Source organism: Apteryx mantelli, chromosome Z, assembly GCF_036417845.1.
Source record: "Apteryx mantelli isolate bAptMan1 chromosome Z, bAptMan1.hap1, whole genome shotgun sequence".
NCBI classification, from domain to species: Eukaryota; Metazoa; Chordata; class Aves; order Apterygiformes; family Apterygidae; genus Apteryx; species Apteryx mantelli.
Window position 1 is genome coordinate 74,999,277 of NC_090020.1, and position 67,358 is coordinate 75,066,634.

Consider the following 67,358-nt stretch of genomic DNA (forward strand, 5'->3'; position numbering starts at 1 on the left):
AAGGAAATCTGATGCCAGTATGGGTCTTGTCTGCAGTCCTTTTGATGCAAATGTTGGCTCTGTCTATCAGGGTTGCACTGATGTAAAAAAAAAAAAAAAAAAAAAAAAAGTAATTGGCTCAAAATTCAATTATAGGCATTCTTAATTTGATTCACACTAAATTTATTAGTTTAACTTAATGATAAAGAATCAGAACTGTTATTAGTAATGAAAAACTATATTAGTTTGAAGTCACACCATTAGTCAAACTCATGCAATTCTAAAAACTACCAAATTCTCCAGCAATACATTTATTTTGTATATAATTTAGTTGTATTTATGCATATATTGTATAATTGTTAATCTTTTAACTTTTACAAAATGATAGAATAAGTTACGTTTAGAGATTAGACTGATTCAGTTCCCATTAAATAGAAGGTATAACCCCTATTTTACACAATATATGTGGTATTAGACTTTCTTTCAAAAAATTTGAACCTGGCCTCTGGGTTGGCACTATGATACACAGTATTATTTTTATTTGGGTGAATAGCCCAGATAACATCAGCAGCATCACTAATATGTTTAGTGTATATGCACATGTAAGCATCTAATACCCAACTGTAAAACCTACAAGTCTATTACTTATTTAGAGCTTGAATATTTACTGATCCACTCTTCAACTGATAAAACAGAAAAGGTATTACTTGGCATTTTACAGCTGTAGGCCTCCAAACTGAATTATATTACAGGATGATTGCCCATTAAACAACCATCTGTAATATGCTGAGGGAAAAAGCCAAGTTATTACAGAGAAGTGCAATCTGAGTGAGATGCTGGAAATCTCATGTTGTCAGTATTAAAATGACATGTGAGATTCTAAGTCAGAAAAATGACTACTTTTTAATATATCAGTATTGTGTCAAATATAAGGAATTTCACAATACACCTCATCTTAATAAAATGAAATTAAAAAAATAAAATTGATCAACAAAATTAAAAATTCTGATTAACCTACAAGTGATCCTAACTTGATCACTTCTGAAATAAAAAGTAGAAAAGTGGGCAAATCATATATAGCTACTGCTTTTAAAAAGCTATTTTCGCAGAACTGAAAATAATAATTACTCATTTGAGTCTAAAGACCCTTGAGAAAAGGACCCAAACAGAAAAATATAAATGATAATTAGGAGCTGCTAATGGACATTCAATCAATTAAGCCCCAAAATGCAATCAAGATAAAAGACCAAACTAGTTGAAATGCCATACTAGTGTAGTGGGAGAGTGAAAATAATTGTAACAGTCTAGACAGTGCATTTTATCGGTAAGAAAGGAGAAGATGATATTGCTTATGTAAATCTAGGAACTGAAGAAACAGTTATATGAGAATTTAAAAGCCATAATGAGAAATCTTTGGCCAACAGAAAGGAACAGGAAGTTAAACACCACTAGGTTCAAGGAGAATTCTAAAAATGATATTACTAGAGAGAAGTGTAAGAATTGTCAATAATAATACTTTTAAAAAGGCTAAAGTATTCAATAAATATCTTTGCATTTTGGGGAAATAGATGAGTTTTATCGTATGGGACAAAGATGAAATACTTTCTATTAACAGTATATTTTAAGAAGAATTTAAACAGCAGTAGTAAAGCTAGGTAATTTTTAATCAGCAAGCTAGGATAATTTGTATACAGCTTTTTAAAAGAGCTTTTCAGAGCATCTTTTGATCTCTGATTATGATTTTCACTAAATCTTGGAACACTAGGAAAGTTCCAAAGAACTGGAAGAAATGTAATATTGTAACAATATTAAAAGAAAGTAAAAGGGATGACCAAAGCTCATTAGAGGCCTGTCATCTCAGTCTCCATCCTCAGCAAAATATCTGAATGGCTCATATAGGATCGTATTAATAAAGATGTGTGTATAATTACTGTTTCAGAAAACAGATTTCCAGAAAAAAGATCTGGTGATGCTACTGTGGTATCTGTTTTTTATGCAAATGTTTATTTGATAAAAGTAATAGGGTTCATGTTATATCCTTAAGTTTTGTTTGGGCATTTGACTTGGTAGAGTAAAACATTCTGATTAGAAAAAGGTGGAATGATAAAAAATCAAAATGGCAAACAGTGCAAAAAATGGACTGTGAGTAATTGGCAAGCGTCAAAACATAGAAGAGGAACGATCAGCAACACCAGTGTCTGTGATTCAGGTCCTCCAGGGGATCAGTTTTAGACCCTCTGCTATGCATTTTCATCAGTGATCCTGAAGAAGATGTACAGAATTATCACTAAGTAACATTAGCAGGTTATGTAAGAATTGGGGAAATGGTAAATAACGGATGCTGAAGTCACTTACAAAGTGACTTGGAGCTCTTGCTGAACAGGGTGCAACTAAAATACATATATATACACATCTCAATATGGCCAAATGTAAAATCCTAATCCAGGACTAAAAGCACAGGCCATGCCCGCATCATAAGCACTTTTAACATGCAATAAAATACACTATGAAACGTATATGGGATTCAGCTTAGATAGACAGGTTGTGAGGTTTTGGTGTGACACGTTCAGAAGGGCTAGCACAGTCTTTAAATATGTAAACAGAAGAGAAGTGAGTCAGAGGAGAAGCTGCACTGCCTCTGATCAAGTGTCACTGGAGAACAGTGTCAATATTCACAATTCAAATGGAGGGTGTTACAACGAACGGTGTTCAAAAAAGACTTGCAGGAATGATTAAAGCATTAGAAGAGACGCCTTCCAGAGCGGAGGCGGCTCCGTCTACTCAGCCTGGAGCCGGGACTGCGAGAGCCGCCCGTGCGCCGGGCCCAGCCACCAGCACCTACGCGGAGAGGTTTATTCGCGGCGAGCGGGCAAGGCCTCGCGCCCGAAAGTGAAATCCGGGAGGTCTTAGGGCAGCGAGCAAGGCCCAACTCTGGCCGCGCCACCACCAGCCTCCGGAACGCTCTGCAGAGGGTTGCGACGCTCCCAGCACTAGTTTTGGGGTGATGCTGTGAGGGGACGCGCGTCCAGAGCCGCCCCTCGGTGCGGGGATGAGCGCGGGGGCCCGCGTGGCACCTGGGGGAGGCCGCACAGAGGGTCACGGCCTCCACAGCCCTTGGTTTGGGGGGGGGGGGGTTGTTTTTCCTCTGATACTTAGTTTGGACGAAGGGAGGCCGCAAACTGAGCGCCCAGGCGCCGCGCTCGAGAAAGCGCTGCAGTATCGGCAGCGGCTCTGCGGCCGCCTTCGGGCTGACGGAGAGGAGACGCCCCCGGCGGCCGCAGGCACCGGCCGCTCCCTCCCGCGGGGTCGCCACGAGCCATCCTGGCCCGAGCGGCCCGCTCCGCGCCGCCCCCTCGCTGCCGGGCCCCGTCCCGTCCCGCTCCGCCCCGGGGCGTCGCGCCGCGCCGCGCTCCCTGCTGCCCGCGGCCCTTTCCGGTGCCCCCCCGCCGCCGCTGCCACATCCTCCGCTGACATCAGCCCGCGCCGCCATATTGGAGGAGAAGCGCCGCCGCCAGCTCGGCCGCCGCAGGGGGGACGCCGGCCCCCCGCTTCCTCCTCCTCCTCCTCCTCCTCCTCCTCCTCCTCCCCCCCCCCGCCGCGGCCGGGCCCCGCTCCCCATGCCTCCCGCCGGCCCGCCGCAGCCCCGGCGCGCCTAGGGCAGGGGCGGGAGCGGCCCCCGTCGCTTCTCCTCCTCCTCCTCCTCCTTCTCCTCCCCCCGCGCCGCGCCGCCGCCGAGCGCCTCTGCCCTGCCGCCGCCGCCAGCCATGACTTCCCTGACCCAGCGCAGCTCCGGCCTGGTGCAGCGCCGCACCGAGGCCTCCCGCAGCGCCGCCGCCGACAAGGAGCGAGGGGCCGGCGGCGGCCCGGAGGACGAAGGCCGCCGGGACGAGCCGGGCGACGACGAGAAGGGCGACTCCAAGGAAACGCGGCTCACCCTCATGGAGGAGGTGCTGCTCCTGGGCCTCAAGGACCGTGAGGTGCGGCCGGCGGGGGCCGGGAGGTGGCCGGGGCACCGGGCATGGGCTGCCTGAGGGGTGCGAGTAGCTGAGGGGGCGCTGGAGGTGGGGGGGGGGGTGGGCGCTGGGGAGAGGGTGCTTGAGGGGGGCACTGGAGGTGGGGGGGGACCCTGGGGAGAGGGTGCCTGAGGGGGGCACTGGAGGTGGGGGGGGGACCCTGGGGAGAGGGTGCCTGAGGGGGGCACTGGAGGTGGGGGGGGGACCCTGGGGAGAGGGTGCCTGAGGGGGGCACTGGAGGTGGGGGGGGGACCCTGGGGAGAGGGTGCCTGAGGGGGGCACTGGAGGTGGGGGGGGGACCCTGGGGAGAGGGTGCCTGAGGGGGGCACTGGAGGTGGGGGGGGACCCTGGGGAGAGGGTGCCTGAGGGGGGCACTGGAGGTGGGGGGGGACCCTGGGGAGAGGGTGCCTGAGGGGGGCACTGGAGGTGGTGGTGGGGGCACTGAGGAGAGGGTGCTGGTGGGGGCACTGGAGGTGGGGGGACACTGGGGAGAGGGTGCTGGTGGGGGCACTGGTACTTTGAGAGCTTATAGAGGGCATTTATGGGGAGGGGGGAACTCTTGGGAGGGTGTTAGCAGTGTGGAGGGGATGTGTAGGGTGCAGGTGGGATGGGGGCGAGGACACTGCTGGGTCAGGAACGGTGTTGTTATGGGGTTAGGCTGGGACAGAGGCGGTGCTGGGGATGGGGACAGTGATGTTGCTGGAGGTAGGGGCACATGCTAGAACAGGCTTGGCATTTTGGGGGAGTGGGAAAGGCGCTGGGATTTGGGGGAATAGGGAGGGCTGAGACTTTGGCTGCCCTTCAGATGAGGGATTTGCAGAGGGGGTCTGATGTTTGTAGCATCTCAAGAAAGGGAACTTCGGTTTGGGGGAAGACAGGTTCCTAGAGAGGAGGGCGAGGACCTCCAGACAATATTGGTGATTGACTTGGAGGCTTGGCTAGACCTGTGATATTTATACTCCTCCTGCAACTTACTTGTGGTTCTTGTGTGGGAGACTTGTCCACTTTTGTGTGTTTAGTCAGACACAACTATATTGTATTTATAGGATTCCCAGATACTTTTGGATGCTTAGCAACATTAAAGTCTTTAATAAGACTTTCCAGTCTTCCGGTCTAACGCACGTGAAAAATGTGTTTGTACCTCTTTCAAAGTTCGGGGAGATATATTTGACAAAAATGGGACTTGAACAATAAGAAGTGTATCTAAATGTGGAAATAGCATTATTACATAATTTTTATTGAATTTATAGCTTAATTGTTTGTCACAGAGCTGTGAATAACATTCATTGAGGGAGGTGTATTTCTACCTGTGTGTTGGATCTTTGCTTCTCTTGGAAGAGGTAACCAGTATAAGAAGCATGCCCACTATAGGAAGCCAGTCCTGTCAGAGGAAACTGTTTGGTTTGATACAGTGCATGGTGAAGTAGATCTCTATCTTAGGTATGAGTTCTAATATGAATGTGATTAAGGGACCTGCTCCTTTTTTTTTTTTTTTTTTTTGAGCAACCTAATGAAGACAGTTTGTTGGCATGGGTGGAAAGGAGGTATCTTAAAACTGTGCATGTTCATGAGTGCGGTGTAATGGGAAATAAAGCTGCTAAGTTACGTGTTCTTTGACAGTGCATTGCATCTAAAATAAGTTTGCTGGTTAATAATGGATAGGTTGAGGAATGCTTTTTCTGTTTGGCGTTCTATTATTAATATGTGTAGGTGTACCTATATCTATTTATCTGCCAAAATAACATATTTTATAACATATTTTATTTCTCTCTCAGACTATGCTTTTAGGCCATATTCTTGTAATCCCATTTTTTCAGACAGACCTTGGCATGACATCCTAATAAAGTCAACAGATATTCAGTGATGTGTGCTTCCACCTGTTGAATCTGATGATAAATTCTAAGGCTTATGCATGTGCGCATTCCTTTTTGTGCTCAACTGAATAGTTGCACTAAAGTAAGTTAGGCATGACAAGACAGGACAGACATTTGGATCAGATATCTGGACAGAATCAGGATTGCTTTGGAGATCCTGCCTTGTGGAAGATGGGATAGACTGGATGATCTTTCAGTTCCCCCCCCCCCCCCCCCAATCCCCATGATTATGTGCTAAATTGGCTGAATTTGGCATTAGACTGCAAGGATTTCAAGCTAGGGAGTGTTCTGTCTCCCAAGAAAGAACATGATAGACTGCAATTGTTCCTAGTATATAAAAAGTTAATAATTAAAAGGGGGCATAAACAAATCTTGCTTTGCACTGGTGTACATCAAACTTACAAATCATCCAATTTTACCAAGTCTAACAATGGCATGTACTAAAGATAATCTTAGATTTCTTTGTATGGAAAAAATAACTAAATGAGTACGATGGCACAGATATTCATGACTCTTCTGGAGATCTTGCAGTGGAGAGACCAGACAGAAAGAATGATAACGTCATCTCTAGGAGAGGGGTCTTATGTGCACAAATTATAGCACACATATTTTCTGAGGTTTCTTAGACAAGAATTACTAGGGTTTGTATTTTGATTTTGTGTCTACCTGTGCCCCTCTCTTTTATACTAATCAAATCTCTTTGTCTTCAGGTTTTCTTTTTTTTTTTTAACCTGAAAATAAAACTATGAATTCATTTTAAAAGATGAATCTTTTTGTTCTCTATTGTTCTAATGATAAGTAAGCAAAATAAATTAATTTTATGCATTTGGCAATACTTCTTATAAAGTTTTTACCTCCAGTAGATTTGATTTCCCCTGACATTTATGTGAGACTTTCTAATAACAGCAAGCAGAGGAAAACAATGTGAAGTATAATAGTGAAACTGCATAAAGTGTAAGGGAGAGACAAGTATGTGAACTGTGAACTCAATTGAAAGCCAGTAAATTTAAAGCTGACAGTCCTATCTGTTTATTTCAACAGAATAAAATAATTTAGTGTTGAGTTTAAAAATAAAAAATTCCATGAGTCTGTATTGTCATAAGAGCCTCTTTCCCTAAAAACCCTAGCTTTGCTCTCAAAAAAGGTCATTGATAACTGCCTTTTGTAACTTAGAACAAGTTTCTCCCTCCAAAAATTCAAAGCTAATATTCAACATCAGTCGATATAGCTTTACACCATATAAACTGTATATGAAAATGGCTTGCATTTGAGTAGATACCATTTATAATTGTAAGTGTAGAGGCCAGAGCCTTTACTCTTAGGAGAGAATTTTTCAAGAAGATTCAGACAGAGATGGGATTGATTGAATCCCACGTTTCTAGGAGGTTGCTAGGTATTTAGGTATTTATATCATGCTTTCAGAATATTTCAATGACTGAACCATAGCAAAACTTTTGAGTTGTTGCCCAGTTGTTACTGCAGCATTGGTTCAGTGATGTGAATGTCCAGCTATCTTAAAACAAACACAGTGCTCCTCAGTCCCATTCTTACCGCTTGAACACAGTTAACTGTGTTTGTATGGTTAATGCTTTTTCTTTCTTTGACTTTATTAAAATGTCATTTATGTATGCCAGCTGTTTGCTCTTTTTTTCCACTGATTGTTCCTCTTCCGTTTGTATGTTCTATGTATACAGAGCTATTTCTGTATTCTGAGGTCAAGATAGGTTATGAGGAGTATATGCTGAAATACGTATGTACTTGCGTAAACACGATGCTTTCTCATATATAAGATAATGGTTGTACTTGATGCAAATGCAGCTTGTTCAAGTGTAATCAAACACATGACTGAGGAGAACTTGCATTTTTGTTTACTTGCAATGGTAGTGCATTTTGTGGTAACTATGAGTGTGGAATGATAGATTAAAAAACATCTGATTTTGGCATACGTTGTAGTGATGTAGAAAAAGGGGCTTTACAGATTAACAGTACACCTCATGTCAAACGACAAAAGAGGAGGGCTAAAGGAGAATGCATGCATATGCTCGTGTGTTTATATTTGAACTAATATGCAGAATTTTCAGTGCAATTGTTTAATTACTGCAGTATCTCTACTCTGCTGTTGACTAGTTTTCCATTATGGGCATACTTACACTTCCTGGAAAAATAGTCATTAAATAGATGTCTTTCTTTTGAATATATACATTATGAAATTCTGAAGTCTTTTGAAACCTTCTGATAAATTCAGATGTCCTTAATGTACAAGGCTGGTAGTTTAGTTACATATTTCAATTAATAATATCTTGATATGCTCTCAGAACAATAAAGATTAACTGTAATTGACAGATGTGGTGTCCTTGGGAGAGTAGGTAAGATACTGGAGCAAAATACATTACTAGGATAGTTCAGGGAACATCACAAGAACACCTGCAACTAACTCATTTGGAAACTCTTCAGAAACAAAGCTGGTAAAGGGAGTCCTATTCATCCATTTCAAGTAGAGCAATAGCCTGTTGCTATAGAAATAAAAAAAAAAATCACCGAAATACTTTGCTGTATTAAGTTAAAAATAATACTGCAATAGGGTAGATCAAAGCCACAATAAAAGAGGGGAGGTTGGTCTCTAGAACTACTGAAGTATCTGAGGTTATCACTCCCAAAAAGGATGGAGTGATAAATATTAAAAGCTAGCTTATTTTAAAAACTGCAGCTAAAAGATGAGCACAGGCCGGTTTGTTCATTACAGCTTTTCCAGACATCTTGTATCTCAGTCTCATAGAAAACTGAACGGTTGCTAGCTGGCTGTGCTCTGTAACTGTTGCTCCATTAACAGTTTTTTGTGCATGTGATTCATTTTCTCTTGGAGGTCACTTGGTAGAAGTTGGGGACCTATTCAAACAGAGCAATGCACACAGCTGCTGCCATACTTTACACAAATGTGCCACCACTAAACAAATTGCAGCAGACTACAGAGACATAGCACCTACTTCTGTAGTTCAGATAAAGTACTTATTTGATCTGTAACTAATTTCTGATTTGCTGAAAGAAAGCTAGTGTAAAGTATGATGAAATAATAGTCATGTACTGCAATCTGCTACATCAGTAAATATTTCTGTTTTTATTTAGCCTTTGCTGAAGACTGAAATATCGTTTGTGAGAGAAAAGTAATAGTAAATCACTGTGAAGTACAGAAGCTCTCTTGGGTCTTGACTACTTGTGTTCAGCCTTTGAAAACTTAATCTATTGATGAAGTTTTAAGGCAGTTTTAGTGTTACAGTGTAGCTTTCTGCCTAATTAATTTATGTGAAGGTCTCGAGTTTGTGATATTTTTAATTGTATCAAGATAAACAAGCTATTAGGGAGCTGGTTTGCCTGCTTCAAATGTATAGTTTTGTGTTGATCAAATTAGTGCTAAAATGTGGTTCCTTCTTTATTGTTCTGACAAATCTGAGTAGTAGGCCTTGTTGCTGAATTTTGTATTTTAATCCTAAAGAGAGATTTTTTGTTGTTTTTTGAGAAGTGAAGGAAGAATTTTAAAACTATTTAAAATATAGGTGGTGATTCTCTGAACTTAAGATTTGGCCTTGTGAAATTTTAATTAGGATACAGAAGCCTGTCTTTTTGCGTGTGTAACAAGTAATCTAGTTTTGAGAAGTCATCTTGGTATCTGAATGTCAACTTGAACGCTCCCGAGTTTTGCTGGAAATTTTCTGGGACAAATAAGTGAAATATGAAGAGGCGTTTACTGGGAATTTGCATTTCAGTTGAAGAATGATGTACGAACGTGTTGAATCCTTGACAAAGATGTGCTTTTTCTCAAATGTACAGGGCCTAGTAGCAATGAAGTGAGTAATGCCTGTGGTTAAAAATTATTTCTTTCATAGTTGCCTGCCTTTTTGGTCCTTTTTTATTTCATGTCCATACATGAATTATAGACTGGCGGAAGATATGGGGTGTGGGGGAAGGAGTAACCAAGTTCGGTGTACTGTGGGATGCAGTAAAGTGCCTCCTTACTAGGCTTCTGAGTAAATCCTTCTCTGGATTCTTTGGAGGATGTGTTGATTTGGAAGCAGCATATCGATCCGATTTGGCTTCATACGTTCAAATGGTGTTTATTTTTTTTAATGGTTCTGAATGCAGCCAATGTGGATATCTGTGTTCTTACAGTATCGTTAATCTGTAATCTGTATCGCTTATTCATGAATAACTTGGCATGTAGTGTAGTTCCTTCTTTTATATCAAGCTCTCTAGTGTAGGAAAGTCGAACAAAAACTCTTTGTCAAAGCATTCCTAGTGACACTTCTGTCTTTCTAAATGCTTTTAAAAACAGTGCAGTAACTCTTCTTCCTCTCCTGTAGCAAGCTATCTTTATTAAAATTTTTGCCTGAAGTATATCTGGGAAAGTATTACTGATTAATCACTGGGAGGGGAGTAATCAGGGAACTGAAAATTAAAATTTTAGATAAAGAAAAAACATGGTATTTCTTATGTTTTAGGGAGGTTTTGATGCTAAAATGGTTCAAGTACTGCTGCTTTTATCTCAGTTAAATTACCTGTAATAGGGCTTCTTTGCATGGTTGAATTGACCAGCATGACTGTTGCAACCAGTATATTGTAGAATGATTTTGACACTCACAGAGGAAATAATTATTACAGCACATGGTCATTTCTGTGTTGTGTTATTGGGGGAAGGTGAAGCTGGTCTGGAGTAATGATGTGGCTCAGTTTCATAGACAGTATTCTCGATCTCTTTTGTCATAACTCTTAATAAAGAAAAAACATGAAATAACAATCAACCTATCCTGTGACGCATAACTAGATTTTTTTCATGGCTAACCTGCTTGCCAACAGGTTTTATGTCAGCTAACTTATTTTCTTTCCTTGCAGAAATATTAATGAATTGTTACTGCAGAATGGTTGAACATTCACAAATTTCAGACATAAGGTTACACCTGAAATAGTGCACAGCTGTTCTCTTCCTCTAAAGTGCAGAGCATGTAAGCCTGGATGAATAGGAGCTCATAGGTGTGTGTGGTACTATCACTAAGCTATTATGTATAATACTGATTTGCACCAAAACTAAGTCTTTTCAGTATATTTTATACTGAACTGTTGTATTTTAGCCAACTTTTTTTTTTTTTTTTTTTTTTTTTTTTTTTTTTTTTTTTTTTTACTATTTGCAGTGGACCATTAAGATAATAAAATAGTATGCCTTGTAGACTGGCTCTTTTTTGGAAAGGTGTTAAACACTTTGCTCTTTGTGGAATTTATAGGATTTATTCATCACATTAGGAAATCAGGCTTTTTGTATATCTTTCTATGTCTCTGATACTGATTTTAATCACTTGTAAGCTGCTTACTGCTATAAACTTTCTAGTCATCTGTCTTTAGGGTCTTGCTAGATAGCATCATGTGGCTAAATTAGTTATGGAGTCCTTTATAGCTGTTAGTTGAGATGTCTTTTGTACACAGGCTAGTGTTGTACTGTGGGTTTTCTGTTTAGCAAATCACTTTTGCATGGTACAGGACTCTGCACTTCAGCAGATGCTTGATTTTACTCTAGCACTCTTTTACTCTCATTCAACAGCCTCTACTGTCAGAGGAGCTTTCAATGCATACTAAGTTGCCATTTTAGTCTGTACCCTGTATTGCAGAGTGGAGAAGGCAGGTATAACGTTTATTAATTAGTTGAGGTAAATGCCAGATGGTTGTTCAGTCTACACTAATCAGTTATGCGCTAGTTACAACTGCTTTGCCTATGCTGGATATTTAAATGTGACTTCTGCTTTAGACTGCAGTTGCAGTCTTTGTCTGAAACTGTAAATTGACAATTAGTACATCTTAAATACTAAACAGAAGAAATTGTTTCCTTAAATGTGAGAACAGTGTGACATGAGTGGATTTTTTTTTTTATTTCATAGTGAAAATCTTGTGATGTGGCATTTTTGTGAGATAGCCTCAGATTCTTGCAAATTCTTTGCACCTGGCTAAGTGAAACATTTGATAGACCTGTTCTGAAAGGAACAAACCGAAAAGAAACTGTTGATGAAGAGAGGAGTAGGAGGAACGCTATCTAGTATGTACATGTCTTGTTTAAAAAAAAACTTTATTCTGGAAATTCATCCTCATTAATGATGTGAAAAGTGATGCAAATCCCTCAAAATGAAACCTTTTACTGCTCCCCAGTTGGAAATAACACATTGCTGTACTTAATGTTTTAAGATATGGCAACTGTAGGAGAAAAGTTAAGGAGAGGCTGATCACTCTTGTATTTGGGCGCAAGTACAGCATGCTTATAGGCCCCAAGGAGGGAACTGTAGTTTTAATTGATTTTGACCAAAATAGCATTAAACTTTGACCTATTATTTAGTCAGCCAATATTAGTCCTGCTTTGTCTGCATTAGAATGGCATACTTGATTTGTTACTATTTTTAAGAGGAGACACCTAGTCATTTGCAAGTTTCTGTTGTAAGTTTCTGGTTGTTAAACTTGTGTCTAAGCAGGATGGGAGCTGCTTTTGTGATCCTGCTGTATTTACTTACTGCTGTAGTAAGACTTGCTTCTTCAATGAAATATCTAATGTGGAGGATTTGAGCACCAGTTCTAATTAAACATTTTTTTTCAAATACATGTCAAACCTTATGCTCAGTGACAAGAGCTGGTAATGTAGGAGTTAATTTGCAGGTTATTTAAAAAAAAATCAGATACAACTTTATTTCACATAAACTAAAATATGGCTTCTTTAAATACATCAGTAACAAAAGGAAGGTTAGGGAGAATGTGGGCCCATTGCTGAATGGGGCAGAGGCCCTGGTGGCAAATGATACAGAGAAGGCAGAGATATTGAATGCCTTCTTTGCCTCAGTCTTTACTGCTAAGACCAGCCCTCAGGAGTCCCAGACCCTGGAGACCAGGGAGAAAGTCTGGAGAAAGGAAGACTTTCCCTTGGTCGAGGAGGATCGGGTTAGAGATCATTTAGGCAAACTGGACATCTACAAGTCCATGGGCCCTGATGGGATGCACGCACAAGTGCTGAGGGAGCTGGCAGACATCATTGCTTAGGCTACTCTCAATCATCTTTGAAAGGACATGGAGAACAGGAGAGGTGCCTGAAGACTGGAAGAAAGCTAATGTCACTCCAGTTTTGGAAAAGGGCAAGAAGGAGGACCCAGGGAACTACAGGCCAGTCAGCCTCACCTCCATCCCTCTGAAGTTCAACAAAGGCAAGTGCAGGGTCCTGCACCTAGGAAGGAATAACCCCCTGCACCAGTACAGGCTGGGGGCTGACCTGCTGGAAAGCAGCTCTGCAGAGGAGGACCTGGGAGTCCTGGTGGACAACAAGTTGACCATGAGCCAGCAATGTGTCCCTGTGGCCAAGAAGGCCAATGGTATCCTGGGGTGCATCAGGAAGAGTGTTGCCAGCAGGTCGAGGGAGGTGATCCTCCCCCTCTACTCAGCCCTGCTGAGGCCACATCTGGAGTACTGCATCCAGTTCTGGGCTCCCCAGTACAAGAGGGATGTGGCACTACTGGAGCAAGTCCAGCGAAGGGCTGCAAAGATGATTAGGGGACTGGAGCATCTCTCATATGAGGAAAGGCTGAGAGAGCTGGGCCTATTTAGCCTGCAGAAGAGAAGGCTGAGGGGGGATCTTAGCACTGTGTATAAGTATCTGAAGAGAAGGTGTAAAGAGAATGGGGTCAGACTCTTTCCGGTGATGCCCAGTGGCAGGTCAAGAGGCAACGGGCACAAGCTGTAACACAGGAAGTTCCCTCTGAGCATGAGGGAGAAACTTCTTCACTGTGACAGAGACTGAGCACTGGAACAGGTTGCCCAGAGAGGTTATGTAGTCTCCATCCTTGGAGATATTCAAAAGCCATCTGGACAGGGTCCTGGGCAGCCTGCTCTAGGTGATTCCTTCTTGAGCAGGGGGGTTGGACTAGATGATCTCCAGAGGTCCCTTCCAACCTCAACCATTCTGTGATTCTGTGAAACTATGGAGAATAAAGATTGGACCCTGATGGAAGGTGGCTTTGCGAGAACTGCACAGATATTTGATGTAATTATCTGCATGTACAGATCATGCCTAATCATGCCAAAAGTTACATTTCTAAGCTAGTATTTTGATACCTAAATGAACAATTAGATTCTTAAGCGTTGTTTTGTTCAGGGGTCTCTTAAGTGTTCAGCATTGTGCATATGTTGGTTGCCTCCGCTTCAGCAAAGTTGCATTTTTTTAATATTTTCGTTTAAGTGAAGAGGTGTGTCTGTATAATATATGCCTGTGTACATGCTTAAAATGCTGACCCATAGTATTTGGCTTTGGTGCTGTCAGTAGTTGACAGCAGTTGCTGGTTTTTATTTATTTTTAAATGCAGTGGCAGGTTAATCAAATGCCTGACAAATTTCTTGTCAGCAACGTAGCACTCTGTAGACTATGCTTGCTTTCCTAAAGTGTCAGAACACTTCAGAGATTTTCCTCACTAACTTCTCTTCTGTTTATAATCAGACTGTAATGTGTGTTCCAGTAAAATAGCTAATGATTTAAAATGCATCAAAACTTGAAAAAGAGGGACTGCAGTCAGACATCTGCATCCCAGAATTGTAGGATTCAAATAAAAAATGGTTCTGTAATCGAGGTTGCTTTTTTTCTTCTTTTTTTCCCTTTTTTTTTTCTTTTTCTTAATACAGATGTTTATTTTTAAGGATTCTGTAGGCTAGGATGTATCACTAAATGTTCCTGTGCTGAGAAGGCTATGACTGACTTGAAAAATTAGATTTACAGCTAAGAGCTAACAAGGTATAGGTTGCTATAGACCTGTATTCTAGTGTGAAGTGTAGGCAGAGGAATTCAGATTTTTTAACTGCAGATGAAATGTCTAGACATGAAGTTAGATTTTTCCCTTTAATACATGAAAAAAATCTTACTTATCCCTCTAAGGAAAAGCGTCTTACTTGAATATTTTAAATAATTACCAATTCTACGCATTTTTTTTTAAATTATTATTATTGAGGGATGACTGGTAAGAGGCATGAATATATTTTCCAATTATTTTGCCTTCACGAAAACATCTTTATTTTTTCCAATTACGTAGATAGATAGCGCTCTTTCTTTTACTGAATTTTTCGTACTCACTGAAAAGAGCTATTTGAAAAATGAACCGTAGGGTTTTGGTTATTAAATATATATACAAAGTAGCCCTCTTCCAAATGCATTCCTGTCAGGAGAAGCTGGGTCCTGTCTTTCACTAAACATGTTTTAAAATAGATTGGTCCAGAAAAGCAGTTAAAATCAAGATCTGGCAGACAGTAGATGTGAGAACAATTATATAAAAAAAAGGAGGGTGGAAAGTGAGCTCACGTGTTTGGGTCCTAAAACCTCCCCCCCCCCCAATTTCTTGTCTTTTTATAATTTTCTAGATAATCATAGATTTTATTGAGGCTTTTTTCTGTTAAAAGCAAAATTCAGTTTTTCATTTCAGGGATGGTTATTTTCTAAATAATCTAAACATGAGAAAAATTCCAGCACATTTCCATCTGTTATTGTCATTCTTGTATCCCAGAGCTGTGGAGGCTTTTGTTCTTCTCTTGGTTTTTAGGGTAGTAGAAGAGGGAAGGAAATAACTTGTCTTTTCTCCTTTCTTTATTATTACTGAAGAGTTATTTAAAAAAATGTGTAACCCTGAACATTATATTTTCAGCTGAATATAAATAGGATGCGGTAAGACTACACAATTCCTTGCCAAAGAAAAACAGTTTGGGTCTTGCTAGAGAACACTGCCACAGAGACCCTATCTGGCATGATGCAGTATTGTACTGTCACGGAGGATAAAATTTTCTTAAAGGTAACTAAATCTGTAGTTACTAGACTTTTAGACTACTGTATGGGGTTTGAATATTTCTTAGAAAGTAACAGAGATTCTCTAGGTCATTAAAGCACATGCAAAGTTTAATTGTGTCAGCTTTTCTTGTTTGAGACTTTTTCACTGTCAGCTGCAAATTCTCTGCTGTGGTTATGCTCATCTTCAGGGAGATTCAATTACAATAACCTGCACTTGAAAGAAAAGAATATATCTTCTTTGATCCCTGGAAGCTGAAAATGGATTAATTCATATAATAAAAGATGTCTGTAGTGAGAAGAGCCCGATATTACCTTGAGACTTCAAATAATTTTGGACATTTCAGCCTGTTTTCAACTAAAATCCTGGTGAAGTTTTTCCTTTTTCCTCTTCTTCCATCATCATTTTCTATTGTTTGCATTTTTTTCCCCCCAGCTTCTTATGAATGTATTTAGTTATATGCTGGTAATAAGACTTTTAATTGGTTCTCACTGGAGTTTATGGTGCTATATGTTTACAGTCTCTCTAAGGTCACTCAGATAGCTGGATAAGAACAGTGAGCTTTACTGAAGTCCACATAAGGAACTAGATGAAGAGCAACACATACAGGCTGACTACATGAGAGGAACTGAGTTGAACTGGTGTAGAATTGCCCATTATGCTGCTGTTAGGTCTCCCACACCTGCAGTGTGCCCCTAGCTGTTAGAAACTTCCTACATTCTAGCAGAGCAAAATTCTGTATGCGTTGCCTTTTTACCAGCTGATAAAACTAATTTCCTGTTTTCCTGGTTGTCAAGGATTAAATTATCTTGCTTTAGCAGCTTATAAGAAATATACAGAAGAGTTATTCAGAATATTTGTTAAAAGATTAAAACGTAATTAGCAGGTTAGGGAAATGTATAGTTTTATGCAATAATTAGCTTTGAAAAGCAGCATGTATTAGCCAATACGTCAACCAGCATTATATCCATTTCAGTTTTTGGGCAGATCAGAGATGTGAACAGCATGTTTGCAATGTTAGTTTAGCTGTAACAGCTTAATTTTAAGAACCTCTGGATCTGCATTTCTGGAATTTCAGTATTTAGACATGTCACTCCAATCTTCAAAAAAGGTAAGGAGGAGGATCCAGGGAACTACAGGCCAGTCAGCTTCACCTCGATCACTGTGAAGGTTATGGAGCAGCTAATCCTGTATAGCATTTCCAAGGACATGAAGGACAAGAAGGGGATCAGGAGTAGTCAGCACGAATTCACAAAGGGGGAATCATGCTTAACCAACCTGGTAGCCATCTTTGATGGAAAGACTGGCTGGGTGGATGAGGGGAGAGCAGTGGATGTTGCCTACCTTGACTTCAGGAAGCCTTTTGATGCTGTCTCCCATAACATCCTCATAGGCAAGCTCAGGAAGTGCAGACTAGGTGAGCAGGCAGTGAGGTGGATTGAGAACACTCAGAGGGTTGTGATCAGCAGTATAAAGTCTAGTCGGAGGCCTGTAGCTAGCGGTGTCCCCCAGGGGTCAATACTGGCTCCTGTATTGTTCAAGTTATTCATCAGTGACCTGGATGAAGGGACAGAGTGCACCCTCGGCAAGTTTGCGATGCCCAGCGACAGGACAAGAGGCAGCAGGCGCAACCTGAAATGCAGGCAGTTCCGTCTGAACATAAGGAGAAACTTCTTTACTGTGAGGGAGACTGAGCACTGGAACAGGTTGCTCTAGGTGACCCTTCCTGAGCAGGGGGGTTGGACTAGATGATCTCCAGAGGTCCCTTCCAACCTCAACCATTCTGTGATTCCCTACAAATAATCACCATTGCACGAAGGCATACAAGTACTTTACTGTTAGCCTGTAGCGGTAGGGTCACGTTAACAGTTCCTCATTTTCTTGTAGGCTTTCCATGTGACTATGTCACAGGATGCAGAACACCTGAGTTGCTGATCTTATGCTGGGGGACAGACCTGACAGTACACCATAGCTAAACTTGTGTCACCCAAACGGTTACGTAGGCCACAGTTTGGGAAACATTGGTCTAAGTGATTCAGATCATCAAAATGATCATGCAGTTATTTTTTAATATTGACCAGCTTTTCCATCTGTGTCACTGAGAACTTGGAAAAGTTTTTTGTTGTTTTTTGTGTTTATTTCTTTTTTACAAGACCTGTTTGCTTATTTTTATGTTGAGAAGCTTCTTAAAACAAGATGTTGGAAGATAACCCTCAGTAAACTTTTTGAATTGTTTAATTATTTCTAGTATAAGAATTTCCTGCTCTGTGAAGAAGGATGTGCTTGAAGTTTGTATGATTGGCTGGAAAAGCTAGTTATCAGATTTGTTGGGCAAACACTTTATAAATATGCTCAATAGTAAATTAAGTATAAATTGCATCAGTCTGGTTTATTTCTACTCCACGCCTCCCACCCCCCCAATTCAGAAAAATTATTATTTTTTTTAATCTAGTAGTTTTCCTTATAGAAAGAGGGACTTTCTGGTGTTTCTAAATAAAATACTAACTTTTAAGATTTTTTCCTATCTAAAGAATCCATAAACTTACTACAGTAACTCAGTTATTGGCTTTGCTTGAATCACCTGAGATTTTTGCTTATAGTCAGTTATAATATCACAGAGAATAGATTTCCCTATCTGACAGTAAAGAGCATGCAGTGAAGCAGGCAATATTTCTTTTAATCAGTGGTTTTACTGTTACCCAAAAGGATAGGAACAACAGAATTGTATAAAGGTGTCTGAAGTTGGTGTCTTCACTTATTCTGCTTTTTTGTCCTCTCCTCCCTATATCTGCTGGCATCTCCATTTGACTGTATGACTTCCCCCATGAATATCCAAGACTAAATAGTGTTTCTGTTGTGGAAGAATGCTGATAATATGTGCATTTTGAATTTATATAATTATTAACCTTTTGGGTCAACACAAAGGAATGAATTTTTATGCTAAAACATAATTTGTAATAAACCAGATATTTTCATTAACTTTTTTTTGTATATTGTTTGTATTTTATATTTTACCTTTTTGGTGTTTGAGAACAACTTTAAGGAGATGTTTTGTAGAAGTTCTTCAAATGATTCTTACTGCTTTCAAAAATTCAGAATAGTATTAGTAATTGCAGAGAGCATTTTTAAAGGAAACATAGTATGTTACGATGGATCTCCTTTTGTTGGGGGGAATGATAGTTCTGTGCTTCCCAATCTGCCAATACTCTCCATTAAAATCAAAATACCTTAACTTAAAAACAGTGTTTGTCATCAGCACTCATAGCTGTGAAGCAGACTAAAGTTGTAGTTATTGGCAGCAAATTCTTATATTGGGGTTACAATGCAAGAGGAAACAGCCATCTTTGTGAAAACTGTGGCAGATAAAAATCCCTGTTATCCTTTAACCTGTCATAGTGCCCATGGACAGTGTATGCTGTTATTTCTCTCCCCTCCCCAGCTCTCTTTCTGAAGATACAGAAATTATTGCCTAAGACAGGAACTCCTTGACTAAAAAAGTGAGAGTTCTGTTACAATTGCGATCAAGTCCATTATGAAATATAGCTCACTACAGCCCATATTTCAAGATAAATTGTCCCTGCCTGTCTTTGCAGTAGGTTTCAAATGGGTGACAGATGATTTTGGATTATTATGTTCTGTCTGTGCTTTGTGCTGGCTAATAATAGGCTAGTAGGCACCTCTGAAAGAACTTGCTGTTGCTTCAGAGGACCAGAAAGAGATGCGGTCATTGTCCCATCAGATTTAAATAATATAACTTCAAATTTATGATGATCAGGGTAATCATTACTGAGGTCCAAAACAGGGAGCTCCAGGTAATGGTGGATACAGTCCATGATACTGTGCGTATTTTGTCCTTTGTGTCTTTTAAGTGGATGGTGCTTGTGAATGGCTTCAGTATAGATAGCCCAGTAATGTATGAATTTTGATCTTTTCTTTCTGATTCTCTTCGTCCCAAAGACTAAATGAATAGTTCTTGCCTTAACTCTTCAGGTTGTGGTTTTGAAATGAGTTTGTCAAGTGAAGTGTGGGTTGTCACTGATGGGGGTGCTCTTGCCTTTTCCCCCTCTGTCCCAAGCACCTGGCTTCCCTTCCTCCTGCTGCCGCTACCACTCGTTCAGCTGCTCAGTGAATCAGGTGAAGGGTCCGACCATTAGCTTCCAGCCAGACTGCTCAAATCTAGCTGACTGCACGAACGCTACTGTGGGCTCAAGAGAGATGGCAGCGATGAGCAGCTAGAGGGAGGAAAAATAGGTACCTTTTCAGCAGCAGCTCACACTTGGCTGGACTACATTTGCAGGTTTAGCCCTCAGCTGGCTAAAAGGAAGACACAGGGGAGGACTTACCTTCTCAAGTTACCTGATTTTGTGCAAGGTTAAAATGAAACGCTGTGGAGAACTGACATTGATTTGAAAGGTCAATAAAATTGAAATGGTTCGCTTGAAGGAAGAGTAATTGAAATTGTGCAGAAAGGTTAATGCTAACGTGCTGTTGAAGGTAGTGGTTCAAAAGAGATGCTCGTGCTGGGGAAGTAATTAAACCCCAGGATGTCATATTGTCCTCAGTGTCTTTTCCTGCCTTTTTTCCCCCCCAGTGTTTCTCTCTGCCACTTTAAGTACCTCTAATTAAAAAATATCTGAATTAACATACAAAGCTTGAGTCTTTATCTTGGTGTTGAGATAACTATTCAAGATGAGCATTTGGGTATTTTGCTTCATGATGCATCATGCCATATGAATGTTAAAAGTAAATAAGCTCTTTGCCAATTGTGCTATGCAACATGTAAATCAGTCCCCCACAAAATTTGTAGCAGCAGACTACTCCACTTACTTAGCCCAATCCTACAGATAACCAAAACTGACTTTCAAAGTTCTTCCAAGCTCCACATTTTTTTTGGCTAGGCCATCTCAGGATATACAGCAGGTGACAACTATTTCTCTTTGTTCTTTTAAAAGTAGAACTGAACCTTTGTGGTTTTTATGTCTCCAAAACCGTGGTCCATGAATAGACCATGAGGTTTCCAACCTGACTTTTCTGTTGTTGTTGTTGTTTTAATGCTGCCATGTAAATTTTGGTGAGGGTGATGAAGGAAACCTGGAGATTATTGACCTCAGTAACTTCCCATGATGCCAGCAAGCATGGAATGTTTTCCAGCTTGTTTGTCATCAGTCATTTCTGAGAACATATCATAAAAATAATCCGCCACACATCAGAAAGAATAGAAGGAAAGAAAGAAACCATTGTTTGGGAAAGCTAGATATTTGTTTACGTATAAACATAAGTTTAGTCTTAGGGCTTTTATATTGTCAACATTGACACAGTATTTGAATGCCACTCATGTAAAAGTAATAGCAGGGTCCCCAGCAGAGTAATGGAAAACAGGCTTCCTGTAAATTCAGAATTTACTATTTGCTAAAATGAAAGCTTTCCTTAACCTAGGTTGTGCCTCTTAGCTGAGAAATCCTGAAATAAGGGTTTCATGTCTTCATGGTAGCCTAATCAGATGTATTGCCCTGGAGCCAGGACTTCCAGACTCCTCAGGTGCTCTGTTGGTTATCTTGCCTTTCTGCTGCCTTCCCAGTTGGCCAGCTCCCCTTCTGATGGGGCTACCATGGTTAAAAAGGGTTAAAATAAAATTTTCTTTCTGCTGTCTCTAAATGAAGTTTCAGAAATTGCATTCTTTGGTAAATTTTCAAGTCTGTCTTTTTGTTTCATTATAAAACAACTTAAACTTGGAATTTCCTGTGAACAGGAATTTCAGTTTTTGTATAGCTCTAATAATGGTTCTGGTTCTGGTTTCCCCTTAATTTGATTTATTTCAAGAGGTCTTTTGTTTTGCTTTTATGTTGAGAGTGGTAGGTGAGGCTTAAAGAATACTATTAAGCCTGAATATAAAATGAAAAGGCTTTAGAAAGAGAAGTTCAGGCCAGGCTGTGTTACGTGCATTATCCCAGCGAAGCGCTACTGTTGTTCTTCATGAATGTAGATTGAGTCTGAGCCAGTGCCAAAACTTTGACCTGACACTGACCTCTAATATGGAATACGAGCGTGTGTGGATCCAAGGATGGGCCTGAGGGGTCTGTTCCCAAAAATTTTGGGGCAAGCAGGCTGTTGTAACCCTCAATTATTTTCATGGACTGTTGTGTGGCTTTATGATGTTTTTAATTAAAAGGCTTATAAAGCTGATATTCATTTGCTGTGACTCTGTGGTCTGCAAAGTAATCTGTAATAGCTTGAGACTCACTGGCTTAGATCAGGGAATATATTGGCAGCCACAGTCTATATTGTTTTGTAGAAGGTGCTGTAAACTGGTAGCCTTAGCCAAGTAAGTTAAACACACTCTTTTTAATTGCCACACGTGTATCTTGAGGCTTCAGGATTGGAACTATGCCAATGTTTCTTTTTTTTTTTTATCTGAGATATTTTCAGATTTTTTCCACTCTTCCCCACCCTTTTCTGATCTGGGGCTGATATAGTGAGAAGAGAATTTTAGTAATTAAATGTTATGGATAAGAAATAAATAATAAAGTATTCTGAAATAAGATATTATATGGTCTGTGCAAGTCTTTTGTCCTCATCTTTATGAAAGTATTTTTTAACCTTCACTCTGTAATCTATTAAAGATACTTTCTCAGTAAATATTTTGAGGTAATGTCTATGAATGTGAAATAGCATCTTTAGCATCAGCAATTTAATTGTATTTTTGCTTTGCTACTGCTAGGTGACTTTAATTTGCACTTGTGGTAGAGAAGACTGAACTTTTTTTTTTTTTCCTAGAAACTAGCTTGACTGTTGCCTGGAAGCTGAATGAAGTAATGTAAATCTGTTGGCTGTTTTAAGCTTAAGCTAAATTATTTCAGGTTTCATAAAAGTTCTTAAAGCAGCATCCATTGTGTAGAAATGTCCAACACATTTGACACTGATCTTTGCCAAATATGTTCAGATGGGCTGGTCATGTTAGAGACTTCTCTTTCTGATTGTTTACATACGTACTAAATTACAGTGGTTGTTACCGCAGTGTTTTTTGGGACCTGAGATGGAGAAGATGATGACCTCATCTGTCGTCTTTTAAAAACTTTTTACAAATATTCTTTCAAATCTGAAATCTCTCAAGTAATTTATGGATTTTAAGTATTCAGAAATTTAAATTTTGAGTGTATTGAAAAATTGGAAATAAACGTCTTCTGTAGGAATCTACTTTAATGCCTCTGCAGCAGCTCTTATTCTGCAATTCCTAGTACTGAGTGCTTCAGCAAAGTGTTTGAATAGCTTCCAAATTCGGAATGCTGTGATGTTGTCAGTGCTAATATGTATGTTTTCTTTCTACTGTTTGCCCTTGTTGTTACAGCTTTACTATAGCATAAACAGAAGATCCCACTAGCTTTTTCATAACCGGTAATATATTTGATAATATTTGAGCTGCTGAAAGACATGAGTTCTTTGTCTGTGCAGGAGTTCTCACAATTTCTAGAAATCCTTATAAACATTTTTTTGCAAGTCGTGGGCCCCTATTCCATTTCAAGTATGAGGATTCTGAGGTTTGAGAGTTGGGGTCTTGGAGGCAAGCTGGGGGGTAGGATGGTGTTAGGGAATAACATAAACTAAAGTTTTGAGGGGCATCAGTAGGACCTTCCCAGTCAGAACCTCTTCCCTGCTCTTCCCTTCCCTGCAGGGCATATGTAAATCCTGCTTCCTGTTGCACTCTGCATGCAGCATCTGTAGGATGCTGGATCTTAGTATATGCTTACGCCGTAGTTTGTATGCAGATCTGAGCTTGTGAATTCCTGTTGGCAAGTAGGAAGAAACTGCGAGAACTTGTGCTTTGCTCAGCAAAACTAGACCCAACCTCTCAGAAAGGCTTGCTTGCACGTGTGCTAATCATGTGGCTTTTTCTCCTTCTCTTAGAGCAGAACAAGAATAAGATGCCTGCGCACCACATACAGTATAAATACTTCTAGTGTGCAATCTCATCAGCCTCATCTGTGCAAGCAGAGCTAAGGGAACCCCTGAGGGTCACAAAAATTCAGATCTTTTTGAAGCTGGAAGCACCAAGTTATATTGTATGCCACAGTAACACTGGGTGGGGAAGCAAGCCACTGGGTGAGAGTGTCACGGTTGGATGGTGGGGAAATGCAGTTGAAGAGGCAAAAGGTTGAAGAGGTAAAAGCAGGGAGTGAAAGATAAGGTAGGTGGGGGTCACAGTGAGGCACGGGGCCATGGTTAGGAGACAGACCATATGTAAAAGTGAGAGTCCTGTATTTTAAGTGACTAATGGCTTTCCGAACAGGAAAACCTGGGTGAGCTATGAGCTGGATAAGGGGCATGGGAAGGGGAATAAATGCTGCAAGAGATGACAGGAGACATGCTCTAATGAACATGGATTTTGGATAACTTAATCTTTAAGCAGAAAGAGATTCTCTTAGTTCTGGGTTTGCCATACTTGACTGAGTTTTCAAAGTTATAGTGTAACAAATTTCCATTATAAACTTTATTTTCATTTCCCATTATGCTTGTCTATCAAAACTTGTTTTTACCTTAGAATTTCTAGGTCTACTCTGAAGAAAAAATGTTTTTGTGCTGTGTTTGTGTAAATAAACATGACAGCTGTAAACATTCTTACGATGTTTGAATCAACATAGATTTAAAATTTTGTCTTGCGAGCTATTCTTAGCTTAAAGTGCTATTTTAATGTGGCTGCTGTCAGATAAAAATAACTCTCTACCTAGTAGGACCCTTTTTCCCCCTGCTGCCTAGCAATTATAATGAAATAAGTATTTCATTGAGTTAGGTTGTTTATAAAATTATAAAAGCATGTAGGAAGATTGCTAAAGCAAAACTATCTAGTGTTATGTGGGTGGGAATACTAGTGCTGTGTAATAGCATTAAATAGTGGAATGACTTGCATCTATAAGTAGTGATCTTTGATGTCAGTAGAACATTGTTTTAAGAGTTTTAGGTATTTGGAACATAATACAAGAATGGTGTTACACAGTCAGACCAAAGGCCTGTCTTCCATATCCTGTAACCAGCAATGGCTAAGTGATACTTGGCGAAAGGCTGTGGCTCCTCTTCCAGTATGCCTTCCCAGCTTCAGTGGTGTACGGACTTCCCAAACCACGTGTGGCTTACATGTCCATTGCTGTCTGTCAAACCTCACTATCAATCTCCTATGAGTTTAACTGATTTTTTTTAAGCTTTCCTTTAGTTTTACCTCCCTATAGAAACAGTTGAATTCTTACTTGAAAAAGAAGTTGCCTTTTTTTTTTTTTTTTTTAAGCCTTCCAGCTCATTTTTCACCCTCTAGTTCTTCTGTGTGGCAAACAAAAAAATAATTGTTTTCCGTGCAAGTAATACATTATTCTATGTTATTATTCTCCTTCTCTATACATATGTTGTTATTCTCCCTACCCATTTCACTCCCCTTTTCTTCACTGTCTCTCTATAGCCTTTATAATAAGCAGTAGTATTGTATTGCTGAACATTCTTGTTTCTCTTTTCTGTACCTTTTTTCTGGTTAACACTGTATGCTATTTGAGATAGGATCTGTTTGCAGTGTTGAAGATAAATGTCTGTGTCTGTTCTTTTTCAGTTACATTAAGAGGTTTGAGATAATTAAAAAAACGATTTAGGCTGTTGTGTGCTAAACTGACCTTCTGTGAAAGTTCCCTCAATTGTCTGAGGTCTTTGCAGTAAGTGCCAAAAATGATCAGTTCCTTTGAACTATCTGGAAAGACCAGTTTAATGGATTGAAAAATGTTCAGGTTGAGGCCCTCTGTTACAAAATATCTTCTCCTTTACCATGTTAATAGCAGTATAATCTCTATATCTTAAAATTGGTGTTCCTTCTCTTGTGGATCAGCTGCAAACTCTCAACCTTTCATCAAAGACTATTTAAAAAAAGACAGTAAAAGTTCTCCTGACTTTATTGTCACCTAACCCACTAGTGCAAGCACAGTCTATTTATGAAGATCATAATCTTTCTGAGCGGCTCTTCAAGATCACTTGATTAAAAACTATTAAATGGTTTTGCCATCTCCAGCCTTGGAGGTTTTGAAGACCAGCCTGGATAAAGCCCTGAGCAACTTGGTCTGCCTTCATAGGTGAACCTGCTTTGAGCCAGAAGTTGGACCGGAGATCTCCTGAGGTCCCTTCCACCCTGAATTATCCTATGGTCCTATTGCTTCTGGCATATTTCTGTGCAAGTCACTGCCTGTAGCCAAGTATGTTGAATAACTGCTGGAGCAGAGGAGTTTGTATCTGGTGATTACTGCAGAAGCAGTGGTGCTAATGTCACCTCTTTGAAAAATACTCATTTTAATAATAAGTTTTCATTACTACACAAGGAAATAAATTCCATAACTTAAACGATTTGAATAAGAATATAACACTTTCTGTGAATACAATATATTTATCATGCTACAGCTGTAAGCTTGTCCAGTGGATTTTTAGTTTGCATGGGTTGTCTGACCTTAAAAATTATTTTTATGTAAAAATGCCATTTAATTTGAAATAGTAGAATGTAGGAGGCGTCATTTTTCATCAAATGGGTACTCCACCTAATTTTATACATTTTTCAGCAAAGTAGTAGCTGATGCCAATCAAAATCTTAATCTAGTGAATGACTGACTTCTGGTAGTAGCTGATACTCACAAATTATCAGCTTTGAGTAGAGGACTGATTAGACAATCTCTCAACCGCCTTTCCAACCCTGTGTTTATGGCCTTTTAGATAGGTGTTTGTGACATATTTCATTAATGACTTTCTAGAAATACAGAGCTTTTGTAGAATTTTTAGGAGTATTGGATTTTTATATAATACAGCTGTTGAAAATAGCTAGCTGCCAAATGGAAGCAAATATCATCGTGTTCCTAGAAATCCGTATTTAAGGGCATGCATTTGTTGACGACTGGTTTATACACCTAAACATATTTAGTAGACTTCAGATGTATGCATCTGATGTATCCTATACATTGGCAACTTTTATTTGCAAATAGTATAAAATGTCATTGCTCGTGATTTACGCTAGTCTTTATTAGTGGTTAGGATGCGAATCCTATGAAGGGCAGTGTTCTCTTTTTCTTGTTTCACGCACCTTTCTCTAAAGTGCCTCAAGGTGGGTGTTTTCACAGATGGGATGCCATCACTAGGGGAGTTTTGGGAGGCCTTTCTGTATCACAACTAGTGTTTCCGTAATCATTTCTCAAAAGACAAATCAATTCTCAAAATTATTTTGTTTTGTCTTAAATGCTGTTCTTGCATCAGTAATGTTTTTTATATTAAATGTTGGCTACTCCATAATTAAAATAGAAGTTCTCTTCCCACTGCAAATGAGAGCTTCAGCTCTCCTTAGTTTTGTAAATAAATTTGTTATGCCTTTTGTAAGAGTGTTAGTAACTTTAAGCTTTCCTTAAATTGAGAACTGAGTTTTAAAACTGACCATACTTCCTTTTCATAAGGTTTTTGTCACAGTTTTCAACCAATAAAGTACAGAAGTCAATAAATGTGTTTCTAGGTATTGAATAGATTTATTGAGTCAAAGATTCTGTTCTGTCTCATGTAAGCAGATAGCATCAATGCAGAAATACAGATAAAAAGCATGTTAGATGTGGTATGATTCATAGAATAGATGTGGTTTGCAGTTTTGAAGTTTGTATAAGAGCAGTCTGCATTAAGTTTCAGAAGTATATTAAGTATGTTTAAAAGATGTAAATGACCAAATAGTAGCTATATAGTAGCTATTCTAAATATCTTCTTGAAAAAGTTTCATTGTCTTTTGGTTTTATTATGTTCAAGTTGAAAAATCTGTTCCGTAGATTGTCCTGATTGCCACCTTTCTGTTTGATCTTTTAATTTACAATATACTACAGATCTTAATTAATACTGATTTCAGATTATTATTACTTCATCAGTGCCAGATTGTTTATGGATGTAAAATAATTTTAATATTTCTCAGAAAATCTAGATAACCCTGTGTGATGTTGAAAATGCCAAATGCTTGAGGTCTGAAAAATGTAATTATCCTATTTTAACTACATATAAACTATACTTTATATCTAGCAGTTGCTGATACCTTGCTGTATTCATTTGTATCACTTTTCTGAAGTTCACTGTTTTCAAAGAGCAGAGACTGTGTCAAAACTGCTTGGGGATGGATGTGTTTCTCTCTTATTTTTTCAGTAAAGCGTGATAGTTGAACCTGTGCTACTTTGAAGTGTGTTAGGGTAGGAAGAACTGGTTAGAGAAGGCAGTAGGCTTTCTGGAGAGGGCGGTAAGCCCTTTTTATTTGTTTTCAAGCGTAGAGGGAAATCTCTTACTGTCTTTCATTCTTCACAGGGTTACACATCCTTCTGGAATGATTGCATCTCCTCAGGACTGCGTGGCTGTATGTTAATTGAATTGGCATTGCGAGGGCGTCTTCAGCTAGAGGCTTGTGGAATGAGGCGCAAAAGTCTATTAACGAGAAAGGTAAGCGGAGAAAAATGGTCACATTCACTTTTGTGTCATGCTCCAGGCAATACAGTAACTTACAAGTAGTTGTAAGGAAAAGACTTTTCTTTTTATGGGGATAAGGATTCTGAGTAGTGACTTAAGTTAGATGCACAGTGTTACTGCCTAAAATGTTTAAACTGTGAGCTAAAGCGCCTTGTAAATCTTCTGTGTTTGCTCTCTGCTCCCGTTCTTTCTCTTGACCTGTGCCTGTTGCTGTTGGGATCATTGCACAAGTGGTTGGCAGAGGCTCTGGCCAGGGTGCGGTGGCAGCAGTTGCTGCTGTGAGCCAGTAGCACCAGTTGTGACCTGCTGGAGGAACTGGCTGTTGCAGCGTGGATGAGCTGCGGGCTGGGGCTGAAAGGAAAGGCTAACTGACAGCGTGCCAGATGTCTCCTGCAAGCCACCAGCTGAACAGCCCTGGTGTACCCAGGGGCACAGTCACAGCTCCGCAGCGTGCGGGAAGGAAGTAATCCTTGTACATTGGGCCCCAGAGAACACGAGCCTGTGTCTAGTTTAAGCATGTGACTGGAGTGTTAAATTTGGTGTACTCACCTAACTTCAAGATGGGTGTATTTTTAAGATTCTTTATGGAATTAGGCTGAAGATTTGAGGCTTTAATTTGTTACTTCTGCAGCTGGATTTTTCCTTAGTATAAAATATGCAACATCACACTGTTTGGAGAATCTTTACTTCATCAGCGTTAGTGGATACTTCTAAAATAGGTTTATTGAAAACATGGTCAAATATTGCCTATTTACCACAAATAAATTTACTTCCATGGCAGACTTCCCTGTCAATATTACCTTTTGCTAAATTTTTTAAAGGAAAGCTTGAAAATTCTCCAACCCACTCCCAGCTTCCTTCACTTCTGAAGAATTGAACCTCTGTTCGGACAAACAGCTCCTACTTCTTTTAGTTTCATTTGAGTAATTCAGCTTTGATTAGTTTGCACAGAATTTTTTCCTCCAAAGCTTTTGGCTCCTTAGGCATTCAGGAATGTTCTTCAGCAGTTATTTTCTTTCTACCCAAACCTTGTCAGATCTGTCTAACTGAAATTTTTACTGTGCTTTTTTAATAAAATGGAAAAATAACTTGTGCATATCTTCAATAAAGAATAAAGCCAAATTATTGTCTTGCATTTTTTAATTTTATCACTTTTTTGGTGTTTTTTTTGTTTGGTTTTGGGTTTGGTTTTTTTTTTGTGGTTTGTTTAAAGAGTTAAAAGCTACCCAGTATTAAATGCTTTGTTCTTTCTGCTGTTAAGACAATCCTGAGTTTTCTTTTTACAGGCAGAAGGATTCTGTGAAAAAGACTTAATATGAAATTCAAATTAAGATTGATTTCTGCTTAAGGAATTGTCTGCAAATAAAATCCCGAACTACTGATACATACAACGTGTCTTTCCCCCATCTTCCCCCAACCCTTCAATTGAGAAATCATTCTCAGGGATAACTTTCACTGTGAAGTCTTGCATTGTTTAACACCAAATTTCAGTTGTCTTTTTTTTTTTTTTTTTTTGCTTGCTAGATTTCAGTGTCTCAATTATCAAATGTCCCCTCCCCTTTTTGTAGGAACTTGCAGGCATTGCTCACCTTGCCCTCAGCTTTCTCTTTGAGTTAAATATTGTGCTCAGTGAGTGTAATGAGCTGTTTAGTATCCAGGGTTAAGTGAGGTGGGAGCTTCAGAAGCAATATCGTTTTATATAGCTTCTGCCTCTCAAGCTAAGCCACCTTTTCTCCCCTCCTCACCCTTCCTGAGACCTGGTGGGAAGGTAGAAGCTCCTTAAAGCAGCAGTTGTTGCTCAGAATCACGTCTTCAAGCCACAGTCTATAAGAAGCAGTATAGGCTTCAGTCACTTTAATCTGTGTTGCAGCTGAGAAGGGTAGTACTGTCTTTCTCCAGTCTTCTGTCTTTGCAAGAGGCTTACCTATTTTTGGAGTCTTTTGGGTTGTTACTAGTTTGTGCAGCCTTGTAGCAGTAGATCAGGTAAGTGCTCTGCCTGACAGCTGACTTCTGAAAACTGGTGACTTTTGTGATCAGTTTAGTTTTCACTTGAATCGCTTTCTTAATATTGTCATGAGGTGGTACACAAGTGAGACTGCTGGCACAAGGGGCAAGGTGAGAACAAGAAGAGTGGACTGCCTCTTTGGGGAGAAGTTCAGATTTCTAGCCAGTTACAGCAACCATCTAACTGGCCTTAGTCACACAGCTGACTTAGGATTGCCAGGTACAATGATTTCCATTTCAAGCCTTGAATCAGACAGATGTTACCAATTATTTGTTGCAGTTTCTAAGGCATAGCTTCAGAAGTGATGAAGACACGTTAAATCCATGCTTGAATATCATAGAATGCAAATGAGATAATCAGAAACGGGCAGAGGTGGTGGTGGTGAACTTTGCTGAAACTTCTAAAATGTCAACACGGTGTGGTTTATGTTGCAACATCCTTGTAAACTTTTCCTGAGAATGGGTAATCATTGTAGCATTCTGGAGTTCTACCTACTGGTATCGCTTCTGGAAACAAGTGAAAGTTGAGATTTCTGTATAAATAAAGTAATTTTTAAGACTAGCGGTTGTTGAAGATAGAAAATGGTACTTTATTCTGCCCTACAATCAGAGAAACAATAGAGTTATCAAAAAAAAAAAACAAACCAATAAATCCTTGGTGGGTTAACTTTGGTATTTTGTAGCTGGTGATTCTGAGCGATTCAAGCGTGAGTTAATTTTTGTATTATTAAAGCTAAACAACAGAGAGCTTGCTTAAATAGAAATCAACGCAAGAGGTGCTTCATCATTAGCCTCACTTAATTGCAAAACTGCATGGTAGAAAATGCAAATTAAATATTCTGTATAGTTGAAATGTCCTCAGCAATTGGATACAAGGCAAATCTAGCACATTATAGATCACTGAAAATTTGGAATAAGTACAGGGTTTTTGCAGTAGGGCTAAGGACTGTCATCTTTGAAGAATCAGGTTCTTAGCTGCTTTCTCTACCTTAGCTCATCTATTAAAAAAAGAAAAAAATTATCCACCGTTGTGGATACTTGGTCTTCTGTGATGATTCAATTTGTAAGATCCTCAACTCACTTAACACAAGAAGGGCAAGGAAAATATGACTTCTCATGTGAAAACTCTGGAGAGAAATAATCAAGAAGCGCTGGTCAATAAATCCTCCTTCAGGACCAAGCAGAGCTGTGAGCGTAGGAGAGGGGTGTCTGGGCCTCCCCTGTTGCCTCTCTCCATGGAAGTGTGTACTGGGAGAGGGAGGGGAAGAGAAATACCGTGGAAGTGTAATCCAAATTAGTTTGAGGGAAAGCATAAGTTGAATGGAAGAGTATGTTCCTTACAGCTCTTTCCTCTGAACACCTGTGTGTTTAGGCTCATACTGTCATGCTGGCTTGTTTTCAAACCAGCTGCTAAAACCTCCTTTCCAGTGATAGGAAAAATATCTTGAAGAACCCCAAACAGGCAAGGAAAGCTGCTTTCTAAACTTATTTTTTTTAAACCTGTTATTTCAAAAATGCCCTGAAGTCTAGGTTAGATCTCTTCAAAGTGAGTTTTTTTTATAAAACAGGTCTATAAAATGATTTCACATCTTATCTCTTAAAGTTAGATGGTGAATAATAGATTAGTAACTGCAGCAGAGTGAAGATACCCACAGTGACTAAGGTTTACTGTGAAATTAATTAATCATATGGGACAATTCAAAGATGCTAAAATACACTTGTCTGCCAGAATGTCAGTTTTAAAAAGAAGGGAAGATTAAATTTTTTGGGGTGTTTTCAGGTTAAAGGAGGATCTGAAAGTAAGGGTACTGATAGAGCTGAATCTAGAAGCTTAAAAATCCAACCGGAAGTAGGCTCCTGTATAATTAAAGAGGAGAAACTTCAAAAAATTCAGAATCTTGATATAAAACCTGAGGATATGTAATATTCTTTTATGCAGTTAATAGAGGTTTTGAGTGCAGCCATGCTGCAAGCTTATAAATCAGAAAGACAAAAATATAGAGATAATATATTAATAAAGAAATATAAGTTGTTGTGTGTTGAATTTCAAATAGGGATTGTCTGAATTAGAAAGTAATTGTGTTTTTAAAACCAAATATCAGAGTTTTATGGTTGGAGTGATCTCCAGCTCCCAGAAATGTGGATCTGGACTGTATCATAACAGACTATCTAATCTTATTGCAGTAACAGAAAATCAGGTTTATCTGGTCTCTCCCTGGCAGTTATCTATCTTAAAATTCTCCACTGAATGCAATTCATTGACCTCCCTGGGTGTTTAATTGGCCTTATGAAGTTCTTGATAATATACATCCTGCATCTTCTGTATTTCCAAAATAAGCTGATATCTTGTATTTTTTCCCAGCTAGACACCCTAAGCTACTCATTAATATCCTCTGTGTAAAAATCTTACATATTTTATTTTTAAAACTAAACAAACCTACTTCTTTTTAACCTGTCATTGTGGACTGCTTGATTCTTGCTGGTTTTACTAAAATCTTAGTTTCTATGCTTTTATATATGCCATTTGAGTTGGACATAGTATTGATCTGTTATTCAGAAAGAATTCTCTCATACAATATTACTGTTTATACAACTTAGAGAAATGTATCTCTTTACCAAAAGACTTTGCTTTTGTTGATTCATTTAGTTCATAGTCTATTACTTTAACTACTAGATCTTTTTCCTGTCATCTTGAACTGTGTACTTGTTATCACTTGTTTTATGTTTGTCCTCTATTTTCTCATCCTAACGATACGACTTTGCATTTCTTTTTGGTTTCATCTCATGGACTTTAGACATGTCTCCAGTTTAGATTAACCGTGCCGTTAAGAAGCTGTCGTACGCTACAGGTCATTTCAATTTTGTGTCATCTGTGGACTCCTTAAGTGTGTATTTTATTGCACTATTGTTAGTATTAAGAATTATTAGGATTACAGAACAGATGTAAACTTGAAACATATTCCAACAGGACACGTAATGCTTTTCCAGGCTGGCAGTATATACCTTTTCAACTACTTGGGAGATGTATTTAATTTAAGATCTTTCACCTGCTGCTTCTCCCTTATGTATTGAATTGTTTTGATGTGATTGAGTTCAGTTGTCCATTATCTTTATTTACAAGTTAGCAATGTACAGGTAAAAGTACTTCAATTGCAAGATTTAATCATTATTTTCATGGTTAACTTTGAAACTGTAGAAATTATTCTCCTAAAGAAGAAAGTGTTTTGTTTTTTTTTTTTTAATTAAAACATATTGCCTTCTGCTTGTTAAACCAGTAGGTTTTAGTTTGGTGCTGTTGTCCTTCTAACCAGAAGAAAGCAGTATTTGTACATGGTTTATATAACTACTTATATTGGTAAACAAACAGTTATTCAAATTCTTAGTTCTTATTATATTACTGAGAATAATGTTTTTCCCTATGCTTTCTCTGAAAGAAAGAATTCAATTAAATCATTTTAGTAGTTATTTAATAACAAACTTAAACATCCATCGTATACAAAACATTTATGTAAATAAGAAAAATAAATAACATTTATTAAAACATAAATATTTTGCCTAATACATGCGTTTTATCTGTTAGTGAATGGAATGTAGTGTTGCTGGTCAGTGTGTTCTTCAGAGCTGTAAAAGTCATAGCTGTTTTCTTGAACTTATTTTTATCCATAGATCTACAGAAGGAGAAAACCAGTTTTCCTACTTTTTCGGTTTTAATTGATTTCTCAACTTCATGTGACCTAGTTGTTTAACTGCAGTATTTCAATAAATTGACTTGAAGCTGTAGAATAGATGACTGCCATCAGAAAGCAATTTAACACTGTAGTATACTCTCTTTTAAGGGGTAGGTGAGGAACACGGCCAGGTTAGTGGATTATCTTTCTTAAAAAATTAGGTGTTAAGCATGCATTAGTACTACAATTTTAGTTGATTAAGTGGATTATAGGTAGCTGAAGACTAAAGGTAGCTTTTTGCAACTAAAATCTTAAATATTTTTTCTAACAACTAGATATATTTAAAACTTATGCATTCCTAAAGGAGAATTTTTAAATTCTCCTTGGTTTTGGTAACAGGTAGATTTTTTCTAGTCTTTAATGCTTGATGTTTACAGTATATGAATTAAATCAAAATACTGACTGCATTTTATTCTGTCTCAGGTGATTTGTAAGTCAGATGCTCCTACAGGAGACGTTCTACTTGATGAAGCTCTGAAACACATAAAAGAGACCCAGCCTCCTGAAACAGTACAAAATTGGATTGAACTGCTTAGTGGTAAGACTTGGACATAATGCATTTGCTTTTTGTGTGTGTGTGTGTGGTTTGTTTTTTTTTTTTTTTTTCCTCCCAATAAAACTAATTATCTGGCATCACTAGAGAGTATACCGGAAGATGTGGGGGGAGACAGTATGCAAAACAGTTAATTAGTCTGTCCTCTAGAGTAGTCTCTTGTTGATTGTTGCCTTTAATCAAATAGAAGTAACCATCGCTTTTGACTTAACTTGGTTATGGAAAGGATCTAGATGGAAGTGTCGGAGAACATCTCAACTCTGTGAAGGAGGCATCTTCAGCTGGACCTGAAGTAAACCAGGCCTGTACCCTGGAGATGCGGCTACCTTTATCTGTAATTGCAAAGGAGGGTTAGTGGAAGTTTGGAGTATAGCTATACGTCTTCAGTATTCAGATTCTTTGATAAGAGAAGGAGATAAGGAACTCACTGTTCTGATATAAAATTGAAGGTGAAAATTTGGCTATTTAATCATAAAGAGGAAAGGGTCAATATACTTTTTTCCTCTGTTTTTCCATTAACTATTTGGCAAAATGTAACAAATAGTTTCAAATCAATGTTCAAACCAAAGGCTTCAAGGTGAGTACTTTGCATGCAGTTGTTGCTAATAAATGCTAATAAATTGTTGCCAAAAAGATGAAAAGTCAATTAGACTTCATCTTTATCATTGTAGTTAACATTTTCCATATACTTCCGCAACAGTTGTATTCTCAGGATGCGTAAGTTAAACTGAAAAGAACAACGACCATCTTTTAATGTGTAGTGCTTTTATTGTTTTTCTGTAGCCAAAATTCATTACTAAGGTTTGTCTGTGTTTTACAAAATGCACAAAATACAGCTTTCCTGGAGTAGATCAGAGCTGTTGTGCAGACAGTGCAGGAAAACCCCTCCACTATTTTGTCAACAACATGACTTTGGTAGGTGAGAGGTAATAAGCCTTGAAGTTGTCTGTCTAAATTTATTTGTTATGTATGTAACAACCCAAGAGTTTCAAATACCAACAAAATTCCTCCTGCTTTCACTGCCATCCTGTTTTGATTGTGTTCCTCCCATTCTCTCTGTGCCCCTGGAACCAGCCTTCCTGCTGCTTCAGTTCATACTTCATGCCCTGGCCATCACTCGCCTCTTCCTCCCCGACGGTGTGTCGGGCAGAGGGGCAGAGCGCGGAGAGAAGGGAAAGGGGGGGAAGAAAGCGGCCCTTGTCGGCAGAGGGCACGGCTGCACGGCCCTATAGCCCAGAGTGCTCTTGCGCAGATCCACTACAGGTTTACAGTTTGCAAAAAACAATCCCTTTTTCCTACCTCAGACACATAATTTGTGCTGACATTTCACCTTTCTCTCAGTGTGGAGCACATCGAGTTAGTGCTGATTCAAAAAAAGGTCAGCTAATGAATGAGCAGAACTGTAGGTCTTCCTTGAGGCCTGATCCTGCTAAGCTTTGCCTCTGGGAAGATATTTACTGCTAGTGCTGTAGCTGAGACTTGGATCAGTCCTCTTTTCTTATACATGGGTGTATAGTTCTTGGATGGGGTTAGGGATCTTTGCATTTCCCATGGCTTAGAAAGCTGCCCTTTGAAGAAAAACATTTTGGTGTTTTGTCTTGGGTTTTTTTTGATGGACTGCACTGAAAAATTATTTAGAATCTTAGTTAGGAGCCTGATCCTGGAAGATAGCTACTCCATCTGTAACTGTCAGCAATGCAAAGATACTGCTTAAAATTACAGTGTATGCAAGGAAATATTTGCATAGACTTTTAAGGCTACATTTGCCAGGCTGATTTTTTTTTTTTTTTTTTTACAAGCTGGAAATACTGAAATTCAGGTCAGAATGTCAGGTCTTTCTGTAAATGTAACAAACATCTGTTTGTATTTCTACAAGTGTGTTCCTGTGTAATTGGGGGGATTGGTCACAAGGTGTCACCACACTACAAATTTTTATTAGCGTATAGAAACATCCTAACAAATTAAAACAAACATCTAGGAAATAATCTCTGCCCTATGAAGTCTACTTTTATTACATTTCACTTCTTAGATTCATTCTAAAAAGTTTCGTTCGTGGTCAGTGTGGGGAATCACATTCAACACGGTGTGGGTCATACAGGAACTTGTATAGTTCAGTAGGCAAAATGGGCCTGGGTGGGTTCACAGAATCTTTGCCTTTCACTATGCAGTTGGTGACACCTCATTTACTTACTTAACTTGACTTTTACTTATATATGTTGGATATCAACTTCCATCACAATGGGAGAAATCTTAAACTCATTGTGAGTTCTTTTTTATTATTATTGTGCGTATACCAATGAATTTTCAAAAACTTTCCAAGTTCTAAACAAAATGCTATAGAAATTCTCAGAGAACTTATGGAAAAAGCTATCTGCATCAGAAATATTTAATGTTATCTCTTCTCTTGCGTCTTAAAATGTAAGTTCTTTTATATCAGATGTAGTTTTAATATTTATGTTAAGTACTCAGGCTGGACCTAAAATTTTAGCTTGCTATGCAAACTTTTAAATGAAGGTAGACTTGTCAAAGTGCTTAACAACTTTTGCTTTATCAGTAGCTGTTGCTATATTACTTGGTGCTTTTTAAATTCCCTCCTCTACACACACACATGCCCAGTTCTGCTGCCTTAACAAAAAACAGAAATAATTTCTGTAGAAACATTAAAGCCCCCACCCCCCATAACACATCATTATTTCATCTTGGGGGAGAGGGGGCAGGAAGGGAGAGAAGAATGTAAACCTGAAGAAGTAGAAAAAAGAGAAGGCCATGTAGGGCAGGTGTGCATTAGCTTGTCTTTGTAGCTGAAAAAATGGCAATGACACTCTTTCCAGTCCCTGAAGCAATAAAGGCTGGAAAGAGGCAAAGGGACAAGCTTGGAGGAAATTCTTTGATTTTTATTAAAAAAACCTCTTTCTTCATGACTGTGTTTTTTTTCCTTCAGTACAAGAGTGCATATTTGTCATATTCTTAATCAGGACATGGCTTTGCTAGCATTTCATCCAAAATTTACATGTACACTGAAGCTCCTCAGAGAGACTCTGATGGTCTCACTGTTTGTGCATATATATCTGGGAAGGTCGGAGATCAGAGAAATGCTGACACGAGCACAGCATCTTGTTTTCAGCTATATGAATTTGACAGCTCATTCTGCACCGGGGCGGGGGGGGGGGGGGGGAGTTAATAGTACAGATTAAACTTTGCCTGACTGTTGGCTTTTTTTGTTTGCTTTTTTAGGTGAAACGTGGAACCCATTAAAGTTGCACTACCAATTACGGAATGTCCGTGAACGATTAGCTAAAAATCTAGTGGAAAAAGGTGTACTGACAACAGAGAAACAGAACTTCCTTCTTTTTGACATGACTACGCACCCCCTCACCAACAACAATATCAAACAACGCCTCATCAAGAAGGTTCAAGAAGCAGTTCTTGACAAATGGGTGAATGACCCTCACCGCATGGACAAGCGCTTGCTGGCACTCGTTTATTTAGCCCATGCTTCAGATGTTCTGGAGAACGCTTTTGCCCCCCTTTTGGATGAGCAGTATGATTTAGCCACAAAGAGAGTGCGACAGCTCCTGGATTTAGACCCTGAGGTTGAATGTATGAAAGCCAACACGAATGAGGTTCTGTGGGCTGTTGTAGCAGCTTTCACAAAATAACTGCAATCAGACTGAAGTGTTCTCTCTTCTTTCATGTAAACCAGTTGTTTCTCTTCTATTGACTATTCATGTTTTCTGTAATTTGTACCTTCTCACATGATGAATCAGCTCTTATTTCATGGGAATTATAAGTGGTGTATTCCCTCCTTCTCTATGTATCTGTATGCAGGATTCTGCTGGTACAAGAGACCTTCCTGTTTAAAAGCAACAGAAAAAGGTTTTACTGCCATATTGGCACTTCATTTCTATTAAATTTAAGCTATCTGAAATACTTGGTTTAATCTATTTTTCATCTTTTTGTTATTGCAGTGGTTTAACTTGGGAAGCACCTCAAGGAGGAAATGTGCATGCAGTGGGATCACTAGTCTTAGCTGACACAGGTGTGTGCATGCATCAATAGTTCTGCAGTACAATTCATAACAGATCAGAAAAGGGCCTTTTTAAAATCACCAAAGCTCCATATTGAAGTATCTGTCGGGACACTTTATAGACAGACATCATTTCAATTATACTTAACAAAATTACTTTAAAAGCAGAAATGCCATTAAGCAGCTTTGTCAACAGTTCTTGTTAAATGCCCTGTGAATTTCACTTTACATGTAAATCTCCTGTGTACTTATGCTTTCATTAGAACTATAACTGAGTCATAAGGCTAGTGTAGAAAGGTCCAATTGTTTCATAAAACAATTTTGGGATGGGATACATTCCATTATATTGTATATAGAGTTCAAAATGTATATTAACAATCTCCCCCATCTTAGTATTTTGCAAGATTTGCTTAGTTGTACACCTGGTGCCCCCTTACTTGCTGTCAGTCATCGCCATTTGGTGAAAGGAAAGGCCTCTTATAAAGAGCATGTACGTGAGAGCTGTTTGGTTCCAGTGTCTGCAGAGTTTACCATGCAGGTATTCTCAGTCTATGCATTGCCTTTGATAATTAGTGTATGGAAAGAGACCACTTTCTATCACTGTTTGTAATTTTCTTTTCTCCTGTATGGAAGAGGCTTGTGACCAGTACAACTCTTGAGTGCAGTTTTTAATTTTGTTTGTACACAATGTTTGTCTCTTAAATGTCATAATCTGTTTTACACTTTAAAAATAAAAAGTCAGTCCTAGCCGGTGTTGCATGTAAATGGTTAGCAAGTAATGACTGCAGTTCAGATGATTAAGATTTCTGTAATGGGACGCTCTACTATATTTTAATTTTTTATATACAATTATGCTGATTAGCACACTATTGTAAAAAATATATATATATAAAAAAACTTTGGCTTTTTAAAATTTATTGCCTCTTTACCACTGCTTGTTATTATCTCCCATTTGTTTCACAGTGTAAATATTACGCATTGAACAAATTAACCATTGATTTATCTATTTTTTTCCTCATAACAGCGCAGATTTATAGCGGGGCTTACAGGTGTTTAGAAACTTTTTTGGTTACTATTCAAAGCAAGAATACTAGATGGTGTATAACTGTAGAATTGAAATTTAAGGGATCCCCTAATCTGTATACTAGCTTTTTACCTACAGTAAATAAACTATGATCTTGAAAGTGCCTGAAACAGAGCAAGCATGTCATTTTTATTTTGTGTTGCTAATTAGAAAGGTTTTATTGCTTAACTGAAAGCTTTAGTTAATATCCTTCTTATTAGAAAGGGAGAGTTTATATTAAGTAGATCAAACTGACCTAATCGGTGGTGTCACTCAGATCTGCAGGATTCATGACTGAGAGAGACCGAGTTAGCTTAAGCGTATGCGGCTGTGCCTGCCATGGGTAGACCTCTTTCATCTTCAGCACAGCTCTACAGCCTCGTCTGTGACTGGACTTCCAATTTTGCACTTCATTTTAAAACATTTAGATGCCTAAGTAGTTGACTTTAAAATACAACTTAAATTCATCATACCTCTATAACCTTTTTTTTAATAAACGGTTTTAAAATATGGTCCTTAACATTTAATGCCACATCATTCTTTCAGTTCTTAAATGCTGTTTCTTTAGAAAAATGAAATTAAAGGTATATTGCAAAGTATTTCAAACTGGTTTACAAACAAAAAGTTAAACAGTGTTTTCTCAGTTGTAAGATGCTGTGTTTAAAACTTTGAGGAGCTTGGGCATGAACTTTGGACATTTCTTCTAAACTTTTTCAAAATGTGATTGCTTTAAGCGTGGGGGGAAAATGAAAGCCTCTGTGTTGCTCTTATATTTGACAGTCTACAGAATACTTTTTATACTTGATAGTATATGTTAACTGGTTGCTTTTATTGTCTGTCTCTCTCCTGTGTTGTGTTTTTTTTCCTTTTCTATAGCTCTTTGAGAGGAGAGAAAAGTAATTAATTGGAAAAGTTAGAAAAGGGTAGGATATTCAGGAGCAAATTGAGAGCATAAATGTTAAAACAGCTTTGAAAATCTAAACTACTTGAAACATGCTTCAAATTGACAGTATCTTTTCACAATCCCTTTTCTGTCCCCTCATCTTCCTTTTGCGAGTCTTTTTCATGCTCCTGCTGGTTTCCTGTTAGGTTGTGAGGAACAGTGGGGTTTTGTCCCCTTTGCAACTAATGCGGTAAGAAAACCTCCCCTCTTTTTACCCTCTCCAGTAAGAGTTTTTAAATTATTTCATGTACAAGACAAGAGGCCTACAGTGTTCACTGTCACCTTAATTTTGCTTAAAGGCAGAACCTCTGACTGCAATAGGGAGAGTTTGCATTAAGTGGATCCCCGAACCTCTCTGACAGGTTCGGTGCAAGCCACAACAGGTTTGCAAAGGGAGACAGTATCTTCTGTTGGCTGCCTGATACAAACCGGAGGCAGGGGGACAGGTAGCTTTGGAGATCTCAAGTCTTGGGTTGTGCTTTTAAGAAAAGCAAAGCCCCTAAGTCTTAACAGTGAAGGTAAATTTGCTACACTATAAGGGATGATTTAGCAAACGTCCTCGCCTTCATTACTGTTTGTTACTATAATAGAGGAAATTTCAAAAGGTTTAATATAGTACACTGCTTTGTTCTGCTGAGATTACAGTACCCTTCTTCCCATTACCTACCACCGCAGCTCACAGAGGCCTGGTTTTGAGGCAGTTCTGGATGCTCCGAGTCTTCAGCCAGCTCTCACTGGCTGCTTAGAGTGAAGGTTGCTATCCATAACCTGAACTCAAACCAGTGTCTCAAGGAAAAATAGATACTGTTCAGGGGCTCATTTTTTTAAAACAAAATTTCCACTTATGTCAAAAATGGGATTTAAAAGATAAATCCAGAAGCTGGTATACTTTTTTTTTTTTTTGGTAAATTATACAGTCCTTGAGATTTATATCCTCCTCTCCTGTGTTTGTAGAGATGACATTACAGTGCTCCTACCTGAGATGTTAGTGAAAACTGTGTGCAATGCATGATGCTTTTGAGATCTGCATATGCTTCCAGGTGAAAATGGCATAAATTGGCTATAAAGGACTGGTAACTGAGTGCTCATGTGTTCATGCCCATTTCTCCTACAAAGTGAAGATATGTATTAACTAATGTGTTCTCTGTGAACTGGACTGAATCTGTAATGAAACAAAATAAAGCACCCTTTCACGTTATAAGCTGCAAATGGTTAGTGTGTATCACATGCATGTAATATCTAAAGGATTCATCTGTTAAGTGATTTCCAAGTATTTTTCCTAAGGTTCTGGCCTACACCGGCTTGGGGAACAGAACTTAAAGAATTCCATCAAGCCTTATTTCTGCCTACATTGGCTTCAAGCAGTTTAACTAGTCAAAGTGTGTTACATCCTAGTTTCCCCTATTATGTCCATCTGTCTTTCTATATGGAAGGGTGTTTCCAGATTCAGAGGAGTACAGACTTCTTCCAAAAGGAGAAACTTATTTATTCTGTGGAAATGCTAATGTTTACAACAGTTAAATTACTCAGGAAATCAGATGTTTTCAAGTACTGTGTGTCAAGTATAAAAGTGTGCTTTCAGGTATGTGTAGGAGGGGAGGCTCTTTGGATGGGGAAGAAGCACTAGATCAGAGCTACTGCCCAAGTTCATCTCTGAATAAGGTGTGGAGTTCCCTCCTTTGGGGTCTTGTTTTCTTGCGCCTACAAAGCAGCAACACTAAGCACTGTGAAAAGTCAAGGAAAATAAATGCCTTCTGACTGAGCAGAAAGAGCTTCTCTAGAAATGGTGAGAAGAAAAGCTGGCTCCTAAGCAGAAAGGATAGGGAAGGAAATGATGATGAGTAGTAATAGCCTTTGGCTTTTTTCCCCTACCTTTCTGCACCTCCAAACAATTCATTGTTTCTTTTTTTCCTCTTGACTTTGGCCCTGGTCTTCCCAGTTTCTTCTCTTTTCCCTATTTCACGTCTTGGTGATTTCCTCTTTCATGCTCGTGAACATCTGTACTGTCTTAGATATTTCCACTCTTGCTTCTTTGTTACTAACCTTTTCCTTCCTTCACTTCTACAGTCACTCAAGCTCTACTCAGCTACCCTCTTTTCAGGTTGCTTTCCCCTCTGTTCTCTGACTCCCTGCTGATGCTTCGAGGAACCAACCCTTCTTCAACAAATAGTTTTGTCAATACCAAAAACTGAAGTCTGATATCCTGCAGATTTTGGCTTTGTGGTTGATTGACTTAAAGGAATCTGCTTTCTAATCAAGAACTTCACAGCATCTGGCTTTCTGCTATGGCTTATAACACACAGTTTGTTAAGATGAACAGGAACTGATACTAATTTACCTTGAAACTGCTGTCTGCATGCTTCAAAAGCTAAGCTGTTATCCATGCAGCAGGGTGGACATACAGATGAGGATAATGATTTTGCCAATAGTCTCATGTCCCTGCATCAGTGCTCTAAGAACTTGCTCTCTCCTACTGGAATTTTTTCTATAGCGAGGGCATATATACAAGATTAATTTTCCTTCTGGGTTCTCTTAAAAAAGGGTTGAGCTTGTGCTGCAGCTCTGAAGGGCATCTGTCTACTTGGCCGAAACTTGGAAAGTTTCTTCAGTTTAGTTAAAAGAGAAGTGGGAAAAGAAAGAGGCACGGATATACTTATAATGTGATCACATAAACCCTGTTTTCCTGGCAAAACAGACTAAAACGTTCTGCTTTTTCATTTTTGCTTTCTTGTCTCCCAATACATCACTCAGTTCCTTCCCATCTGGTGTCTACTTGGATAGGCTTTGCCATCATCTAATGCATTAGTTTGTCAGGATTTATGGTGTGTTGCCATTCTCTACCCCTTCCTTTTATACATTTCTTCAAGTCTGGGTTTTTTTTCCCTTTTCTCTGGGATTGATCTTGAAGGCAAATGTTACAAGAAGGCTTTGGTTTGCTGTGAAGTGCCATGCAACAGGACTTGTGTTCTCCAGCTGGCTGATAACTGTCCCATGAAATGTGTTGGAGGACCTCTCTAGAATGAATCCACCCTCTGGGAAGTTTTCTTGGGGCAGTTACCTTGTGGCTTTGTTTCAGATGCTGAACATGTTCCACACGGCAGCACAAAGCAGAGTTACGAACGTTAGCCAGGTCCATAAAACGACAGAGAGTCTTAACAGGCCTTTCTTTGTTTTCTGCCTGTGCAAATGAAACCAAATCATGTTACAACCAGCTTTTAAAATTCTGCTATGACTCTTCAAGCTCCTGAGGACCTCAGTTGCTTCTGAAGATAAGATTGAGCTAGGTCATGAAAGTTTTGCAACACTAAATAGAGCAACGCCTACATGCCATTAAAAATCTCAGGCCTTGTATTCAGAGGACTTGCAGAAGAAAATTAACAAAACCAGGTCATCTCTCCAAGCGACAATCTCACAGTAACCCACCTCAGCTGTGTCAATTAGCAGAGCCCTTGGTGGAGAACTCACACTGATGTCTGAACAAAAAGTGGTCCAAGAGGGTTTCGTCTCCTGGAAAGGTCTGAGATTCCTGATGCAGTTAATGTTATGCAATACTCTTCTGACATTTCAGAAAGATCTTGTACGGATATGTGTTTTATTACTCTTTTTTCCCCTTGGGAAAGTGGAGTTGGCAGTGGGCCAGAGGGTAGGAAGACTTGCTACTCTTCAGGTGGTGTGGGTGCTGCTCTCTGTCCAGGCAGGCTCTGCACCTAAATAGCGCTGTGGTGGAGCTGAACGTCCTTCCCTGGAAATTTCTCTCCCAGTAAACCTGCCCTGCGTGTGCCAGGGACACCTGTGGGGTAGCAAAGACTCTCTGAGCATGGCAGCAGCAACCGGAGAGCTGTTCATATGAAGGTCTCCCTGCTCCCACCCCTGCAATCAAGGCACTGCACATGTGTCTGGGTCCATGTTCATGCCTGTGTGGGCAGTCAACTCTTCACAAAGGTTTCAGTCAGCCAGGAAAACACCACGTGATGGGGGTGGACGGTTGTACTTAAAACAGGGGAGTGCCTGTGACCTTCCATAACCAGGAATGTGTACAAATAAAACAGGCCTGAAATAAAATGGAACTGTACACACATTTGGAATAACAACTGAGGTCTGTTTTGTTGGGTGTGCTGCAAACAGGAAATGGAGCTGAATTCACTGAATTAATAAATTGCTTTCTGCAAGTATGTTGCCAGATGTTAGGCACTAGCTATTGATAGCTTCCCTCTGAGATCCAGCTCAAGATTTACACACATTTTAATATACGTAAATCTGAGACATCTGGCCAAAGACATACAGAATCTCTTTTGCACAAGCAGCACTGACATGCGGAGGAATTTGTAAACAGCATTTATAGATATGTATTTAAACTCACTTCTTGCGTTTTGCTTTAAGAGGAAGCAAAGTCTACTTTTGATCATACTAAAATATCCTTTTTTTTTTCCTTCTTCTGTAGAGAATGGAAGGGACATGCTGCCAACATCACATATGGCTGACAGTCAACACAAGGGTTAAGGATTTGTGAGCCATGAACAGCAGAAATGTCTGGCACATTTTCATTTACTCTGCGCAGTGAAGGAGGGAAGCAACCATTATTTGAGCCATAACTGAAGTGCATCTTCAGAAGACAATTGCTTAAAGGATACTAGAGTTATGAGCAGGTTAGTGACTATCCTGCTCTTAGCATGTCTTTCAGGTTATGTTCATCAGCTGCACAGAAAGAGTTCAGAAACACAGAAGTTTGCACTGTGGGGTTACAGTAATGAGTGGGGTTTGAGTCTGGTGCTCAGCCCTTTTGTCGCACAGACAGATGAGTCCCAGCTCCCTCAATATCTGTCTCCCTAAGCTACTCAGAGCTTGCAGATTTGCCTCTGGAAGATTTCAGATGTGCAGCCAACTGTCAAGGCTGTCCTTGAAGCTCCTTTTCTTCCAGGCTTGTCTCCTCTCCAAAAGCTGGGAGGCCCATGCCTGTAGGCCTAAATGTGGCTTCCTGCACTCAGCGCTGGAGACTTGGAGGGACCGCAAGAAAACTGCACCTATGCTGTTTCCAAATGAGGCAGCCCATAGTGCATACAAGGGGGCTGTCAACAAACACGGGAGACAACCAAGTGACAGAAAACATGCAAAAGGCTGAAGGACTCTTCTTTGCCTCAGCCTTCCCAGGAAAGCCTGCTCCCCGACCGCTGCGTGTCCCCCGATAATTTGGGATGGAGAGGGGTAGCCAGCAGAGGGAAAGCACCACATGGGGACTACTCAGAGAAGCTGAAGTTTCAGGCAAAATACCAAACATGAGACATGTAGGACAATTACATAGCATCAACACCAAATTAACCCTATGCAGGTAAAGCTACCAAAGTACGAAACAAAAGAAGTGAAAGGTTCCCAATCTCTTCTTAGCCTCACATCAGTGTCTTATAAATGGAAGTATCAAGGCACATAGTGGTGCAGCATGAACTTTTATTCCCTGTGGGGATCTCTCTTTACCAGTCTGTCTTTTTATTCCTCTCTAATTTACACCATGGTTTTCAGCACAGGTTCTTAGCATCTCTCATTTTTCAGTTCAACCTTATTTAAGGTCAATGAACAAATGGCCACCTCCATCTGACCTCCCTCTGGAAGACAACAAAGTTAATGTCACTCCCTAACTGAATAGCTGGAGCACCTGCAGGATCACTGCCTTTCAATTCTCTGATATAAGAAGAAACATTAACCAGGATCATTTATAGAGAATCAACAAAAAAAGTAGTCCAAAAGCAAACCCAGCTGCAATTTCAGTTTGCTAAAGAGTTGATTTATATCATCAGTTGTGGTAATTTTTTTTTAAATTTAATTAACTAGATACATTGGTACGTAATTAAAAAGCATGTAGGCATTTCTTGGGATTTCTCTGGGAATCACAAGCCACTTTCAGTCTTACACTCTGTCCATTTTGAGTCACAGGTGTTGTGAAGCAACCTTTCTGAAGACCATTAAAACGTTGGCAAAAAGAAAGGGAAAGCTCCAAAGCAGGTGTCACTTGTTGATGTAAATCATGATTTACAGCTGAAATTGGTAGAGCTTCCCCCCCCCCCCCATGTAGGGTTTCTGGGTGCATGGCTAGAGCAGCTGAGAAGGGATGCAATGGTGAGCACAGACCAATTGCAGCATCCCGGGAAGCCAACAGCTCTACAAGCGCTCGCTGCTTTTGGAAGTCAGGTCATTGTGCTTTTACTGCCTCTGCTTATGCAGATATGAGTTCTCCTATATCCCGCTAGCTTTCATCACAGTATAGGTTAGACACATACTTGCTGAGTTTTCTAATTCTTGAGCTGATCTTCTTACTTAAGTTTTATGTGAGAAGCACCCTCTTTTGGCGCTCCTTATGTATAAGCCTGAAGAGACAAATCTTGGCCTCTTGCTTGTATTTTCCCTAAGTGACTTTGCTTTCTTGTTAGCTTTCATTCATGACCTGCTATATAGGAGAGTTGTCTTTTCTTTTTTTTTTTCCCCTTATAAAAAGGAAGAAAGAAAAAAGATAAAATGAACAATATAACATGTAAGTCAAATATTCCAGGTTGTGGAAAATTGTTGGGATATTTCTGTGTATTTCTACATTTTCTTCCCTTGCCTTGCTCTCAGATAACTGAGTTTCTCCTTAGATCTGTAAAAAGCTGGTAAAAGGGTTGTTAATGAAGGTGACTTTGAAGGTAAAGAGAGGTTGCTAGTAAATCTGGTCCAGTCTCCTGACCCAAGGCTATATCTATTTCCTACTGTGTGCATCCCAGGTTTTGGCTAAATCAGGTTTTCCAGGAAGACATCCTTATGTGAGAGAGATATATGAAAGATGCTAAGAACTGGTGCTGAAAACCATGGTGTAAATTAGAGAGGAACAAATAGTGCAGTAAGAGAGGTCCCCACAGGGAATAAAAGTTCGTGCTGCACCACTGTGTGCCTTGATACTTCCATTTATAAGACACTGATGTGAGGCTAGGAAGAGATTGGGGACCTTTCACTTCTTTAGTTTCATACTTCGGTAGTTTTATCTGCATAGGGTTAATTTGGTGTTGATGCTGTGTAATTGTCTCACACATCTCGTGTTTGGTATTTTGACCGAAACTTGCAGCCGTTATGTTGTGATGTTTTCCCTGAGAAGGTGCATTTATGTTTTAATCGAGTCCCCTCACAACCTCTTCAAAAACAAACCAAACAGCTTAAAATCCTTAATAGCATGTCAGTGCAGAAGAGCAGACACACTATACTGGCACAAATATCCCAGTAAAATAAAGTGCCAGCCACCATTCGAGCTCCCCACAAGGACACCTTTGTGCTGGAATAGAAATGGTTCTTTTTTTGAGACTTCTTCCAAAGGGGCTTCGGCCCTGGAGGGGCTTTGGGGTGGGTGGGGGACCCCCAAACCTCTGCAGCAGCTTCGCTCTGGGTGCAAATGAGGAGTCAGCCCCAGAAGATTCCCCAACCTGGCTGGATGCAGGACAAGAGCTAAAAGAAAGCTCAGGACAGCGCTGGTGTTTCCCGCCCTTCTCGGTAAGCCCAGCAACCCAGGCCCCATTTAGACCCCACTTGGCCCCATATAGCTCATGAGAATTGTGAATTACATTACTATAACATATTTTCAGTCCTATTTAGACTGAATAGCAATCCTGGATTTAGAACTCGGGGATACAGTTGCCTTGAACTTTTTTTTATGTTTTTTTTAATATTAAGAGCAACCTGAATATAAAGACATGAAAGTTCACCAGAGCCTGTTTCAGCCTGTAAGTGGGTCACAAGACACTGAATTGTTGAGTAAAATAACACCCACACAAATCAAATAAAAGAGAAGCTAACCTGTATTTAAAAAAAAAATCTTTCTGGATGCCTTAGTCATAGATGTCTTAGCCATGAAATATTCAAGAGGCCAAGCACTTAGTGGGGGAACAGCTGCAGAGGATGCCTCCAAACCTAAGCACAAAATTATTACACTGACATTAGCAGGTAAATCGCCTCCCCTTGATGCTCCAGGGACCTGGGATACATGCAATTTCAATTGAAAATAATGGAATTCATGAGTGTGAACCTTGGAAGCGGTGTCTAGTGATGGCTTTAGAGGAGAAAACCTAGCCAAAAATATCTCATACAGAAACCTGCTTAAAAAAACCCAAAACCACAAAGACTTGAGAAGACCTAGAGGGTAGGTAAAACCGAACAAAATCCTGCGCAGTGACCAGCTGACACTGCTGAAAGATAGATGCAGCTGCGGAGCCCACCGTGGAGCGGAGTGGAGCTGTAATCCAAATAGCTTGCGAGCCTGCAAGGAGGTGTTATCTGCGTTCCTGGTAATTACAGCACAGCAGTTCGTCTGTAATTACGCTGGGCCTACAGGGCTCTTCCAGCAAGTCTTGCGTATTCCAGCGACTGGGCCTGGCTGCTGGGTGGCCGCAGGCAGGTCGCTGCTGGCGTGCAAGGCTGAGGAGCAAGGAGGGACTGGAAATCACCTCTTGGCGGGTCTGGCTGCGGGAATCGGGCACGGAGGGGCTGCCTGGGGGAGGAGGCGATGAGCCCCACCCTGAGCACCTGGAGGGGATGGCATAGCTAATACACCCACCTCGCTGAGCGGGCTGAGATGGGATCACGCCGTATGGGTCGGTCTGGGCTCTGCTGGCCGTGTCAGCCTCTGTAGTCAGCTCCCGTGCTCAAGCGGAGTCTGGCTTTCTCTGGCCAGATGTGCCGAGCCCCTGTTTACCTGCACGGCAGTGGGATGAGGGATGGCATCAGTGGGATGGGAACTGGGCTTGGAGCTGGGTTACGCTGCCAGGCTCCCTGTGGGGTGGTTGGTGAGTTGCTCAGTTTTCCCTTACCTCTGCTTCTGTGCTGGGAAATGGAGAAAAAAACAGCGATAACTCAGCTGTTCTGCTCTGGGCTTTTCCTGTTGATGTCCCATTGGTTTCCTGGTGAAAGCTCTTTTAGGAGAGAAGGGTCTCTCTTCCTATGCAAATGCATCGTACCTAGGCATGTCTACAGGCTTCTGGGTGCTGCTCGGGTGGAGAGGGACACTCTCCTCCCATCAGCACTGCCTGCAATTTCTAATTGACAATAGAAACGGAACAGAATAATTTCACAGTAAGTGAGAATGTTGATAAATGGTAACGACTTGCATATAAAACAGCAGGGACCTAAAATTATTGGTGTCTATTATAATGCTTTGCATGCATTGTCCTGGCAACGTAAGTGGATCTTCCTCAAATAGATGGTTTCCCACCATCTGTCTGAGCCTGAGCTCAGACGTGCCCTGATGCAACAGTCCAGGAGCAAATCTGTTGTCGCTGATCCCCCACCGGCACTATCTAACTCAAGCCCCTGTACACTGAAGGTATGAATGACTAGTGTACAGACTGGCTAGAGAGGAAGACTTTTTGTATCAAAATCTGGGATGCCTTGCTTCTAATTGAAACGAATGCGTTATTACATCCTTTTTCCTTACTTGTCAAAGTGGCCTCATGTTTGGCACCAGATTTTGGGCAGCCCTGTCAATGCTTCCATGGTCCCACAATGCACAAAGGACATGTGACTGTGAAAGTGCGATTAGTTGGGCTTTTCTCATCAAGCTGCTGTTGGGCTCTGTTTGCAGATGCTGATGAGAGCACAAAGTATTTTTAATGCCTATAAATATGTGCCCTGAAATCTATAGAAAGCCCATTTTTATCGGCCGAAAGCCCACTTTAGGAGGAAAACCAAACCTCCTGACCTTGAAATAGATACGCTGTTTTTAGAATTCGGAAGCTATCTAGCTAGCTCCCTTAGTTACAGAGCATTAATCACTGCCATATTATACATAGCATGTAAAATTTAAGTAATAGAATTGCTGCCCCCATGGCCATATTTCTAAATAAAAGCTGATAAGTAGAACCACTGACCTCAGCTGGTCGATTTAACCCGATGAGTCATGGTCTTGGGGGCCACATATGCTTCCTCTGCTAATATTCTTGTTCCTATTTATTTTTTAAAGTGCACAGGCATACTGCGTACCACAGAATAGCTTCTGTAATGGGCAGCTCCAGAAATAGCAATATCCCATTAGTTCTCCCTCCTTTGTAAGGATTTCACAGTCACTATTTATCCTGCGCAGAGCCAGAGGATCTCAAAGAGGCGGGGGCAGGACTGCTGCTGGGAGAGAGGGAGAACAGGAAGAGTGAGACTGTCTAGCAGCGATTCCTCTTGAAGTTCTCCATTTCAGAAGTGCCCTGGTATCTTCTTGCTTTTTGCGTTACAGGGAGCTAAGCTGTGGAGAAAGGCATAGCAGAACTGGGGCTCCTCCGCTTCAGCTGCCGGGGGTAGCGATATCTGTGCCGTGATGGATGGATTTGCCCACAACAATAGCCTTAGTATTGCGCACAATGGGATTGTTTTGCTGTGAAACATTGGCCGCTTCAGCTTGGCTGAACAAGAGATAGACTCGAATCACAATCAGGGTGTTGTTTCAGTCGCGCAGGTGGTCCATAGTAGACTACTTGTCTTGGACTAGGATTCCCCCAGGGCTAGCTGCTGCGCAGAAAAAGAGCAGAAAAACCCTCTTACTGTCCCAGTCGGTCCTAATTTGCATGCAAACTAAAAGTCACACTTGTAATATTTAAATTAATGCCATTAGTCACCTCATCAAGATATCTGGGCTGATCTAAGCTGGTGAATCATGGTCTTGGGGCCACACGTGCTCTCTCAACCGATATTCGGATGGGTACGCACAGAGGTGACTGGACAAGGAAAGAATGAGAGAAAGCTGGCCAGAGAGACGAGTGCTCAGCCCCATCGGCATGCAGACAGCTGCCAGGGCAAGGAGGATTTGAAGGAGCACTATGACACTTTGCAGATTGCAGGAGCATCAAGGGGAGAAGAACCAAAGAGACTGATGGGAGGTGTCAGAAGTGGATCTATTAGTGCATAATCCAGTACCATCAGAAATGGCATTTGCTCAATGGCTTTCCATCAACTCCATAATTACAACCTCAAAAATACTGTAATCAATATTGTTATCAAGCCTTGCATCTGTTCCCAGCTGTAGCACCACAGGCCATGCTCCAGGGGCCTCCTCCACGCAGGCCGGCACCTGTCTGGTTTGCAAGATGATGACTTTGCAGAGTCCAGGCTGTCACGCAAGGGCCCAAGAGCCATTGCTTTCACCAGCCTGTAGATGCTCCAGTGCAAATCTGGACCCTCAAAATAAAAATTTGCCAGGCCCCTTTTCTCTCCTGGCTTCACGTTTCACTGCTGGCCTCTGGCTGAGAAACTGAGTGACTGGCAGCTTGCTCCTGTGCCCCCACCATGCCCCCAGCTCATGAAGCGGGTATGTGGGGCGAATGTCGGTCCAGACTGGGAGCGTGCCTTGCCAGCACGGTCACGCGTTGCTTTCGCTGCTCCTGTGGGCAAATCCACGGTGCTGAGGCTTCCCCAAGGAGCAAGGGAGAGCAGCCACTGGCTCCCGGCTGCATCCCTGCTCCCGGTGGGACCCTGCCGGAGGGGAGCGCTGGGTTTGTGCCTGGCCACCCCTGCAGCCTGAGGTTATCTGTTCAGATTACAAACTGGCAATGTGGTATTTATTAAAACAAAAAACAGCCTTTGTCTCCCTGCGCAACAGTCTCTTGTGTTACATGAGCTTCACTTAGCCCCCTTTAATATTCATGGTGTTTGTGGTGTTCAGACGTCTTTGCTCCAAGCGAATTATCTCAGAACCAGGCTAGACCTTCCATTAAAACCAACAGAGTCACAATACGGCAAAGGCTTGATCATTTCGCAGCCTAGGAAAGAAATAGGAGTATAAACAGCTCCTGTGCTGACTCACTTCCATGTGCGAATTCACCAGACTGGGGAAGGTAATGGGCTGCTAATTCTGGCCCGTAGCTGCACCTTTGTCTCTTCAGGCATATCTCCATCTCCTCCACTCCCATTGCTCGGCTCCCTGGACAGTAATTTTCTGTGTTCTGACTCTTTAATGTCACAGAAATGGGATTTATAAGGGGGGTGTATTTAGCTGAACTGCATTAGTATCTGACATTTCAGCTCTGAGAAGTTTTCAATGATGTTATTTGTAAAGATTTTTTTTTTTTACTGCTATAAATCGCAATTCTTTAAGGACGGCATAACAATTTAATTTTCTAGGTCTTTCTCTTTGTCTCTGCCTTTCTATCAGGACTTCTAGCGATTTATTTGATTCACTGGTCCTTTGGATTTCCTCCACTTTGTTACAATGCACCTGTGTCTCAATGACACGGAAAAATGTTCATTTGAAGTAACAGCTCTGGCTTGCGGTGCTTTGGATTTGATACAAAAATAGAACTGTGTAGAAAACTTTTTTATTAGCTTATTCAGGATCCTAGACCTCAGGTACTTCAAGCTGAATAACACCATGTTTTACTCAAAATATGAAACCAGATGTTGGGTGCTTTAAAATGGCTACTGAGGTACCTACGGGAGAACTTTTTGTTGCTTCACAAGACTTTGAGGACTACGTGCTCTGCAGGACCACAAAAATTCAGATGTGCAGTATTTTTCCACTAGCCAGCTTGTATTTTCTTAGCCTTGGAGCTCTCTTTTTTTTTTTTTTAATGAGTAATTACAAGTAATAGAAAAGGAAATATTACAGAGTGAAAGCCTAAATGAAAAAAACATTCAGAACAGGCTCCTGTGGATGGTGCAATGGATATGTGACGACAAAGAAATACCAACTGCAGTACAATCAGGGATACATTTTTCTTGGAAAATTCTTCTGATGAAGAATTTTCAAGAGCAACAAATAGAATTTGGAGAGAAACTTGGGCAACTCTAGGGAAAAAGAAAGGTGCTGCACACATCACCACGGCAAAAGCTGACAGATTGAACAAAAAGTCTCTCCTGAATATCAAATCTGTGTATGCAATATTAGAAAGAGACCTCATGATCCACAAAGATATTCTAACAATTGCACTTCATTATCCCTCGCCCTCAGTTAGCAATATTATATTGCCTTTCTTTGGCACTGTACATCTGAGATTCCTTAACACCTGAAAAGCAACTGCCATATAGGTATTGGCTAGATAAACAAGTATTACTGTCCTTATTTGACATAGTAGAATACCAATATATTGAGTTATGAAGAATTCAGGAACTTGGTGAATAGACCTGACTTTGGAAACAGTACCCCTCTTTCAAAGCTGCTTGAATATGCAGAGAAATTATTAGTCGTTATGAGTAAAAGGAATAAAATACCTCCTCCTCTTGTTTCCCACAGATACACATGCACACGCACAAACAATTCTAGGCAAAGTTTGAACATAATTTTCAAATCAAAGCATACTTCAAGGCAGAGGCCAGACCAGATTCAAGCTAAATTTGTAAACTGAACTCCTCAGATGAACAGTGCTATCTGACTGCAAAAGATGATAATGATTAACAAATGTGATGAGTATTTTACTGAAAAATGAGTAGGCTGTTTATGGACTTCTCTGTCTGCAGCAAGTGGTTTCTGTTCCAGAGAGGAGAGGACATCGTACTGGGAGGTTGTACTTTCCCTGGCTGCAGTAAGTGTTGAAAAAGATGAGGGTGTCTCTGATCTAATTCAGTAATTATGAAACCAGGTTGATCCCCTTGGTTCTAACAGACTGCTAACGTGGCCCTGTGTTGGGGAAAGCAGGAATCCTGCTGGTACCCCGAAACCGGACAGTGTTGGCAGGTAGCTATCTATATGGCAGTATTTCTCAAAAACCTGGCTCATCTCTTAAAAAACTTATCTTTGCACAGCCTGTGATTAATATAATACTGATAAGGCATGGATCTGCCTACCTCTGTTATTTGTGTATGAAAGATGTGAACGTTTCTCTGAAGATAGATTGCTTTGGAAACGAGCATCCTTTAAGCAGTACTTGATATCTATTGCACAGATTTTATAAGTCCTTGGTGCCAGTTCTCTGCAGGAAAAGGTTTCTTCAGTGCCTTTCTTACTATCCTGTTGAGACAGCACACAGAGAATTCAACAATTATTGTGAATAAAATATGCTGTTTTCTCCAAAAGGTATGTGCAGATATGCATTTTTGTGCAAAAATCATGTTCAACTTTAAAAGGTGCTTTAGAATAGTAAATGACTCTGTGCGCGTGCCCACGTACTTAACAATGAAATCTAATCAATCATAAACCACAAAGGAGCACTGCTGTAGCAAAGGGGGGAATGATGCAGATTGATGACCTAAAAAGAGAAGTCCAAGGATTCCAAAAATTATTCCAGCAAAGAAAAATAAACACAGCATCAGAGCAGGTGTGATAACCACTGCATAATATACAGAGAAGAATGACTGACTTGCTAAAGAAATCAGGAAAAAACGTATTTTGATGAGAAGCTCTAAGAAGATCATTAGAACCCAACTGCTTTAACCTTAGATTTATCATATCTACTTCTTGCAAACTATTTGGTCTCTGCAAATACTATACCTGCAGTCAAGTTTCTCCAATAGATAAATTTGACCTATGATATCTTAGACCACTGAAATTCAAACACGTTATGACCTTGGAAGGTATATTGAAGAGATACGTTAGAGAACCATATCTTGCATATGTTGCAAAACAGTCTTGGAGAGGCTTTTATTCTCAGGAGCTTGGAAAATGAATGTTTCTATGAAGATATATAGTTGAATGTTTGCATCTGAGACACTTTGACTGTAACTATTGACTTATTTTGGTCTGTTAAGGGTAATACTTCTGTACAGTACGTAACTTAGAATTTTGCAGCGAATTAATAATTTAATGGGTAGTATCCACAAAGAATTTCCAGTAAAAATATCCGAGTGTATATTTTCTCACTTTAAGGTTTAGATCTTGTTGATAGCAGCATTTTTGGACTCCCCCCCTGTATGTTTGGGGCAGATGATAAGTTATGCTTTTATGTTTCATACCAATTTAAACTAAGAAGTTCCTAATGGTTATCTGCTTTGGTGCTCTGTGAGAACTCCACGGTGTCTGGGGAACTTTGCATCATAGTACGGCCTGCAGTTAGTCTATGAAAATGCAGGGGGAAAGGCATAAATGGAGACAAATCTCTGCTGATAGATCCGTAGCTATTAGCTTATTTTTCCCTTGCTGTGAAGATGCAGTAGGACTTCGAAAGGCAGTAGAAAAAGGATTGGATCAGCACCACTGCTTCTTGTTGTTGTGCCCATTTGCAATGGATGATCCAAATTAAAGCGGGCACAAAATGGAGTGTCATTATTAAAGGTGATATAAGGCTGCGCGGAACCAAAGTTGTGGTTGCAGCTCTGAACCTGTCACGATTTTTCATATTCTGCGTACGGCTCCGTCCGACTTTCAAGAATTCTCTCATTCAGCCCTTTTAGTCTCATATTTACTGCCCCGTGTTGGGGAGGAGACGTGTGTAATGTGTTGTCCCTCTCGGGCTTTGTCTGTGCAAGGCAATGGCTGTCGCTGCTGCTGCGGTGGAGGCCGTACAGATATACGCTCTTTCAGAGTAAGATACCGTTGTTCTGGAAAAATTGCTCTGCTTTTGGAGTAATTATTTCCAAGTAAAATTGGAACAAAGTGTCCACCTGAGGACTAAGATAACTCTAGGTTATTACTGTAATCATGCTGGTTAATTTTTCCATGCAGACAAGGAAATCAACAGGATAGTTCATTTTAGTCTCCTTCTGAACAGAAATTATAATAGCACAGTCAGTGGTGGCTTGTCCTTGCAGTCTATTTTATCCCAGCTATATACGTACATGTGTCTGTATAAAGGGCAGAGATGAGGAGAGATAGGAGCAATTTAAAGATGAAGGGTCCCGGTTTTGTTTCATAAACACAGATGAAAATACATGCCTTGCTGGTGGAGCTCCCAACTTAGCAGGAGCCGTGCTGTGGGGTTTTTTTAAGCCATGGCCTGGATTTGGGAAGCTGCTGGGGGAAAGTCACAATTTAGCTTATTCTATCCCAGATGCTCAGTGAGTATTGCCCCGCTTTGTGCCAACAGTGACGGCAGAATTGCTCACCCCCCTGGATAGGAAGATGCTGTACCTTAATTTGTGCTTTCTTCTCTCCCTACTGCCTTCGTACGCAGGGCCAGACTTTTCACTAAACTATACCAAAGTGTCATCAAGTCATGTACAGAGAAACTTTGGAATAATATGAACCTCGGCATCTGGGGGTTTCAGGGCGAGCTGAGGGCGCCTGACAGCTCAGCGGATCTGCCTCGCTCGCCGGACGTTGTTCAGATGTCTCCAGGGTGCAAGGGAAGACGGACGCCGTCAGGGTGACGGTTCGGTGGCACGGGTCGGGGGCCGAGCATCCTGCTTGCTCTTGGAAAATGTGACAAAACTACCAATTTCTGAAGCTGGCAGCGGGATAAAATGTTGTTGTTAGCATGACTAAAATCTTCTTTGTGGCAACTTTGAAAGTACTCCAGCTTTCCTAAAAGAGTTAAACTACTCAGATTTGGTCCTGCTGATATATTCACATGAGGTTATACGATCTGAGCAGCATTCGAATCCCTAAAGCTGAATATATAAAATAAAATGAAATTTTGGGCACTCTCTAGGAGGTGAAATGTGGAAAACACTAAGAAATATACTTAATCTCTACCCAGCTGTTCACCAAGAAAAACACAAAATGCTACTGATCCTGTTGACAACGGACCAGGTTGCAAAATACAAGTATCACAGCACCTATAAATCAATGTTGGCAGATCCACACTCATGAAACCACATTTAATTGGGATTTTGATGTTCACCCTGCATAATAGGTGCATAACCTTCAGGAAGAGCAGAAGGAAACAGTGTTCCTCAGATGCGTAAGGGAAGAATGTAAAATATTTCTGGCAGCCTCAAGAATTACTGATTCCACTTGTAGATAAAGATGACCTTTCAACAGAGACCTGGAGAATAAACCCAGCGCATATAATGTACAGTATCTTTCCTGCCTTTTGGCCTGGTATCAGAAGATACAAGCAATGACTGATTTACATTATGAAATTGAATGCCAGCAGCTGCCGATGAAGCTTCTTAGTAAAAGACATTGTTTATGAGCATCAACTCTGCTTCCATGGCATAATCCTGCCAGAAGCCAAACGCTTTCCAGCAGGAGCACCAAATCTGCAGCACCTCGGAGCATCATCTTACAACTGTGGTATAAAATGGGGGCAATGCATATGACTGACTTTGGAGAGATTTAAATGATATTGTTATTGTAAGAGGATAAGGAAGAGAAAGCAAAGTCCCTTTTCATTCTGTTTCTATATCGGTGTAACATCCCTCGAATGAATAGACTTACTCTGATTTGAATAAGAAGGGGTTCAGGCATAATCTGCCCCCTTGTTTTAGAGATGTGCCGTATAAGTAGACTGGAATTGTGGACCTTTAAAAATGAAGATAACGGATAATCTGAAGTTGGTGCCTACATTGCTTTGTAATTCTGATCCGTATGCTGCTGCTGTTGAAGTTAATCATCACATTTGCATGACTATTGGCTGTTATTTCCTGCCAGAATTGATCACAGGGGAGAGCTGTGTTTTGAAGTAAGGGCTCAGCATTCTGGGCAGCTATCCCAAGGTTCACCACTTGTTTCTGCTGTGGGAGCTCTGGAGATTTTTCATGTCCTACCAGAAGATAATCACATTTTTGAACTTGGGAGTCAAAGGGACCAATTCTCAGAGTTTCTCCTGCTTCACCCCACCATCCGTCTTGCTTTCGTGAGCCAGCACCATTTTCAGAGAGCTCTCTGGGAGCATGGAGGAATCATTTGTAAACACTGCTCTTCTCACATGGATAAATAATGAACAGAGTATTGTTCAAAGTCAAGTCCCTAGAAACAGGGTGGAAAAAACACCTAAGGAGACGGAATCTGTCCAACACCGCAATGCTTTTGGAGGAGCAGTGCCCATGAAGGTCAGTCAAGTGGCACTGACAGGTGGCATGGGACAGCGTAAGTGACTTGAGATCACGAACGGTGACAGAACTTTGTATACTCCAAAATCTGTTATCAGTGAAATTTCATCGAATCCCGTGCTGCATTAACCCCGGCTCTGCAGTGAGCCACCTCCCTGGATTGCGCTGCAGCATGATGATGTGGGAAGGAAAACACACAGGGAGATGGTCCTCCTGCCTGGCCGCTGCTCGGACAACTGCTGCCTGGTATGGGGCGGCACGCGGCTGTCCGTGGTGGTGCAAGGCTGCTTGCAGGGAGCCGCTCTCTGCAGGCTGCCAGGCCGAGCGGTGTCCCCGCAGTTGTTACCTGCCTTGTGGGCCTGCGATTTCCCCGCTGTAATGAGGTCACTGGCAGGAATCGCACACCGATTTTTTGGAACCCCATCCCTGGCCTCAGAGCTCAGCAGCTTGGAAGAGTATTTTTCCCCGGTGTGATATGGCCTGGCCGACACCTCTGGGAAGCTCCGTGTCCTTTACGGAGGGTGGTCGGTCTCGTGTGCTCTGCGATACTGTCTTGTTTGTGTGCAAGTACTCTGCATTCACAGAACAGTCCGACTAACCACTTCCTTCAGATGCTGAAGAGGCCGAAGGCTCTGCCTAGAACCTCACGCTGAGCTTCTTGACTTTGCAACAAGTGCCTCTAGAAAGCCCTCCGTTTTAACCGCTAGCCTTTATTTAGTTATCAGCGGCGACATTACAGTCAGGAACAATCCTCTTCAAAGATGCGATAGGCAGAGCGTTTGGGCAAAACTGAAATGCGACTGCCTGGCACTGTCTTTAATAAAGCAAATACTTTAGAGACACTGTGGTAGTTCTCAGCTCGTTTTTTAGATTTAATTTTAGACCTGCAGTACTGGAAACCCAGTAGGCTCCCCGAGCCTTGCACTGGGGCATGAGTAAGGAAGAGAATCTGGCTTGAAAGAAAACAGAGCCGCTGACCATTTCCTTTAGCAGTGGCCAGGAAAAGCGAACCTGAAAAAGCAACCAAACATTTAAAAATGTATTTTCATTTCAATAATCTGAAGTTTCTAGTAAAAAGGGAACTTGATTAAAAAAAAAAAGAAAAGATTTTTTAACCTGTTTTTGTTCCTTTATGGGTAATTCACTGTTCATTTAAATCTTTTGCAAAGAGCACTTCCTGCTGAGCGAGCCCAGAAGACAAAAGAGGTGCAAGGGAAATACTTAAAGGGCTTAAGAAAATCCCGAAGTGCCCGAAAATATTAAAAGCCTGCACAGAACAACGCCGGCTCCGCGGGGGCCGGGGCTTTAGCGCGGGCTGCGAGTGACACGCGACCCCTCCAGCGCCACCCGGCCTCCCCGAGTCGCCACCGCGGCGGGGCGCACGGGGGGCCCCGCGCGGACCCCCCCGCCCGGGCGCGCTGCGCAGGGCGGCCGCGGCGTAAAGTTCCGCCGCTCCCCGCCCGCCCCGTAGGGCCGCCCCTCGCCGTGGCCCCGTGCCGCCGTCGGGCCCCCCCCACCCCCCCTCCGCCTCCCGGGCCGGGCCGGGCCGGGCGGGCAGCGCGGCGGGCGGCGGCGGCGGCGGCAGGTGCCGGGCGAGCCCCGGCCCCGCCGAGGTGAGTGCGGAGCGCGGCGGCGGCGGCGGCGGCGGCGGAGCGCGTCCTCCCCGGCGGCGCCCGGGAGCTGCCCCGGGGCCCGGTCGTCCCCCGTCCTCCCCGCGGGCGGCGGGGACCCGCGCGTCGCGGCCGGACCGGGGGGGCCGCTGGGCCGGGCCGGGCCGGGCCGGGGAGCGGCGGCCGCGGGGCAGGCACGGCGGCGGCCCCGTCCCCGGGGGTCGGTCAGGGGCTCCATCCCCCCGGCACGGCGGGGTGCATCCGCCGGGAGCCGGCGGGACCACGTCGCCGGGGGCCGGCGGGTGCATCCCCCCCCGGGGCCAGCGGGACCCCATTCCTGGGAGTCGATGGGGCACCCCCCCGGGGCCGGCGGGACCCCATCGCCTGGGACCGGTGGGGTGCCCCCCCCGGCTCAGTGGTGTACATCCCCCCGGGGCCGGCAGCATCCCATCGCCTGGGACCGGTGGGGTGCCCCCCCCCGGCTCAGTGGTGTACATCCCCCCGGGGCCGGCAGCATCCCATCGCCTGGGACCGGTGGGGTGCCCCCCCCCGGCTCAGTGGTGTACATCCCCCCGGGGCCGGCGGGACCCCATCGCCTGGGACCGGTGGGGTGCACCCCCCCAGGGTCGGTGATGTGCACGCCCCCGGGGTCGGCGGGACCCCATCCCCCAGGACCGGTGGGATGCACCCCCCCAGGGTCGGTGGGGTTCACGCCCCGTTCTGGGGGCTGCTTGGGGCTCTGCCGACCCGGCGGTACCCGCACGGAGGGCAATGGGCACCATCGCCTGCCGTGCCGCGTTGTGGCATCTCCCCTGCGCTGTGCATTAGCTCGCGTCGTGACTGCATGTGCTAGTGTCCTGCAGTGGGGCAGGACCCAGGGAGGGAGCAAGAGGGGTGGCTTTCACCTAACCCCCCCCCCCCCGCCCCACTCCATTCCCTGTATGCAGCAATCTAATAAAATCAGACAGCATGAAATATCTGGCCCTATTTTTTTTGGAGGGGGGGAAATCATCAGAAAGTAGTTCTCCATGTCATTAAATACTCTTGTCCGCACAAAGCAGGCTGTGATATATGCAGTGTTGTAAGCCCAGGAGCAATTGTGGATGAGATATGTAGGAGGAAAACATCGAGAGCTGACCTCAAATGCTAAAGTTAAACGTGTTGCCTCTCTTCCAGGTGGCCTGGGGTACTCTTATGAAACCTGTCTCGGTTTGTAACTCTCTGACCATTACGCTTTGCGACAGAAAGCTCTGATGCCCCCTTTGCCGGTGCCATAAAGCTATAAATGGGCTTAATATAGCCCATTCTGTTAACCTCAGTTCTTTCCCTCAGTAGCCTTTTAATGAACTGCAACATTCATGAATTTCTCTCAGTGGGTTTTCAGAGCTTCTCTCCGTCTGTCTGGAGAGCGATCGGAGGGGCTGCGCAGCAGGGAAGCACCGGGGAGGGGGCCCGACCCTGAGCTGCCTTCGCTCCCCGCTCCGCTGCGAGCCGTGGGAGGTGGCGGGGGACCAAGGTGAGGGGTGCTGGGCTCTGGCGAACGTGGCTTCAGTGGGGTCAAACATTTGCCGTGACGCGGTGTCGGCTGCCCTGGGCTGCAGCCTGGAGCTGTCAGGGCTTGGACGTGCACTTGGTTCCTGTGAGCAGGCTCTTCTTGTGGGAGCGCTTAGGCACTTTGGTCTGAATGGCTCTATTTTAAGGCAAACTCAGGTGCATGCCCTCTGAAACCCTCGCTTTCGTGTCCTGGATGCACCTACTTGCAAATACTGTGCTAATCCCTCTAGATTACAAACTTGGCCATTTTTAGAGTGGCTTCTCTCTGTCTTGCACATTATTGCACTGGAGGAATTATCTTCTGAGTAGCTAAAGCCCACAGTGCATGGAAGAATTACCTGCAATACTACTAAGGTAATAATTCTGCAAAAAACAAAATGCCTGAAAGCAAACAGAATGTAAAGTGTGTCTTTGAAGCCTTTTTCTCTGTGAAAATACTCAGTGCCTAGCCTAGAGGATATCTATTTTCTTTCACTTTTATAGAACTCAGGAATATTTTACAGAAGTGGGATTCAAATTTTGGGGGATTAAAAGAAGAGCTAGAAGTCTTTCAATTTGCACGACATGGGGCTTTCTTGTGTTCCCTTTACAATTTTGTCAGGTGAATAGGATGCTAAAAACCTTGACACCTGAGTAGATAGTCACACTGACTTCTACACTCATAAGCTTGTGAAGGCAGCAGCTATCTACTATTTGAATATAAATGGCAACTTTGGCGACCAGGCGTACTTTCTGTGGGTGAAGTGGAGTTGCCTATCGGTATGTTGTTGTCACTGGTTGTTTTCTCTTCTCTCTCTCTGTATCCTGTGGATTCTTTAAACCATTAATGGAAATCCTCCGTTCCTCCCAATAACAACGGGACAGATTGCCATGTTGTGCTCCCGTGGGCTGTGTGGCTGGGCACAGCCTCGGAGGTTGGCTGCGGACAAGGGTGCACAAGGCAGAAGTCGGGACTGTGACTCTCCGAATTAAGATGAACTATAATGCAGCAGATCAGGGCAGTCTCTGGCTTCTTCAGACCAAAGGGAACAGTTCGTCCCAGGCACCTCGTCAGGGCTGCTCAGCGGCGAGAAGGACAGACGGAGTCCAGATGTCTTTGGAAAGGCTTACCTAGGAGTTTGGAGAGCCCTGACTTCTCCCATGCTAGAGCCGTAATCTCATGTAGCAGGTATCTACTGCTAGCAGGGCCTGTTTGGAAATGCCAGTGAAATCAAGTCCCTGTGTCTCGAGGGCCAGATTTGAAAGGACTTTCGAGCTGCATGGCTTTATGATATTGCAGTCAGTGTCTTGCTAGTGTTTCTGTAGCTTCATGTAGCTTCAAAGGAGTGGCTTTGGGCAGAAGTCAGGTCTGGCGCAAGAGCGCCTAGTCTGTGTTAGGAGGCAGCATGAGACTTTACTGTAGAGTCCCTCCAAAGATGTGAGGAGTGTTGTGGCCACTTCAAGTGTGTGGCCTCCTCTCTGCTTAAAGGCACGCACGGTCTTGCAATGGCCTTGTTCAGGCTCGGGAGCATGTAGCAGATGCTCACCTTCTTGCAGAGGGAAGGAGTGGACCTAAAACATGCCTTAGCTCAGCTGTGCAAGTTTTGTGGAATGCTTTTTTCGTTTTTTTTTTTTTTTTTTAGGTAAAACTTTTCTTCGCTTACTCCCTTTAAAATCCAAGTAAAGCGACATCTGTGAACTAATAAGTTGTTTTTTTGTTACTATTTTTAATGATAATCTTGTGCAAAGCACACTTCACCGCTTGAAAGCTCAGCTGGGTTGGCCTAAGTCAAAAGCTGTGGATTTTATCCAGGGAAGTGTAAGAAAAGGTCTTATAATGCAGGTACATTTCTAAAATTGTTTCTGAATATTATTACTAAAGTACATTTCTTTGCTATATTTCTACGCATTTCTGTACTAAGTGGTATTCTATCTCTAAATGTTGTTACTGTCTCCAGTATAGGACTTGGTCTTTTGCTTGGTTTCCTGCAGGTGTTGTTAGGTGTTCTGCATAGCGTTCTTCTCCAAAGCAGGGTCAAACCATGTATAAACTCCATTAGACAAATGCAGAATTAAAAAAAAAAAAAAAAAGTTTTAACTGGGCAACATGAAGGCAGGAAATGCAGCGGGTGAGGTTCCAACAGCAGTAGTAACTTGGCTGCAGTACACATCCTGTAAGCTCTTTTATGGCATACATCTCATAACATAACCAGGAATAAGCACATAGATTAAGATATCCAGAGAGAGAGCAGAAAAGAGTGTTTTTCTGAATTTGACCCGCTTGTCCATGTGATAGCTGGCTATTGTGTATCGTCTGGAAAAGCATGGTACTCTCTTACGCCGTGCTGTGCAGTGTGCGCGCTGCTGACTCAGAAGTACCTGACTGCTGATGGAGCAAGAGTAACATCACTGAATGAGTAATGTGGGTTTTGCTGGTGTTGAAACAGTATCCTTTTAATAAACTGTGTTTTGTTCCTTAAGGCCTGAGAGTTGTACTATGATCCTTAAGCATTCCCTGTTCCTTTATTCCCGACGGATGCGGCTGGCCCTGCCGAGCCTGCTGGGGTTGTGACAAAGTGCAGTGGGCTCACTTTGGTGAGTCTCGGCTTTCTCCTCGTATTACCCCTGCGTTACAGTAACAGCTCTTCTGGCTAATTTTTACCAGATCATATACAAAAGTCATTATGTGAATATAGTATTTTAATACAGATCTGCAATGGACCAAGCAATATTGCTCTTTATATTATGTTGTCTTAATTAAAAATTGTGATATTAATGTATTGCACTAAATTGATAAATTTAGCTTGAAGGTCAGATAGTCTAATCTGACCTTCCCCATGTCACAAAACATTATATCTCGTGCAGCTACCACTGCAGCGAGGCTGAAATTTGCATGCAATCTGTTGTCATCTAGGACAGAGTCTGTGGTCTTTCAGCAGCAGCTTCCAGCAATGAAAACGCAGTTTGGGTGAATAAAATTAGCTTGTGGTTATTCTCTGGAATAAAATAATTATTCTTTTATGGTTAAAAAGGGCTCCTAATCTAATACCAATACACTGATATTGCTGTCTTGTTTTTTGACATTATAAAGCTTTGCAAGGGAGATGGGAACAGCAAAATTGGGAGGCTCTGGAATTCCACAATCTAATATTTCTTCTATTATACCTGCCTAATTGGAACGGCTCCTCTTCGGTGCAGCCTCCCAAATATGCTGCTAGAGCACTGTCGTAAGCTATGCCAGTTGTGCTTTAATTTCATTATAATTTGATTTGGCCAGCATTTTTTTAACTTTCTCTGCAGTGTTATACAGTTTGCAAAGGGGATTAGTACTCTGGGTGGGTTGCAGTATTTATTGTGTGTGCTTAATCTAAATTGCTCTTGAAATGGAATTGTATTAAGCTAATTTGACAAAACTTTGAAATGACAGTAAGGCTACTTCTGATAATTGATTTTTTTTCCAAGTGAGTAATTGTGCACATTAAAATTATCACGATCCTCACAGTCAGAATGGTTCAAATCAAACAGACGGTCTGGATCCCACTGGGTTTTGACTTTGACTGGTTTTGACTTGGGCCATTTTTGCTTAGTGGAAAGCGAAGGTAGGCACTGCTTTGGGGTGCCATTATGGTGAATGATCAGGTGTCTTCTCGAAAATGTAGCAGTACCTCTCATGATTTGTGCTGTGGGAATTTCCAGAAGGAGCAGGATTGAAAAATGGGGAAAGTGTAGAAAGCAGAGTCTCTAACTATATTAAAGACCTGTGAAACTTGTGCCATTCCACAAAAAAAAAAAAAAAAAAGGCATAATTTTATAGAGTGGAGCCATCACCCCTGTCTCAGACCGGGGAAAAACCTATTCAGTATTATATTTTTATCATATACAACACAAAGACTTTTGCTGTGCTGTTTAAAATCCAGACTTCTTTCAGCCTGTGTTCTGCCGTGATGTTTTCATCCAAAATGGACTGCTGAGTCTGACTATAGCAATCTGAAAAAAACACCCTAACCTTCCTTCCTGACACTTCAATTGTAACATCCACTATGTGAAACTAGGGCATAAATGCATTAACGCTTGTCACTGGGAAGAAAATCCTAAATGTGATGGGGACCAGAAGAGAGTGATTCTTAGATTCATGATATAAATTGGTTCATTATTTATTTCAATCAAAGGCTGTAGGTGCTGTTATAATGAAAAATTAAAGTGCACTTTGCAGAATAAATGCGAGCTGACACTGTGCCAGCCCAAAAGCATTCCTGACCTACAAAACGAAGGAGAGCTTTTATGCTCGCTTCGCTCTTTGCAAAATCCTGGATAAACAAACTTTGGCCAGAGGTTTGACAGAGGTCGGCCCAATTAAACCACCGGTGCGGAGCCCACTCTGTTTTCTGCTGCCGTCCAGTGAAAACATCCTGCCGTTGCCTCCCAGGTGTTACAGGTCTACGCAACAGCAGCCCAGCTGCTCGGCCGCCTGTAAATACTTTGGCGTCTTCACTAGATATCATCTTACCAGTACCAGCATCCTATTTGCAAGTTATCTGTAAGTTTAGGAGCAGTCTGTGTCCCAGCCTCAGCTTTCCGGGACAGACTAGTAAGATACAGCTTGTGCCCTCTTGGACCAGAGTTTCTCCAGACTTTCAACTATACAAATGTAGTAGTGTATAAATCAGTGATCTGACCACAAGTAAGGGTTAACACACTGCTACGTTCTCCACTCCTGCAGCAAAAGCGACCTCCCAGTTGTGCGGGGTAAGTTTAACTTTAATATCGAGGTATAAATTTTAGTAGTCTTGGTGGACTTGGGATGACCAAGGAATGTGATCTATTAAGATATTTATGTCTTTCTCAGCACAATCAAAGATCAAAAGGGGACTTCAAAACAGTATGGATTTTGAGAGAGTTTGCATCCAAAGGCTGTGCCAAAACACACAAAAAAAAGGCTTTGTTTATTTAATGCAAGCCTAAAGCTCTGATGGAAACAGTACAGCCTGAGCAGCCTGTCTCTGCTCCCTCGGCTGGTGGTGCCGGCGGCAGCCACCTCTGCTAGCAGCATGGCCCGGCCGTCACAGCACCGTTCATCTGGGCTGGCAGGAACGCTGCTGGCCACTGACCTCGGAGTAAAGACTGAAGTCCCTGTCTCATCTGCACTCAAGTCCCAATTTGAAGGATGTCAGATGACAAGTGGGACAGGTATTAAACATTAACCAGCTGCTCTGCTTTAAAATATTAATCCTGATCTCGTGCTCTTACCTGTTTCCCAATAGGACTGGCTTTGAAGGACTTGAGACTTTCACAAGTGATGAATTTACCTATCTCTTGGTCTTCTGTATCCCAAATCTGCAGTGCTGTTTTTCAGCTCTTGAGCACTCGCAGGTATTTCTGCTGGGAACGTACTCACCATGTTTATCTGTGAATAGAAACAAGTGGGTGGGCTGACTTTAAGCCAAGCTGCAATTGCCTTCCAGGCTCCCAGCAGCACAGATTATATTACCCTTCCTTTAATCATCTTCCCCACCCTTTAACCTTCTACTCTTTGCAGCAGAAAAGCAAAGCATCTCACCCTCTCTGCTGAGCAGCCTTTCTCCATCAGCTTTATATTCAGGTCCTCCACTTGATGCTGAGGAACTGAGCAAGGAAATGTCTTCTTCAGTGTAATGGGGCTTGGGCTCTGGGCTGGGATGTGGCCCACCTCATTCAGCAGCAATCCATCTCCTCTCTTGTATGGAGTAACAGACCTCCCACTCTTTCTCCTCTGAATGAAACCACAAGCATTTCCATACTGGATGTGTGTCCTGGAGCTCATCTGGAAATAAATCAATGCAGCAAACAAATGGGTGGCACTGCTCTGGGGAGCCCAGT

General features: G+C 41.5%; 1 protein-coding gene across 1 annotated transcript; it reads left to right on the top strand.

The window, feature by feature from the left end:
* Positions 1–3,553: 3,553 nt before the first annotated feature.
* GOLPH3 (golgi phosphoprotein 3) lies at positions 3,554–41,707 on the top strand. The gene is made up of 4 exons (XM_067315503.1): positions 3,554–3,956; positions 28,030–28,161; positions 34,344–34,458; positions 37,708–41,707. Exons 1-4 carry the CDS (start codon positions 3,744–3,746, stop codon positions 38,130–38,132), a joined length of 885 nt encoding a protein of 294 aa, XP_067171604.1. The 5' UTR covers positions 3,554–3,743; the 3' UTR covers positions 38,133–41,707.
* Positions 41,708–67,358: the final 25,651 nt, after the last annotated feature.

What these genes read in the sequence shown, in the direction of transcription:
- GOLPH3 (XM_067315503.1), top strand. Translation starts at nt 3,744, where the DNA reads ATGACTTCCCTGACCCAGCGCAGCTCCGGCCTGGTGCAGCGCCGCACC. An exon ending in AAAGTCTATTAACGAGAAAG is followed by an intron (nt 28,162 to 34,343) that starts GTAAGCGGAGAA and finishes ATTCTGTCTCAG; the next exon opens with GTGATTTGTAAGTCAGATGC. An exon ending in TTGGATTGAACTGCTTAGTG is followed by an intron (nt 34,459 to 37,707) that starts GTAAGACTTGGA and finishes TTGCTTTTTTAG; the next exon opens with GTGAAACGTGGAACCCATTA.